General features: G+C 39.7%; 1 protein-coding gene across 2 annotated transcripts; it reads left to right on the forward strand.

Moving 5' to 3' along the window:
• Positions 1-7872: 7872 nt before the first annotated feature.
• Aim2 (absent in melanoma 2) lies at positions 7873-53290 on the forward strand. Of its 2 annotated transcripts, XM_048357725.1 has the most exons (9): positions 7873-8089; positions 8320-8376; positions 40516-40778; positions 41068-41146; positions 41279-41560; positions 47935-48086; positions 49937-50350; positions 51868-52056; positions 52843-53290. In XM_048357725.1, exons 5-9 carry the CDS (start codon positions 41299-41301, stop codon positions 52891-52893), a joined length of 1068 nt encoding a protein of 355 aa, XP_048213682.1. In that variant the 5' UTR covers positions 7873-8089; positions 8320-8376; positions 40516-40778; positions 41068-41146; positions 41279-41298; the 3' UTR covers positions 52894-53290. The 2 variants fall into 2 exon arrangements, with proteins under 2 accessions (XP_048213682.1, XP_048213681.1); XM_048357724.1 differs by having other exon boundaries at positions 41068-41560.
• The last annotated feature ends 6091 nt before the right edge of the window (positions 53291-59381 follow it).

Here is a 59381-nt window from a genome sequence, read left to right on the forward strand (position 1 = left end):
TGAAAACTGTTACCACTGTGTCACTGGAGTGTGGTATTGGATAAGACTATGGCTGCTAAACGAGAAAATCACTCCACAATCACTTAGGGATTAAGTGGCTTACCTGGCATTGGGAACATGGCTGAGAATCCCCTCTGTGGTTTCTATCACCAGAGTATACAGGCAACACAGAATCTCACTTGTCTTGGAGAACCCTTTAACCTCCTGCAACTTTCTAGGTATGATGGGCTCCATTTGGGCTGAGCATCTCTGGGTTTGAATCTTGACTCTGCTGTTTACTATGCTTAGTAAACTTTTAGATGAATGACTGACAAGCTTTCTCTCTGTCTCTGCAATTATAGATCTACCACCTAGGCTTGTTAGAGGAGAACTATTACAAGTAAATCATTGGATAGTGCTGCTAAATAGGAATCTGTATTGGCAGGGGTTGTTTTCTGTTGTGGGGACACTTGCTTGGGTCTCTTCTGCCTTCTGTCCCAGTTTCCTGCAGCCATCTCTAGGGGTCTTCACATCACTCTGGATGCATAATCAGCCTTTCTCTCCCACCATCCAGGTCCTAAAGTTTTCTCTGTAGCAGTAGGTCTCACTTTTTACTTCTTTCTGGATTCTGGTACTGTATTCGAATCTTGTCTCCCCCTAGGGATGACAGTACACTGCTCATCCAATCTTCTACATCAGATTCAAGAGTTGTAATGAAGGGCTGGGGATATAGCCTAGTGGCAAGAGTGCCTGCCTCGGATACACGAGGCCCTAGGTTCGATTCCCCAGCACCACATATACAGAAAACGGCCAGAAACGGCGCTGTGGCTCAAGTGGCAGAGTGCTAGCCTTGAGCGGGAAGAAGCCAGGGACAGTGCTCAGGCCCTGAGTCCAAGGCCCACGACTGGCCAAAAAAAAAAAAAAAAGAGTTGTAATGAAGAAAGTGTTTGGTCTTCTTTTTTAAATTGGTGCTTAATATTTTTCATACCAAGCCCTGTGGTAGGAGAAAACAACTTAGTTTAGAGGCAAAAGACAGAAAAAAATTGCCGTGATAACGACACAATTACAGAAGGGCAGGAGAGCAGGCTGTCCTAAAATCTTTGTAGAAGACAAGTGGGACACATCATGCCCTCCCAACTAAGAGCCATAAACATTAACTTTGTTGCATAGATAATAAATAACTTATACCCATACAGTACAGGGAATCATTCTGAGTATCTTTTGCACTCAGGACTTTGACCACATAGCTTTTGGTGACCTGTTTTCTAAAGACAAAAAGAGCTCAGAGAAATAGCAAAGCTCAGTAGTTTTACTGTTGATGCTGAAATTTCCAAGTTACTTTATGTATATTCCAGAATAAAGCATGTAAGTGAAGAGGTTAATATTAAGTTCCAAGGATTTTAGTACATAAAAATGCAGAAAACAAAAAATTAAGGAGGAATCCTATAGTACTGACTCTGAGTTGCAAATATCAAGATGAACGTAAGGTTATATATAATCCGTATTATATAATCAGAATATATGGAAGGGAAAGGAGACAGGAAATAGAGATAATGAGCAAGGAAGACACACACACACACACACACACACACACACACACACACTGCACGCTCACAGAGAGAGAGAGATAAAATGCATATACTATGTCTAGTGAAAGATCTTGAAAATCATGTGTTTCCTACAGCATTCATGTTTTTCTTCCTTTTTTTCCTTCTTTCTTTCTTCCTTGCTCTCTAAAATACCATTTGCACTGATAACTAGAGTTCATTCTTGACTTTCATTTTCATTTTGCAGGAAAGCCTGCGTTGGCAAGCACTCCAATCTACAGCTTTACTGTGGTATGCAACAAGACAGAAAATAATTTAGAATGTGGGTGGCCACTGTGGCAGTGGAAAGGAAGGTACTAGAAAACCTGCCACGTGTCTACTCTGTTTCATGAGTACAAACAAATGTTAGAGCCATCCCCAAATTTAAGAAATTACTTCATCCTCTGCTCTTCCCCAGGGGCATAGCACTCTTTCTCTCTCCACTGATTCTGTGATTTGCTTTGTCAGGCACAATGTGGACAGGAATGACAGCATGCTAGCCCCAAGAAGTGTTTAGAGGAGTTTCACACTTTCACTTTGCCTTTGCACTCTTAACATCCAGGAAAAGAAGAGCACATCCTCCCCTCCCCGGAGTTCCAATTTAGGGACTGACACAGAGCCCAGCAGAGCCAGCAACATCACAGACCTGTGAGTAAGAAATGTTTGCTGTTCTAAGACTCTGAAATTTTGGATTGTTGCTAAAGCAAAAGCTGACTAATATGCCCATTACTACTCCAGGAGGAAATGAATATTTGAGCTATTCACAAAATGTTGGCAACTAGCTCAAATGACTATCGTATTGCATTTATTTGCCCATTGAATTTTTTAACCAACAGATTAGGCATGGTTGCATATGTTTGTAACCCCAGCTACTTGGGAGGCCAAGGTAGGCAGATTGTAAACTAAGGCTACCAGTCTGGGAAAGAGACCCCATCTGAAAACAATCAAAGGACTGGGGGTGGTGGCTCAGGTGGTAAAGTGCTGATCTGGCAAATGTGAGGCTTTGATCTCAAACCCCGGAGCTAACAAAAGAATTTCACTGACATATAATATCTGTACGTACAATATGATAAGTGGATAACACAAGTATATATCTTGGGTGGTTAATCTGATTTGTTATGATCAAACTAGCATTTCTATCAGATGAGATTGGGCGCGTTCAGGGTGGTATGGCCGTAGACTAAACTAGCATTTCTATCTTACACATTTACAGTTTCTGAAACCTTATCCCTTAAAGAGTATTGTGAATATTACAGAGATAGTGTAGGTACAAACATAGGAAGGTGATACAAAACATCATCAATAATAGAAACTACACATACACATAGGACGTTGAAAGTAGTTACAACTGTGATATATCACTTGTTTCCATAACATGGAGTTCATTTCACTTAGCATCATCTTATGTGTTTCTAAGGGTATAGCTATTGGGCCTTGTGATGCTCTGCTATGGCTTGCCTAAACCTGTACTAATTATTCCCAATAAGGGAGGCCATAGAGTCCACGTTTCTTTGGGTCTGGCTCACTTCACTTAGTATAACTTTTTCCAAGTCCTTCCATTTCCTTACAAATGGAACAATGTCATTCTTTCTGATAGAGGCATAAAATTCCATTGTGTAAATGTACCACATTTTCCTGATCCATTCATCTATGGAGGGGCATCTGGGTTGGTTCCAGCTTCTCGCTATGACAAATTGTGCTGCGATGAACATTGTTGTGCTGGTGGCATTACTGTGATTTTGTTTGTGGGCTTTTGGATAGATACCCAACAGTGGGGCTGCTGGGTCATAGGGGAGTTCTATATTGAGCCTTCTGAGGAATCTCCATACTGCTTGCCAGAGTGGCTGAACCAGTTTACATTCCCACCAACAATGAAGTAGGGTTCCCTTTTGGCCACATCCCCTCCAACAATTGTTATTATTAGTTTTCTTGATATATGACATTCTTGCTGGGGTGAGATGGAATCTCAATGTTGTTTTGATTTGCATTTCCTTTATGGCCAGTGATGTAGAGCATTTTTTCATATGTCTATTGGCCATTCTCATCTCTGTAATCTTATCTGAGTATATTGGAAACCGTGTTTACTGGTATTGGAAGTAGGAAATTCAAAGGGAATACCAAATTCGAGAGACACAGGGTAAAAAAAGAGAAATAACTACAAAAGCAATACTTGCAAAACTCTTTGGCGTAAGTGAACTGAACACCTGGGGGGGGAGGGAAAGGGGGGGAGGGAGGGAGGCATGAGGGACAAGGCAACAAACAGTACAAGAAATGTATCCAATGCCCAACGTATGATACTGTAACCACTCTGTATGTCAGTTTGATAATAAAAATTTGAGAAAGAAAAAAAAAAACTGAATCATAATAAAGGGACAACTATTTGACCTTTAAAAAAAAAAAAAAAAAGAGTATTGTGAATATTGTGTGGACAGCTTCAGTGGCTCAAGCCTGTAATCTCAGCTACTTGTGAGGTAAAGGTCAAAGCATCTTGTAGTTCAAAGCCTATTGTGGCATAAAAGCTCAGTAGACTCCATCTCACTTAATGGAAGGGTGTGGTTACATGTACCTGGCACCCCCCATGACAAGGGGAAGCCACAAGCAGGAGGTTGAAATCCAGAGTAGCTTGGGCATAAAGTGAGAAACCTGCTTTGAAAATAACCAGGGGAAAATGGGGGTTGCTGAATGGCTAGAGTGGTAGAGCTCCTGCCTTGCAAGCAATTGTCTAGGAAACATGAGTCCTTCAGTTCTTAAGTGTGACACACACACACACACACACACACACTCATACACACCATAGAAAGGATGATGCCACTAGAAATCTGGAAATCATTGATTACGGTAAGAATTATCAATGAATTTTGGAACTGTTAGGTGAAACACTGTTCTGAAATAGAATCTTTTCAGGGGACCTAAGTATCACCCTGCTTTACCAAGAGATGTGTTCTTTGAACTAAGAGACACCCATCATTCCCTAACCCTTCTCCCTCATGGAGGATGCCCTGATGTTGTGCATCGTTGATATAATATGACAGGAAGCAATAGCACTGCTTTACTACTTACCTGAGATGAAACAGTCCCTTAATATGTTTCATCTGTGCTAGATCATGTACAATGCATGTGTTTGCATGTCTATACTCACACACACACACATATGGGTTAAACAATATGTGTTAAACATAGATATGTGTTAAAAAATGCTATGAGAAAACCCAAGTCAGGAAATGTAATAATTTTATGAGGCTGCTTTTCAGGCTTCCTTATAATGCCCTTGGACTGAGGTAAGAAAGCTTTGTACTTTGTTCTGATGTGGCTTTAACAAAAGACATAAAAATGATGAAATAAGGTGTACCAGTCTTATTTGGCTTCTAGTTTGAAAAAAGCTAACTGGAATTGGGGGCATTTGCTACTCAATTTGAGAAACAAGTATGATCTGAATGTTGGATGATTCCAGATAGAGTATTTTTCTTCCATATTTCAGGGTATGATAAAGATATTAAACCTATACAGGAGATCATTCTTAGCTTAGGAAATGTACACTGGTATATTTCCTGCAAAATATTGTGATATCTAACCCAGTTTCAAATGTTTCTGCAATAAATTTACACAGAGACATAAACACACATAACATTTGCAAGCAAAGCGAAACTGCCAGCATTTCTTGACACTAATAGTTATCTGTATCAATGTTCATTATTTTATCTCATCATACTTAAATTTGAGAGTTTTTAATAATAAAACATTGACCACAAAATGCAGCAGGGCATTGTATAGGAGTGCCAGGGATGTTGTATGTATGAAATCAAAGTTGTATTCAAAATGTTGATCTGAACCATAAGTCTAGGAAGATGAACATGGCCTTGACTTATTTCCTTTTCCATCATCTGAACTATTTATACCTGAGATGTGAGCTTGAACGACTGCTCTTGACCTTCTATACCCTTCATATATTTTCCTCACTCACAGAGCCATGCATTGATTTAGGGAAAGAGATCAATAATCACACTTGACTTGACTTAGTGGACACGTGGAGAAAATACATCTTACTGGATAACATGGTACTTTTCAGTTTTAGGAAATAGAATCATTATTTACACAGAATCATATTTGTTGAACTTGATCGTGTGTGTGTGTGTGTGTGTGTGTGTGTGTGTGTGTGTGTTGTGTACGTGCCAGTACTAAGGCTTGAACTCAGGGTCTTGGGCTCTCCTTTAACTTTTCTGCTTTGAGCCATACCTCTTCTGTTTTGTTGTTTTTGGTTAATTGGAGATAAAAAGTCTCTTAAATTTGTCTGCCAAGGCTGACTTCAAACCACTATACCCAGATCTGAGATCTGAGCCTCCCAAGTATTAGGATTATGAGCACAAGCCAGCAGTGCTAAGTGTGAACTTGGTATGTTTTTAGTTTTCCTAAATTCCTACATATACTTTAGGAAGAGATGTTTCTCTTCTCTCCTGTAGTTATTTTTTATTTTTTGCCAGTCCTGGGCCTTGGACTCAAGGCCTGAGCACTGTCCCTGGCTTCTCTTTTTGCTCAAGGCTAGCATTCTGCCACTTGAGCCACAGCACCACTTCTGGCCTTTTCTATATATGTGGTGCTGGGGAATCAAACCCAGGGCTTCATGTACACAAGGCAAGCACTCTACCACTAGGCCATATTCCCAGCCCCTCCTATGGTTATTTTTATCTTTGCTCTAGAGCTCATCCATTCTTAATGCCTCCAGGATCTTGATGTGATCTTCTCTTGGCCTCACTCTTTCTGCCATTTTTGCTGATTATTGGCTTTACACCTGATGCAGGGACACATATTCTGTCTTTCATGTTTATGCACACACACGCATGCACGCACACACACACACACCTATCATGCATAAATAGCTTCTTTTCCTGTCACCTACGCACTCTCCTAAGATGTGCTGACCTACCTCCATTCTTCCCTTGACAGCTAAATTTCTGTTCACTTCCATTAGTGTAAGTGATTGCCATTTTCTGGCCGCTTACTCATGATTCTCATTGATTTGTGAAGCAACTTTTACTAAAATCACAAAGAGAGCAACTTGAACGGCAAATACAATTTCCTATTTTCTCTAGTCATATCTCTCTTGCTGCAACTTTTAAAAAGTAATAGATTCAGTAGCATTTCCTTTTCAAAGTTCCTCCCCAAAGCATCCAGAAGACCTGACTACAATTTCAGAGGAAAATCCAATTCCTGACACTGTGGACAACCTGCTACCCATAGGCCTTCACAAATCACAGCTGGTCATTGTCTTGGCTGTATTAGAACCATTTCTGCCAATCCCAGTGTTGCAGTGTTTCCATTAGCTCAGGCTGCTATCTTCTTTCAGGCCCAGTTTCCCTCCCCCATTTCAAACCCTTCATTGTAGGTGTTTTTCTCTGGTGTCTACTCTGTCCTTTGATACCTGGACTCTGTGTTTGGTACTCATATGGGCCCTGTGTTCATGAGGGTGTCTTGGAATTGACTCAATTCATCCATTTTTCTACAGTTTCCATACTTTAAGACTACAGTAAATGCCTGGAATCACATATACAACCAAACCTCATATATACTATTTTGTTTATTATTGCAAAGGTGATGTACAGAGGGGTTATGGTTACTATACTATTCTTTAGCCCATAGTCACCAACATACATAAAGCTTAGTTTATAAATGTGGCCAAGTAAGAGATTAATAACTACTAATAAAATAGAACAATTATACCAGTACACTGTAATAAGAGTTATATGAATGTTTCTCTACCTATCTGTCTCTAAATAGCTAAAATGTAAATCTGGACATGGTGGCCCAGTCTTTAGTGTGAGCTACCAAGGAGGCTGGGGTAGGAGAATCTCAAATCCAAGCCAGTCTGGGCAAAGATAGTGTCAAGAGCTTACCTCAAAAAAGAACAATGAAAGAGATATGACTGACTCTAGCTCAAGTGGCAGGCTGCTTGACTAGCATGAGCAAGGCCACAGGGTCAATTTTCACTACTAGAAAAAAAAAAAAAGAAAAACAAAATAAACTTAATTGTACATGTGTGGATGTGGGATCACAGAAAGCAAGTGACAAGGAAGAGGTGACCACTGTACTGTCTTTTGTCCACTACACTAGACTACAGCAGTTACTCTGTACTCCAGAAAATAGGAAACAAATACATTAAAGGAAGAGCTTTCTTAGCTCTCAGTTTCCTATACTAAAAATGTCTTTGAGATATCAAGTTAATAGAAGAAAAACCGTTCAGGCTTGTCTATAGAAGGAAACTGAAAGCTTACACATTTAGAGGGTGGAGCTTTACCAAAAAAAAAAAAAAAAACCAAACAAACCTGTAATAATTGTATTCTTTTCCCATGACTTAACATCCAGCTAAACAGCAAGGCTGTTCAGCAAAGACTGCTCAAGGGCTGTTTCAAGAGAAAGCAGTTAGTGGCAGTTTTTCCATGACAGTTTTCAAATCCACTTCTCACCTTGTCCCACCTGTAATGGCAAGGAAGATGTCTAGCTGATGAATGTCGCTGTGTCAGCAGTAATCAGTCCTAAGTTCTCTTTTTCTTTTTTTTTTTTTTTTTGGCCAGTCCTGGGCCTTGGACTCAGGCCCGAGCACCGTCCCTGGCTTCTTCCCGCTCAAGGCTAGCACTCTGCCACTTGAGCCACAGCGCCACTTCTGGCCGTTTTCTGTATATGTGGTGCTGGGGAATCGAACCTAGGGCCTCGTGTATCCGAGGCAGGCACTCTTGCCACTAGGCTATATCCCCAGCCCCAGTAATCAGTCCTAAGTTCTAACCTCACGACTCAACTTTTGTGGAAAGACCCCAGTGAGGTAAGACCTGTGGGAACTTTTCTGGAAAAAGCTATGGGATCTTATGGTTAATTAGAAAATTAGTAGAAAATACTAGTTATGGGTCCATGTGTTTTTATGGAATTAGAAAATTGGTAGGAAATACTGAGTTTATGAATTTATGTGAAAGGAGTGTTAGTACTAACTATCTTCCAGGAGGGAGAAACAGTAGGCAGTCAAGCTTCTAAACCTTCAGTTGACTGTAGTCATCTTTTATTTCACCACAACTGAGACTGTAACAAAAGGAAATGCATTTGGCTTCAGCAGGAATTAAAAAACATTGTTGAGGGAGTTGACCCGGGCTGAGTTTGAAAGGAATTCTGATTTTCTGGGTGTGTTTGTCTGCGGGTGTCCTACTGAAAGGAATTTATATTTAGAAGAGGGTTTTTGATTTCTGGCTAAAGGAGAGAGAAACTCAGGGGCTGGGAAGCCATTTCTAGATAAAAGACAAGAACAATGACAGAACAAAATGCCAATGATATAATATTAGTTTGAAAGCATCAGAGTATAAAACTATTATAAAGTGTCCTTGTAGTCTAAAAAAAAAAAATGCCTAGCAGATGAGCTCATCCCATGAATTCAAGTTCTTAAGTAGTACGGCTTTAAAAACTCCTCTAATATGTTTTAATTTCTGTTTTCTATGGTTGATTATCAGAAAATTTGTTTCTGCTCACTCTAAGATTGGAAATTTCTCATGGATATAGCTAAATTCCAAGGGCTTAGGGGACAAATTAGATTTCTTTGATATAACTATTCTTGAGCATTTTCTCAACTATTTTTATAAAACAATAGCTTTATTTCTAAGTATTTCATCACATCAGTGTAAATTATGTTGTTCAGCTTTTCTGTATTTTGCTAAAATGTTTTGGCCTCTTGAAATCACAATTTATTGAAGGAAGTGTACTCTCATCTCCCACTGTTGGAGTAGAATTGTCAATTTATTCATGGATGTCTACCAGTTTTTATTTATATCTATTGAGTCTATTTAATGATGTGCATACATGTGTAGAATTGTTATATTGCTTTGGCAACTTTAACGTTTAATCATTGTATAGAAACTCAGTCTTGAATGACACTATTTGTCTCACAGTCTTTTTTTGACTCATATTAATGTACCTACACTAGCGGTTTTTTTTCTGGTTTGCATCTGGCTGATGTAAATCACCACTTTCTTTCCTTCTCAATTCTTGAATGCTTGCATGCTTTATGCATCTTTTGTGAACAGCACAGAAACTGCTTTAATCCAATCTGACATCCATGAATCTAATTTATGTAATCAGGTTAATTTGGATGTTGTGTTACCATCTTAAGTATTTTTAGATTTCTTTTCCCACATTTTCTTTCTTTAGATAATGTTTTTCATATTAACATTTGCATTTCTTGTTACATGTGTATTTTGGATTTTTGTTTCAGCAAGTCTACATCATGAATTTTGTGGTAGCATGTCATTTTTTCCCCCTTTACCTTTATAAGCCTTCCTGTAAGGCCTTGCTTAGTACTGTGCCACATGGATTTTCTACTTACCAGGAAGGCTGGGGAATGCAGGAGCTGCTTTGTTTCCTTCGCTCTTTGTTTACTAGCAAACTAAGTAGATCAAGACCATGTGGGATGTTAAAGGAAAAGTAAAATTTGAATATTGCGTTATATGTGGTGGCATTTGAGTTACCACAGAACACAGATCGGAATAGTCAGGTGGTCATGTGAATTTCCTTTTCTTTTTTTTTTTTTTTGGCCAGTCGTGGGCCTTGGACTCAGGGCCTGAGCACTGTCCCTGGCTTCTTCCCGCTCAAGGCTAGCACTCTGCCACTTGAGCCACAGCGCCGCTTCTGGCCGTTTTCTGTATATGTGGTGCTGGGGAATCGAACCTAGGGTCTCGTGTATCCGAGGCAGGCACTCTTGCCACTAGGCTATATCCCCAGCCCTCCTTTTCTTTTTTAATTGTTATTATAATGATGATGTACAGAAGGCTTTTAGTTACATAAGAATTTCATCACCATAGAAGTTGGAACTTGAGTCAAAACTTAGACTATACTTTAAAATGCAACGAGAATTGGAGCTGATGATAGTGAAATGGAGCGACCCCCGGAACAGAGCCACACCAAGCTTTGTTTCAGACCAAGGTTCGTTTATTAAGTGCAAATAACTGGCCAGGGCTAATTTAGCGTGGGAGTGAGTAGCCCCGACCCTCAGTTGCAGGGGGTTTATAAAGGCAAAAATCACAAACAGGTGCAAGCAAGCTAATTTACAGAAGCAGAACTTAGCGGTTATTTTTCAAGCAAGCAAGTGTACACAGAAACTAAGGGTTGTGATTAACTTGACATAGGACAGGTGTAGTCATAACTTGTTTTTCTCCTTTTGTTGTGCAGCCTAAATCTATCAACCATTCTGGGGACGGATTCCAAGCAAGCCATTTAGTGATAGATCAAGAGGTCATAATGAGATCCTGCCCAGAATCCACAGGAGTCGCAAAATTTCCTGAAACTGATACATGGGTAAGGTAGGTACCAGACATTCTGAGAACTGTGCACATTTTCAGGCAACTGTGACTAAACACTGGGAAACTCCAGGCATCGTTGCCCTATGGCAAATTAGGCTCCCAAGCTTACACTTCATTTCAACAGGTTTGGGGAGTAAGCAGTATAATGATAGACATACAGCATTGTGAATATGTTTAATGCTACCAAATTATACACACGCAAATGGCAAACATAATGTGTTATATATGTATGTATGATATTTATTTATTACCACAACTAAAACAAAAACATTCTTTCTCTATGTACCTCCATGGTCACCTACCTTGTTCATCTTCCAAAGGACTGAGGAGTAATGTTTTGCTGGATGTTGACTGTAGGCAACAGACTCACTTCTGCTTTCATAATCCAGTAAACTAATCACACAGTCAGCCACTCTCCCCACATCCATCAGTCTACTCTACCCACATCTCAATGAAATAAGCAAGCAAGCTGTAGGTAGAGACCTACAGGACACAGATGAGCTGCAGTATCTATTAGTTAATGACTTTTAAAAATATAAATATTCAGTTTCAACCGTAGGGCATATTACTTTCCTGCAAGTATCTCTTTCTTGTGGACTTTTTGGCCTCACTACTTGGCACAGTTTCTGAATACCAATTGAATTCATTCTAGGTGTGATTTCCTGTTTGCTTTGAAATAAAAACCACAGGCCGAACTTATGGAGAGGATTGATAAACATTGTTGTTTACTTGGTTTATGACTGTTATTGCAGTGTAATGATGAATAACCACTTCTTTTACTCTCAAATTTGTTTCAGTTTGGATACTACAATTTGTGGCTTTTCCATCCCTAAGTTCCCACTCTATCCATTCTGTCTCCTCCCAGTATCCTTCTCTGACCTTCTCTTCTGTTACAATACTTTTTTTGCTCTGTAGTAACCACATGGGGCTCCCCAAGGCCCCCTGGAATTATGGGCCTGCTCTGCCCCAGAGAATTCAAAGGAGTTGTTTTCTCTTTCTAGAATGCTTTTTTCTAGATATCTGCATAATCACCTTGTTCATAATTTTATTCAGAAGATATCCTTTAAGAAAAGTTATGAACAAGGTGATTATGTCATCTAAACCACCTAACCAGCTTTCCCCTGCTTTCTTGTTTTAGTAACATACTTTGTCAAAGTGAATGAGTATAAGAATGAATGACTGGGGGGATAGATGAGAGGGAAGGTGGGAGCAAAATGAGGGAGAGGGTAACAAGTTTGTCAAGAAATGTACTTACTACCTAACATATGTAATTGTAACCCCTTTGCTCATCACCATGACAATAAAAATTAAATTTTAAAAAATGAATGAATGAAAACGTAACCTCTTCTTTGGCCCATTTCTTCAAACTTGCCAGGTGACTGACTAGGTAGGTATACTGAACTAAAGTAATTTTACTAGTTTATTTCCCAAGTGGTTATCTCTCCCTTTTTCTTTTTGATGCCGGCCCTAGGGCTTGAACTTCAGGGCCTGGCCACTACCCCTGAGTTGCTTTTGCTCAAGACTAGCACTCTACCACTTGAGCCACAGCTCTACTTCCAACTTCTTTGAGTCATTCATTGGAGATGAGGTCTCACAGACTTTCCTGCCTGGGCTGGCTTTGAACTGTGAACCTCAGATCTCAGTCTCTTGCAATAGGTAAGTGTAGGAGTTGACTATCTATTTTATCACAAACAGTTTAGGAGAACAGTTTAGGGAGAATTAAGAAGCACAGAATAAGGATCCTTAGAAGTAAGGCCACAGAAAGAGAAGGAACTGTATATTCTGTCTGGGAAGAAAGCTAATCCTAGAGTGCTCATTGTAAAAGTAAAAGGCATTGATACTGGCACTGGCATACTACTAGGTAGTTTAAGGGTCTCCCCCCCCCTCACTTATTTAATCCTCATGATAGAATTTCCTATTATTCCTACTTAATTGATTGAGAAACATATCTTAGAGAAGCTAATGACTTCCTGAAAGGTATAAGGCTAGTTCAGCAGCAGAGCCCCTTTATATTCTTGGCTCAGTGCCACAGATTTCAGTCATGATCCTTCCTGAATTAAATCAGGACACCCTTCAGTTGGTTGTGCTTTTTGGAGGCCTGTAAGAAACTATTCAATCCACAGCAAGCACGACTGGTTCATGAGGTGTGAGGGAATGTCATTAGGGCTCTAATACACAGCTGTACATCATGGGAGCAAGGCCTTAGGTCCGTCACACACATCCAAATGGATGTTTAATGCAAGACAGTCATGATAAAAAAAAAGAGAGAAAAAGATTATTGTAGGCACCTTATGCATACATACGGGGACAAGAACTAAAAATAATGATCTGGGGTCTTTGAAAACTTCCCTCCATCTTCCCTTACTCTAAGCACTTCCTTGGTCAGGTAGAGAGTGGAGGCAGCTCTCTCTGCAAACTGATTTAGGACAGGACTTGTTGCTGTGATTGATAGCATAGCTGAGATGAATACTCTGTTGACATTTACCAAGAACCAATTCTGGCACAGTGGACTGGGAACATAAACCAGGAAATGGAGGAAACTTACAAGTAAGTGTGATTTCCTCAGAGAAAACTCACATGACATGATTGCATCCAGACACACTGCCCTTTAGAATTTACCAAGATTTTTCCCTTGAAAACTCTCACTTGAGTTTCCCGCAAAAATCCTGAAGTAGACATGGTTAGAGTGATATTACAGGAGAGCACACTAAGATCCAGGGAAACAGAGACAACTAGTCACAAAGCCGGGCGTGGGCCTTTGACCTCAGCCCCTTCACCCCTTTACCCAAAGGTAAAAATATATGACAATGAATACTTGCACCTGGATTCATTATCATAGAGGAACTGTTCTGGATTTTCTTGGCCTAGAGACCAACATAATTTTAGATTCAGATGGGTCTTATGGTCATTCCTCTACATTACTGTACCTCTCTTTTGTAATAGTAATATTCATGATTTCATCAAAGTTTCTCCTGCTGACTCACTCTCTTTCCTTTCTGATTATATGCATTTCTCCTTCCTTTCCATTTTTTCTGTATCTTACCTTTCCTCTTTTCCTTCCTCCAACATGCATTAAATGCATCCTATGTATTATGTATTACAATGTGTATCGAGGCAACCTGGATGAATAAAACATTGTTCTTTGTGTCAAGGAATAAATTGGTTTCATTAGCAAGGTAGATAGATTTGCTTTAAAAGTAAGTGTTTTAGAAGAGAAATAGTAGTGTCCCAGAGGAGCGAGTGCTCTATGAGGAAAGGTGGCAAAAGGTAGAGGATGGCTTTGTTAATAGGGCAAGCCCAGTGAGTGGGGCCTGCAGGGGGAATTGGGGTTTCCTAGTCCTTACAAGGAGGGCAAAGGACAGACCATGTTTCTGTAGAGTTACTCCTTGTGATACATACTGCCTTCTGAGATCTGAGGATGGCAGGTCAAAGCCATCCTGGAAAGGAAAGGCCATGAGATTCTTACATCTAATTGACCAATGAAAAATCAGAAGTGAAGGTGTGGCTCAAGGCTTTGAGTTCAAGTCCCAGCACTAATGTTAATACTGGTGGACACAGTAATGTCCAGGGGTTTCTTCGTTGTTCCTTAAATCATCTCCCTCCCCCCACCCCCAGCTTGTGTCAGCTTACCCTTGTTTCCAGGGGCAGACCTGGAGGCTGAGATAAAATGAGCCTCTGGCACTTTGGAATGAATCCCAGAGCTCAAGAAGGCCAAGAAGCATTATGGAGCACATTCCAGCCAGGAGATGTGGGTACTTGAATGTTAATCTGAGCAGCATGGCTGTGGGAGTACCCTTAGTTCAAGCAGAGGACTTGTAACAGGAACATGTTCCCAGAATAGGGCAGGCAGTGAGGATAGCTCTGCCTTTCTGCAAGAGGGAAATAATGCAACCATGAAGCAAGACTGTGACTTACCTGTGGAAGGCATCCTGAGCTGTACTGCAGGGGTGAGTCACAACCCTGGGTGCTTTCACTTGCCTCATGGTGCAGCTCACTGCTTGCCTGCTTTCCATTCCCAGTACTATGTCCACACCCAGGAACTTCTTGTTTTCTGAACAGGAAAATTTGAACATTTTACTCCCCAACAACATTCTACTGGATTCTCAGATGCTCCCTTCAGTTTTGTCCCTTAGTCACCCTGCCTTTTGTCTCCATCTGCCTTCCTCAGACCTGCAGTTTTAACTGGTATTTCTCAGTGTGTACACACAAGTTGTCTTCATTGTTTTTTCTGTAATGCATTGTTTACAGTGTCCAGAGCTTCAATGCTTCTCTGTCTCCTTCCTTCTATGGTTGCACTATTCATCTGTTGCAAGACACCATCTGTCTGCCTGCTTTGAACCTTCTCCCGGGTTACTAAACACAGATGGGGAAAAAAAATCACTTGGCCATGTCATTATATTGTTAAGATTCCCAGACGCAATCAAGTCCTGAATGAGGTAGCCTTTCCTTGTCACCTCATCTACGATTTTCCTCCATACACCCATCCTAAACAGAAATTACCTTAAACATGTATTTGTTTATTATCTTCCTCTCCTAAGAGACTGTGAGGAAGAATCTTTCTTTGCACTAGTCTAGCACATGCACATGGTAGGTACTACTTATTAAGTTCTCAGAAGATGTTTGTTAAACAAGCTAATCAAGACCTGCCTGACATACATAGAAGTCAATACTACAGCACTGTGCTTTTTTGCAGAATTGAAGAATCTTATTGGGAAGACAGGAGCTATGATCAAATCTGTCTCCTCTATAGGCTGGTAGCAGAGTAAGGGGAAATAGAGATCTGAGGGACTCTTAACCAGTAGCCCTCGTGTCAGAGTCTATACACAGTATGCTGATCTCAGAAGAACTTAAGAGTGATTATGGCCCATTCCAATGGTTAACAACAGCTTTATCATCCAGTTTAGGTCTTCAAGAGCCTGTCATTCATTCTCCAGGTTTTGCTCCTCTGAGACCTTCGGTACCACCAAATTCTCAAGGTCATTTTAGGTCCTAGGGTCCTATGCTTGTATCCTGAAAACAGCATGCACAGCTTTTTTTTTTTTTTTTTTTGGCCAGTCCTGGGGCTTGGACTCAGGGCCTGAGCACTGTCCCTGGCTTCTTCTTGCTCAAGGCTAGCACTCTGCCACTTGAGCCGCAGCGCCGCTTCTGGCCATTTTCTGTATATGTGGTGCTGGGGAATCGAACCTAGGGCCTCATGTATACGAGGCAAGCACTCTAGCCACTAGGCCATATCCCCAGCCCCATGCACAGCTTTTAAGAAAAGGTAAGTTGTCTCTTGGTGGCACAGTTTCATTCTCACTACGAAAACTTTTTTCTAATTTCTGTCTTCTTTCAAGGTGGAGTCAGAGGTTTTCCCCTCACCACTTTTCTTTTCTCTATTGTAGAATTTCCACACGGCTGATTCAGATAAATGGACCTGAAAGCTCATGTGTTAAAAAAACTTGCTTGCTCACCAGACTATACTATATTACTACTGTTGGAAGGTGGTGGGGCCAAGTGGGCATTCCCTAAGACAGACTCTGTCTCTGTCTCTGTCTCTGTCTCTGTCTCTGTCTCTCTCTCTCTCTCTCTTTCTCTCTTCCCCCTCTTCCTCTCCTTCTCCCTCTCCCCCTCCCTCCCTTTTGTCATACTGTGTCATTTTAGAGCCAAAAACAATGGGGCCAGTTAACCATGAACTCTGAAACCTTCAAAACTGTGATTCGAAATAAACCTTTCCTCCTTGTATTTTGACTTTTCTCAGGCACTTATTTTGTTATAGTAACAGTAACAGAAACCCAACACATTTCATAGTCTCTTTGTTCATTTACTTGTAGCATTCAGTAGATCAGCAATATCCATCGGAACTTTCCCCAGAGTTAGAAGTGTCCCTTATGGGCACTAGTCTGCTGGAATAGCCTCTAGGTGTGAATAGGAAAAATTTGAAATGTGACTAGCTGACTGAAAAAAAATCTTTGCTTTTAATTCTAATGAATTTTACATTCAAATCACCATATATTGCTAGTGGAATCTGTACTGGACAGCACAAATAACTTTAGATTTTTAAGCTCCATGAGTATGGGACCACGTCTGTATAGTTTTCTATGAAATTTCTCAGGGCCAGCACTGTGCTTGGTGGATGAGAGGCATGCGATATCAAGAAGGCTGGGTGAGTAATCTGCAGATTATGTGTCTTTTAGAGGTTGATCTTTTCTGTAGCATGAAGGCTGAATGTGAGGAAAATCTGTTTGAGAAGGATTTGGATGTCTGTGCTGATGAATTCAGGAGATTTAAAATTTTATTATTGGCTGTGTGAAAGATCTTAATGGTGAGCTAGGAATCACTGCTTGGCTTAACGTAGCTGAATTTCTATTAGAAGTTGCTTATTCTGCCTTAAGTCTGAGTTATACCTTAGAGATTTTTTTTTAATTGTCAAAGTGAAGTACAGAGGGGTTACAGTTTCAACTGTCTGAAGATGTATCAGTGAAAAAAAGAAAGAGATCCCTCTGGGGAGCAAAATGCTACTTCAGAATGAAGTGGGGATTTCTTTATTTCTCCTTTGTGGCTTGAGTGCTTTCAGTGGTTGTAATTCTTGAGTCAGAAAACTGATGTGCCAAGTAAGTGATGTGTGTTAACACTTGTAGTTTGTGCCATCACATATACCAAGCACTAATGTAGCCAGGGATCCAGAGTTATCTGTGGGAGCTAGTTCAAAAGTGGAGGCTCTGAGGTTAGGATGACACATATAGGACTCCAGTGTTTCTCTCCCTCTCTCTGTCTCTTTCTCGCTCCCTCCCTCCCTCCCTCCCTCCTTCCCTCCCTCCCTCCCCTGAGACTTTTGCACAGCCTTGTCTCTGCCTTATTTGCTGATTTGTTACATGCAGTTCTGACCAAATACAGTCAAAAAGCAAGTTATTTTTTTTTTAAATCAAGAGAAATTTCATTGAAAGTTTAACTTCCTGTATCTGTGTTACACAGCTCAGTTGCTTCAGAGAAGCCCTTGTTCAGTCCTATTGTCTGTTGAAATCTCTGTGTGATCTACTATGTCCCTTTGTGAAAAATCTGTGTCCTTTCCCCAGATCAAAGGATGCTCAAAATGGTGCTCAAAAACACATGGCAGGGGCTGGGGATATGGCCTAGTGGCAAGAGTGCTTGCCTCATATACATGAGGCCCTGGGTTCAATTCCCAAGCACCACATATACAGAAAATGGCCAGAAGTGGTGCTGTGGCTCAAGTGGCAGAGTACTCGCCTTGAGCAAAAAGAAGCCAGGGACAGTGCTCAGGCGCTGAGTCCAAGCCCCAGGACTGGCAAAAAACAACAACAACAACAACAACAACAACAACAAAAACGCATGGCAATCCTCCCAAGCCATTTGTTTAAGTGGTAAAGAAAAAAAAAAGAGAGATAATACTTGCTGAAAGTTAGACTATATTATGGGGGAAATGAATGAGGGATCTACAGTAGAGTACTGAGCATTTGAGACTTGTCCTCAGTGGCGGTCTCCTTAAATACACACACTCACCGGTACTATGGGCCTACTTTCCTTTCCTGATAATTCAAAGCCTTCTCACAAAGCACCTCAAAATAGAGCTCATGCAATCAGTTCAGTAGGTGGGAGTTGACACTCCCAATCTCCATATAGACCCTACTTTTTTCCTGCTTTGAGGAAACGATTGAATTAAATAATAAGCCCTTTAAGATAGAGAGAAAATGAGAGGGTACAAGATTTCAAAGTTTTCCTCCTCTTGATTTAGATTAAATAAATTATCATCAATTTTTATGTATCACAAAAATAACCACTTTCCCCATAGTTAGGTTAATTCAGACAGCAATGCTAATCACTTAAACAAGGATGCTCATACTCTGAATGATGGATTTATGTTTCTTTTCTACTCTTGTTTGACTAAATTTTCTAATTTTTGAGTAATGAGTTAAATTGCTTTTGTAACAACAACAAAGGCAAGAACAAATGAGCTTAATAAAACACACAGTGGAATAGTATAATTTTCTACACTTACTTCTTTTGCTTTCTTTTTCTGGAATAAGCAACCTAAAACAATAATTAAATGAAAAGCAATTAGAGATAAAATGCAAGAAGAAAGCTGAGTTTAACATGTAAACTTGGATAAACAGTTACAAAAGAGCTGCAAAGTTTGCAACGTTAACAATAATTTAAAAAATTCTTCATAAGAACATTGAATTTCTTAAAGTTGTTGTGTACTGCTTAGGTACACAAAACAATATTGATAAATACATGTATAAGATGTAATTGTATAACAACAGAAGAAATAGCTATATGCCTACCACCAGGTTTAAGAAGTAGAATAGTAGACTAAGTGGTAGAATGCATGTCTTTCAAGTAAAAGATCCTGAATTCAAATACCAGCATGATCAACACACACACACACACACACACACACCCCAGTACTTATGATGCCACTGTGTCCTCTTCTAGGCACCATCCAGTGTCTAGTTCCCTGAAGTACCTACTGAGTTTTGTACATTGTCATTTGCTATCAATTTTTGAATCACTAAAAATATTACTTATTTTATTCGTTTTATACTTCTAAAGTACAATCAAATTGTGTGCATTCTTCTGTAGCTTGTTGAGACACTTATGCTGACTGTATCATATAGAAGTATAATGTACTTTTACATGAATAAACTATAATTAATTTGCCCATTTTAGTCTCTCTCCCTTGCTTTCTCTCTCTCATTCCCTAGGGTTTTAATAAATAGTACTATTAAACGTTACCCCAGGATTAGGAGTGCTATTTCATGATAGGTGTATCTTTCAAAATTAATAGATAACACCACATAATATCCCAAACAAGTGATATCTCCTTATAGTACTATTCGTGAATAAGATGTAGTTAATCTGAGAAAAAGACATTTAATCCAATTATTCACCTGGAATTCACTGAGTTCTAAGAACTAGCGCTAAGGAAATTCAGATGATTTTAATATTATGTAGCTAGGTGGCGAATTAAAGTAACATGCCTGACCATCTAGAATTATATATGATGTTATTCATTTTTCTGTTTGTAAATGTCATGCAAGTATGTGTGTATGTGTTTGTGTGTGTGTGTGTGTGTGTGGTGTGTTAATGTCCCTTCAATATTATATTTATGCACAAGTAGATTGGCATGTGGTTGAGAGTTCAGGCTCTGGTATCAAATTACCTGGGTTTACATCCTGGTTCCTGTATTTGGATCCTTGTAACTTTGGGCAAATAACCAAGGGTTCATATCTGGCTCTTCCTATCTGAGCCGAAACGCAGCAGCTGGTCCTATTGGGCTTTCATTTGGGCCTGGAGATACACTAGAGGCATGAGCATTCACTTTCTTCCTCTCCCCTAGCTGACTCAGGGAGGTCTGTATTTCTCTCCCCTCCTTGCTGGGCGTAGCTCTACCACTCCATCCGCGTGGAGGCTATAGGCTTGTCCGCCTCTCCCATGTGGTTGTCTCTCGTTCTCTCGCTGGAGCGGAGACCCCAGGTAGCCTTTGTCAGCATGTGGTCGCAAGACCCCCCCCATGTCCTTCAACCATGGAAGACACAGAAGCGTGGGAGTCCCGGAGAAGGCCTCAGGGGCGTTCTGGTTTATTCAAGGGAGGAGCTAAGAATTTGTCCCCCCAAAGGCAGGCACAGGAGAGGGACTATTGGATTTTAATGATTGGCTAAAAGGACTGTCCATCTGGTAATGTCACAGAACTTCCTCTATGGGCAGAGCCCACAGTCCCCCAAGGACCAGGTTCCTGGAGTCCCCGCCATTACACACGTGGCCGAGCCAAGAGGTGGGGGTTGCTTTGCTTCTTTTCCGGTGGAAGCCGGAAGGTGGGGGGGGGGGTCGGGCTAAGTGGGCCGACCCCTCTTAAAGGCACAGCTGTCCCCAGCACCTCCTCACTTTCCTCTACAATGATAAGAGTGCCAGCCTGCTGCAGTTCGACATTGGCAGACTGGCAGAGAATGCAGGCAGTCTGTTCTGTGTAATTTTTTGGTGTGTTGGAATGGGGGGGGTAGTTTACAAGTATCTGTGGCTTCTACTGGGGCTTGCTGTCACACACTTCTGGTGCTTGTGCATGGTCAAGAGCAACAAGTGGTTTCAGCAGGTGAACCATCTTTCTGCATCATTTTGGTGGTCTCTTAGTTTTTGCATGCTCAGGCAATATTTTCTCATTTTACTTATTTTGTGACAGGACAGATAAGCCATTTATTTCCACCTGTATTAATATCACTAATTTCCCTGGTAAGTACCAGGAAATACAATTGCTTGGGGGCAAGAGCTGAGGGCGGGAACCTCTAGTTGACTGTAAGAACAAGGTTTCTTTCGTCATTTTCTTCTTTAATTTGAGCCTAGAAATTGTGCTGACTTTAGGATCCATGTGTCCTCTTGGAGCTGTATTGCTCTTGCTTCCTCTAGCCCTGCTACATTGCCTAAGTCCAGGCAGGACCATTTATACAGGGTTCCAGGTGTCCTTGGAGGTCCCCTCACACCTGACACCCATGTCTGTCTCTTAAAGAGGGTGACCTTATTTGCTCTGGCAGTTACTGCACTTGGATGAGCACATGTGTACATGTGCACCAACAGACAGGCAGACATGCACTTGCCTCCATTGATTAGCACTTATTTTACAATTCAGCATCCTGAGTTACTCTCCAAATAAACAGGAATCCAGATACGCTGTCTTAGGCTGATTGCCTTCATTGATCTGATTTTAGATTGCTCTCAATATAGGGATAATGCAATGATTAGGCACATGTACTGATTATATTTGTATAAGTATATAATCTTATTCACTGTCATCAGTTACCTGTTTTCTTTCCTCAGAAATGTAAGATAGTTTATTAGGTCTTCAGAAATCCCAGGATTGTATTCTCCCCTTCAATGATCTGAGTGGTTGAAAAGGAGCCCAGAATTTAATAAGCCAAAGGAAACATGGCCCACCTAGAGAATCATGACAAATATGTCATGTGTCCTGACTTTAAACAGCTTCCTTCAGTGATCACATAGCTACATGTGGGATTAAAGTATTAATTAAAGATACATTTATTACAGTCTATGCTTGTAAGACCAAGAATGGATGGCTATTTACCTTTTATCTAACCTCATTGCTCTTCCTTCCTTCTTTTCTTCCTTCCATTATTTCTCCTTCCTTCGCTCTTTCCTTTCTCTTTCTTTTCTGTCTTCCTTCTTTGCTTCCTCGTCCTCCTTCCCTTTTTCTTCCTCCTCCTTTCTTCCTCTTTCTTTCTTCCTTTCTTTCTTTCCTTCCTCTTCTTCCCCTTTCCTTCCTTTCTTCCTTTCTCCCTCCCTTCTTCCCTCCTCCTTTTTTTCTTCTGTCCTTCCTTCCTTTCTTCCAGACATTCTCTCTCTCTGTTTCTTTCTCTCCCTCTCTTCCTCCCTCCTTCCCTCTCTCTTGCTTTCTTTTGTTTTGTTTTGTTTTGAAAAAAAAAAGTCTCACCATGTAGCACAGATTGGCTTAGAACTCCAGGGCCTCCTGCCTTAGCTTCACAAGTACTAGGATTACAGGCATGTACCACCATGCCAAGTTTACTGTTCTCTTTTCTAGCTATATTATTTAACTTAATTTATTCTTTAAGTAATTTTAATTATTTTTCCCCTTCTTACAACTGCACAGCCAAGTTCTAGAAATTTAACATTGAGATTGAGATGTATCATTTACCAAGCATTCATCTTTCCAATGTTCAGTCTATATTTTTATCCCATGGTCGCCATTGCAAGAAGAGACTAAACATGAAGGAAGGTTGATGGGAAGTTATTCAGGGGTAAAGAGAATCACAGGAGGAAATGTGCTGAAAGCAAGGGAGCCATTTGAATTTGAGTCTTTGAGCTTGAGGTACTTCACATTCATGTGATTAGGGTTTGCCCTATAGAAAGTTTTTTAGCATCAAATTAAAATAGAATTTTACCCCAAAGGCAGATAAAATAAATACTGCCCCAGTGATTTCCTTCTGTTGAACCATGACTTGGGTACATCTGATGCGGTCATTCACAGAAAGATCTTGACCTAGCTCTATAAACAGCTCAAGGTAAAGGAAAAACAACAAGCAAACTTCTAACACAAACTTTAGGGAAAATAGTACTTCTTCACTGTGAACATGTAAAGTAACATTTTAGATTCTGGCTCAAGTGGCCATAGAAAGTATTTAATGAAACTTCTCCATTTAGAGATAAAAAAGAACAAACTAAAAAAAAAAAAAAGGCTAGCACTCTGCCACTGGAACGACAGCTCTACTTCTGTTTGGGTTTTGTTTTTTTTGTCTGTTTGTTTTTTGACAGTTCATTGGAGATTAGAGTCTTATGGGTTTTTTTCTGTCTGATCTAATTTCAAACTGTGATCCTCAGGCCTCACCCCCCTGAGTAGCTAAGAGTACAGCCCTGAGCCACAGGTACCTGGCTGCATTCTTTTACTCACTTTAAAAGTAACAGTGTTTGTGAGCATAAATGGAGAGCTGAGTATTATCTTAGGCTGACTTCTGCTGCCGTTGAAGAAAACCAGGAAAGAAGCAAGAATGAAGCAGAAAGTTTCTAATTATGCAAAACCCCCTAATATTCAAAGGATCACTTTTGATTCATTGTAGAAATCTACTCAACTGTGCTACTTATCACTGTCAAATTAGAAAAAAATCGATTTGCCAGAATGAAGGAAAAACCTGAAGTGGCCTTTTGTAAGACACCATGGCATGACAGACTGTTAGCATTAGAAGTTCTTTAACAAACGATTAATACAAACATCTGGTTATGAATTTAGTGCCTTCAGATATCGTTTTGCAGCTCAGCAAAAGGGTGACCCCTTCATCCAGACTTCTCACTGCCACTTAAAGGTTAACTTAGTCTCAGGTAGGAGAATCATCCTTTAGTTTAATATCACCTCAGCAGTCTGCCATCATCTCTCACCAGCCACTTGACACAGCCTGGCCCTAGTGTCATCAGCATGAGTGACAGATGTAGGGATCAAGGAAAATGTTGGAATTAGACTATAAATTTGGGGCCCAGGTCACTGGGAGAGTTGTGGTTCTATTAACAGTAAAAGGGAAGTTGGGATGAGAAGTTATTTATATCTGAAGAGTCACTGATTTAGGACATGCTGAGTTTGAGTTTTTCATTATACATCTGGATAGAATATGGCTAGACATTTTGAATGAACATTTTGAGTTTTAGGGCTGTGGGTTGTGGGAGATTCAAGCTTAGCATTATTTTACACGTGTAGTATATATCACCTATTGAAGAAATGTGCATTGAAGTCTTTTTATATTTAAATGCTTCTGGAGCTATTTTTGCAATTTTTCTATGGCGTCTGCTGCTGTGTAGAGTTTACATTTTGATGAAGAAGGCAGAGGTGACACAAAACAATGTCAAAAAGCACATGATGGTGTTGAATGATAGTGGACAGTGTTTTCTGAGTGTTTCCTGTGATTTGATTACTTTGCTTAGCATTTTAAATGCAAAAACTTAATGTTTATGGTATGCTATGGATTGGGTATGACTAGGGTTACACAAGGTGCTGGAGAAGGTATTTTACTTATGTGATATGACGCTAGATCTCTCAAACTTCTGTTCATTGCGCTGTTTCAATGAGAAGTTACAGGTATCCTGAGAGCAAGCAGTAGGAACACTGAACCCAGATGGACTCACGGTTGGAAAATCAGAAAATAATTTCAGAGAAAATGAAGAGAGATTAGAAGGGAATAGTATGTAGATGAAGGAGGAAGGTGAAATAAATGACAAGGTATTTTCAGGGCAGCTGGAGGGAAAGAGGGAAAGAGGGACATGGAGGAGCCTGGTACCTTGCCAGCAGGAGATGAGAGAAAACTCATGTGTTCACACCACTCATTCATGAGACACCCACACTTTTGAGATGGAGAGAGGAGGAGACTGGTAGTGAAGCAACAATACACGATCCAGAAGCTGGGAAAGCTTTAGGATCTACACTTGAGCTTCTATTTTTGCCTTAACCCTATTATCTTTTCATCTAATTGCTGTTTCAGTATATAGTGTCCCCAGATGCTCAGAGAACACCAGAGTCAAGATCCTGGAATGAGGAGTCATAGCTGGAGGAAAGGAATAACTATCAGTGGCAAGTCTCCTACATCTGAAATAGAAAAGAGGAGATCCAAATGCTATCCTTTTCCCCTCCGGTTTTATTGAGATATAATCGACAAATAGAACTGAATTGCATATAGGAAATAATGTGATTATTTCACTAATATGTGCTATGTGAAATGATTACTATGGGCAAGCTATTTTATGCAGCTCCTTAAGTAGGTATCCATTTTCTGTGAGTGTCTGGTGAGAACCCACACAGTTCTCTTGCAATTTTCAAGGACATACTATATCACTGATCCCCATTCTCCTTGAAATGCTTTCTGCCTTGCCTTCCAGGACCTCCCCAACTCTTTTCTCTAGTGCTCTGACCTTACTTTGTAAGTCTTCCTTGTTCACTCTCCTTCTTCTGCTCAGCTTTGTACTGCCTGAGCTCTGTGTGGTTCCATGACCTGCTTCATTCTTCCTCCGTATGCCCTTTTCTGACATTCTCAGCCCAGTCACAGTATCTGTTGCCATCTGTATTCTGTTGCTATCCATGGTATTATCCAGAGTTCTGACCTTTCATCTACATTCCAGGCTCATAGATTCAATTAAACATCTTTATTTACATACCTCATGAGTCCTTCAAACACAACACTTCCAGCACTAAACCTACATTTTTCTCACCTATTCTGACCTTCTTTTCCTCTACTGTCCCTTTCTCTTTCTTTTTTTCATTTCTTTATTGTAGTATCCCTCTCTCTTTAATGTCACTATCAGTCATTTGCTTTCCTGACTCAGAAATTAGAAAATAGTGCTCTAATCCATGTTATTCTTTTATTTTTTTTCTTTTGTGTCAGTACTGTGGCTTGGGAACTATCCCTTAGCTTGTTTGCTCAAAGGTGGTGCTCTGCAACTTGGGCCACACCACCACTGTAGCTTTTTGGTGGTTAATTAGAGATTCGATTCTCAGAGACTTTCCTGCCCAAGACTGGCTTTGAATTGGGTTCCTAAGGACTCAGTTTCTTGAGTAACTAGGATTATACATGTGAGCCTCCAGTGCCCAACTCTCATAACTCTTGAGTGAGTTTTTAATGGTCAGGTGTCATGTTTAGGGCTTTCTGGCACTTTTGAGGAAAGAGAATGAGCAATATAACAGAAAAGAAATATTATCTTCAGCAAATAATGCCAGACAGAGCATCTGAATACAGGGGAAAAAATACTGTTGACACAAATCTTTCACACTTCACAAAAATTACCTCAAAGCAGACCACATGCCTAAATGTAAAATATAAAAGTTTTCAGGAGGTAACATAAGAGAAGATCAGGTAATGCAATGATGATTTTCACTACAACTGCAAAAGCACAACCCATGAAAGAAATCATTAATAATCTGGCTTTGTTAAAATTAAAATGCACTGCTCCTTCCAAGACACTTTCTTGTTTTTTCTTTTAAAAAAAATAATTACTTATTTATTGTCAAAGTGATGTACAGAGGGGTTACAGTTTCATATGTAAGACCATGGGTACATTTTTTGTACTATTTGTTACCTCCTCCCTCATTCTCCCCTCCCCCTCCCCTTCCCCCTCTCCCCCCATGAGTTGTTCAGTTGGTTTATACCAAATGGTTTTGCAAGTATTACTTTTGGAGTCGTTTGGTTTTTTTTTATCCTTTGTCTCTCGATTTTGATATTCCCTTTCACTTCCCTAGTTCTAATACCAGTATATACAGTATCCAGGGTACTCAGATGAGATACAGTGATAGCGCAGGGACAACCACAGGAAGGGGATACAAGAGGATTATCAACAAAAGAAGCTATGGTTTCACATGGCATATTGAAAGTAATTACAACAGTGATATAACACTCGTTTCTATAACATGGAGTTCATTTCACTTAGCATCATCTTATGTGCTCATAAGGGCATAGCTATTGAGCTCTTGTGATCCTCTGCGGTGACTAGCTAATTATTCCCAATGAGGGAAACCACAGAATCCATGTTTCTTTGGGTCTGGCTCACTTCACTTTGTATAATTTTTTCCAAGTTCTTCCATTTCCTTACGAATGGGGCAATGTCATTCTTTCTGATAGAGGCATGAAATTCCATTGTGTATATGTACCACATTTTCCTGTTCCATTCGTCTACTGAGGGGCATCTGGGTTGGTTCCATATATTAGATATGACAAATTATGCTGTGATGAACATTGTTGTGCTGGTGGCTTTAGTGTGTTCTTGTTTGTAATCTTTTGGGTAGATGCCCAAAAGTGAAGCTGCTGGGTCATAGGGGAGCTCTATGTTTAGCCTTCTGAGGAATCCCCATACCGCTTTCCAGAGTGGCTGAACCAGTTTACATTCCCACCAACAATGAAGTAGGGTTCCCTTTTTCCAGGACATGTTCAAGAGAATAGTTTATACTGCCCCCAACAGTGTCGTACTGTTCCCTTTTGGCCACATCCCCACCAGCATCTGTTATTGTTAGTTTTCTTGATAATGGCTATTCTTAATGGGTTGAGGTGAAATCTCAATGTTGTTGTGATTTGCATTTCTTTTATGGCCACTGATGTTGAGCACTTCTTCATGTGCCTCTTGGCCATCCTCATTTCCTCTTCAAAGCCATCTCCCTTTACATCTTTAGCCCATTTATTAAGGGGCAGCTGATTCTTTGAGGGAACTTAACTTTTTTAGTTCTAAGTATATTTTAGATAGAAGTCCCTTGTCTGTTGTATGGGCAATAAAGGTCTTCTCCCAATCTGAGGGCTTTCTATTTATCTTTTTTTTTCAAATTTTTATTATCAAACTTATGTACAGAGAGGTTACAGTTTCATACGTTAGGCATTGGATACATTTCTTGTACTGTTTGTTACCTTGTCCCTCATACCCCCCTCCCTCCTCCCCCTTTCCCTTTCCCCCCATGAGGTGTTCAGTTCACTTACACCAAACAGTTTTGCAAGTATTGCTTTTGTAGTTGTTTGTCTTTTTTTACCCTGTGTCTCTCGATTTTGGTATTCCCTTTCAATTTCCTAGTTCTAATACCAGTATACACAGTTTCCAATATACTCAGATAAGATTACAGAAATAGTATAGGTACAACCACAGGAAGGTGATACAAGAACATCATCAATAATAGAAGCTATAGATACACATGGGACGTTGAAAGTAGTTACAACTGTGATATAACAATCGTTTCCATAACATGGAGTTCATTTCACTTAGCATCATCTAATGTGTTCATAAGGCTATAGCTATTGGGCTCTTGTGATCCTCTTCTATGACTTGCCTTTCTATTTATCTTGAGAGCTATGTTATGTCCTTTGCTGTGCTGAAGCCCTGCAGTTTCATTTGTCCAACCTTTCTTTGATTTGTTGTGTTTCTGGGCCTTTAATGAGAAAGTTCCTACCTGTGCCAAGAAGCCCACGTGTTCTTCCTATTTATTTCTGCAATGTTTTCAGGGTATCTGCTTTTACCTTGAGGTCTTTGGAATCCACTTGAAATTGATTCTGGTGCAGGGTGATATATAAGGATCTAGCTTTAGTTTGTTACAGGCGTTTAACCAATTTTTCCAGCACCATTTGTTGAAGAGGCTGTCTTTCTTCCATCCTATTTTTTTAGCTCCTTTATCAAAGATTAAGTGGCCATAGGTCTTCAGATTCACTTCTGAGTCTTCAGTTCTACTCATTTGGTCCTCAGGACTGTTCTTGTGCCAATACCAAGCTGTTTTTATTACTATAGCTTTGTAATAGAGTTTTAAGTTTGGTATTGCACTCCCACAACCACTCTGGAAAGCAGTGTGGAATTTCCTCAAAAGGCTAAACACAGAGCTCTCCTATGACCCAGGAACCCTGCTTTAGGGCATTTACCCAAAGGATTACAAGCAAGACCACACCAAAGCTACCAGCACAACAATATTTGTCATGCACAATTTACCATCGTTAAAATATTGAACCAACCAAGACGCTCGTCAGTAGATGAATGAATGGGTCATGAAAATGTGGTACATATATACAATGGAATTCTATGCTTCTGTCAGAAAGAATGATGTTGCCCCGTTTGTAAGGAAATGGAAAGACTTGGAAAAAATCATATTAGGTGAAGTGAGCCAGACTCAAAGAAATATAGACACTATGGTTTCCCTCATTGATAATAATTAGTACAGTCTAGGATAGTTCTAGCAGAAGATTAAAATAGCAATGTACGTATGAACACATAGGATGATGTTAAGCAAAATGAACTTCAAGTTATGGGAACAAGTAGTTTATCATTGTTATTTTCAACATACCATGTGAAATTATGCCTTTTTCTTTTGTCTTTCTTCCCCATGGTTTTACCCCTGATGTCACTGTAACTAATTTTGGTACCTTGGGTATTGTATATTTGTTTATCAGAACTAGGCATGGAAAGGGGAAGATCAAAATGGAGAGACACAGAGTAAAAGGTGAACCAATGCAACAGCAATATTTACAAGACAATATGCTGTAAAGCAACTATACAACTCTGGGGGGGGAGGGAGTTGGGGAGAGGGGAAAGTGGGAGAAAAATGAAGGAGGAGGTAACAAGATGGATAAGAAATGTACTCACTGCCTTACATATGAGACTATAACCCCTCTGTACATCACTTTGATGATAAATAAATTTTAAAAAAGAATGAATAGTCAAATTTCTGAAGATTTCTAGAAAATATTTGTCTGTTAAAGCAGTAGTGTGGGCTGGGGATATAGCCTAGTGGCAAGAGTGCCTGCCTCGGATACACGAGGCCCTAGGTTCGATTCCCCAGCACCACATATACAGAAAACGGCCAGAAGCGGCGCTGTGGCTCAAGTGGCAGAGTGCTAGCCTTGAGCGGGAAGAAGCCAGGGACAGTGCTCAGGCCCTGAGTCCAAGGCCCAGGACTGGCCAAAAAAAAAAAAAAAAAAAAAAAAAAAAGCAGTAGTGTATAAAATAGATAAAGAACTGGTGATATTCAACACTGGTCATGGAGGCCTCGTTGATACAATCTTGTCAGAGCTGCCATCTGCAGAATGGGGATGAGCCTTGTAGCAGGAGATGGAGGTCCGCAGGCCTTGTCTGATTCCCTGGACGTGGGTAGATATTCTTCCTCTGCTCCCATAGCATCTGTAGCATGTGTTAGTTAGAGCTGTTATTGTAATTATTCAGTTGCACATCTATTTCCATGCCTTGGCACAGTCACCCAACATCTGGAACCTTGTCTTTATTTCCTTTCCTGTCCTCACAATCTGATGCATCATATTAAGTGTTCAGAACAGCGTTGTTCATCCAGTGAATGAGAGATGAGGCACTCAAGTTGATGGCAGCATAGAATCAAGCTCCAAAGCTCTGAATGTGGGCTTAGGAATCTGAGTTTGGCAGGAACATATATGGGTTTGAATGGCCCTCTCAGATCAGTGTGACTGTTAATACCAGAAAAAGTCACCCCATCAGTCTCTTAGCTATACAGTGTATCTTTTGTTGTTTTGTTTTTATGACATTTTGGCCACTCCTTTCTTTTAATCAGTGTAGCTGTATGCTGTGGATCAACTGTAAGTTTCCACATGAACTTTTTTTTCCATAGCAATGAAAGGGTCACAAGACCATTTCTCTGCCATTCTGGGGCCTAAAAATATTATCCAGAAGTACTGAAAAGCTTTAGGATATGACAGTCTCCACAGCATTCCAAGTCACCAGGGTTATGTGGCTGTGCTTCCTTTAGTTTTCCTTTTAAGCTCCCCAAAGAGAAGGCAGGGATCCCAGGAATCAGGTGGAAGTAGCACAGAGGACCAAGGCTCAAAAAGAGACACTTAATGACTTCTCCACAGGAAAGGATGGTGGACAGATTCATGCTGTTCACCTCTCAGGACTTGAACCTGAGCAAATGACGTCAGGTCTGATAGCAAGTGTTCATTTTCTCTTTCTGTCATTTTATCCCTATCCACTGGTACTATTTCTCTTCACCTTCATCCTTTCTTGAAGCTTCCCTGCCAGCTTGTTTGTAAAGCTGACCTGTATGCTACAATCCCTCTATCAAGGTCTCACAACTGCCTTCCAGAGCAGTGATTCATGTATTCATCTAAGCCCATCATAGTACTTGCAGTCTCTCAGTAAAGAACACATATCAGCCAGGCGCTAGTGGACTCATGTTTTCCTAACAGTCACTTAATGGAGATGATCACTTTTTCCCCATAGCACATTTGAGGATATGGATACTTTAGAAGGTGGTTACTTACCAGATGTCACATAGCTAGTAAATATAAGGCTCAGGATTTGAGTCTGCGTCTGTCTGGTTATGTAACTGTCAGCCACAGGCAGAGAGTTAAAACAGTTGGCAATACCCCAGCTTTTCAGAAGTCCTGGCATGAGGAAAGTTGGCATCATTCTTTCATAGTGAGATGTCATATACGGGAAATGTTGGCTAGGCTTCCCTTGTTTTGTAAGTGGAGTCTTCGGAGAAATCATTCTAGATTTCCCCTGGCTAAGCAATGTTCTTTTCATTTTTCCATATCACCACTTTTCCTTCACTTAGATCATTCTCATCAGCATGACAACAGCCTGTAATATCTCCCATGTTAGAAAAGCAAGCAAGCAAACAAATGAAAAGAACGTCTCTCAATTCCATACCTCATCCTACTTCCCATCACATTTCTCTGGCCTTTTTAAAGCAAATGAGTTGAGTTCTCCTTGCATTGTCCCTTTTCTATCCATTGACTCACATTAAATATTTTTACCCACCATTTTCCATCACAATCAGAGTAATCAATGTTTCCAGTAAACCTACATTGTGAATTCTATGCCATTTCTGTGATGCTCATCTTACCTAGTATTATCAGGCACATGTCACTACTAACCATCATTGTCTTTAAGAGTTATCTCCTGGGCTGGGAATATGGCCTAGTGGCAAGAGTGCTTGCCTTGTATACATGAAGCCCTGGGTTCGATTCCTCAGCACCACATATATACAAAAAGGCAAGAAGTGGTGCTGTGGCTCAAGTAGCAGAGTGCTAGCTTTGAGCAAAACGAAGCCAGGGACAGTGCTCAGGCCCTGAGTCCAAGTCCCAGGACTGGAAAAAAGAAGAGTTATCTCCTAACTTCTAGAACACCATCTTTCCTTGTTTTCTACTTCCCTTTCCAGCCACTCCCTGAAAGTGTCTGTCTTGTCTAAAGCTAGTCAAGCTTCATCCCTTACCTATAGCCATTGGAGTGGCCAGAGGCCCAGTAGCTTGACCTTCTTGTTTCTTTCTGCATCTCCTCCTGTGGTGAAGCCACTCATCTTGGGTTCACTCCAAGCCACATCACACTTGGCAGTGACATAGTTGTAAGCCTATCCAACTGGACACAGGTCTCTGCCCGGAGCTTGGGCAAGTCTAGAAGCTCCATCTAGCATTATATCCTAAAGATAGCTGTGCTGCTTGAGGATGAGAGCAGGTGGTTGAGACACCTAGCGTCACACTACAGTCTTAGAGCTATAGGGAGCTATGTAGTCCTGGCAGAAGGAGGCAGGGTGTACCCCAAGCTGCTGATAATATAAGCCAAACTTGTGTCTGCCCTATCAGCATGTAGATAGCAGTATAATGCCAGAGAAAGGAGGTCAAGAGGCTTTGTCTGAGCCCTGACCTGGATAGAGATCTTTGGTTCTGCCTGCTCCCAGATCTTTAGACAGTAAGCCCAACAGTGTCTTGTGTTAGCTTTCAGCCCTGCTTTCTAGTGAATAGAATTTTTCTCCCCTCTGTTGTACCAGGAGCAATGGAGGTCTTGAGTGGCCTGGCTATTGTAGTTCCAGTTGTTTTGTCTGATCTGGGGCAGGGATTATGGGTTTTGCCACACGCTGGGTTTCATGGTGTTGGACCTGATGATGGAATTTAAAACCAAAGCCTGAAGTTAATCCCTTCCCCTCTCTCCATAGTGCTTCAGTCTGGGGGAAAGTTCAATGGGCCATCTTTTCTTTCCTGTCCTCTGTAATGTGACTTTTTATATTATGATACCATGCCTAGGCACTATGTTCTTGAAGCTGATTTACTTGGCTGCTAAGAAGGTAATCTGGTGTATGACTGTTCAAACTTGTCGAATGTGTTCATTGGAGGGTTTTACCTCCAATGGGTTATGCTTCCTTGAACCTCTGGCTCTTGGTTTGGTTTATCTAACCAATTGAATTCAGTAGAGCCTTAGGAAGTAGAGATGCCCAGGAGCCACAGGTGTTGACTCCATGGATGTTTATTTATTTATTTACTATCTGTTATGTTCCAGATACTATTCTGGGAGATAGGAATACAGAAATGAACAGCAAAATCTTTTCCCAACAGGCACTTCTATTTTACTACAGAATAACAATTAAAAAATGAAGAGCAGCACTGTGAAATTGTATATTGTTAAGTAGATAATTTTCATTTTCTTTGGCATAACTAGAAGATTCACATGGCCTTCTTGTTTCCATAATTCCTCCTTTGGCAAAGTCTCATCCTAGGTACACCTGAACCCACACCACATCGGGTAGTGACACAGGTCAAACACTGGTCTCCTCACTGGACCCACATGCCCAGTTCTTTTGATGAAGACAAATGAAAGAGTGCGCCATAATGGAGAGGAATACTGCCATGTGTCCAGGGAAGGTTAATCTTAAAAGGGGACAAGTGAGTAGAAATCTAGAGTTATCTGTAAAGAGAGACAATTGTTTTAGGCAAAGAAAAACAACTGCTAATTATTATATTTTTATTTTACTTAATGACAGGGATAGGTATTGGAGGAGTGTGTACCTACCTAATTACAGCCAATAACATTACCTTTAAGAAATCAATTACAAAATTATATGCTGCAAACCAACAGTACAACTCATGGGGAGGGGAGGGAAATTGGGAGGGGAAAAGGTAGGGGAAAATGAGGGAGGAGGTAACAAGTTGGATAAGAAATGTACACACTGCTTTATTATGAAACTATAACCACTCTGTACATCACTTTGACAATAAAGAAATAATTAAAAAATTAAAAAAAAAGAAATCAGTTAGCAAGGAATTGAGGGCCTAGATTTAGAAGACTTGAGGTCAGACTTCCTAATGACCTTATATTAGCCATGTGTCAAGCCATTAGTCAAGTAGGTGGTTTCTTTCCTTGAATACCCAAGGAGTACCCATTTATTATTGTACCCTTGAGGAATGATAATAAATGGAAATATGCCTTTTCAGATCTATCATGCTGGCTCTTTACACATGGCATAGAAATTTTCCTATTTCAGGCAAAAATGTATAGTGCCTTAAAAGTATTATTTTTCATAATCTCAACTCCTTGTGAAAGTACTTTTTAAACTGTGAAATACTATCCACTGATCAGCTATTCTGCTTGGTACATTACCATACATTTCAAATTATAGTGCTATGTTTTTTTGAGTCATGAAGCCACCAAATATATCTGAATGCATTTTCTTTGCATATAAAATTTTCCCTGGGCTGGGAATATGACCTAGTGGTAAAGTGCTCGCCTCATATACATGAAGCCCTGGGTTTGATTCCTCAGCACCACATATATAGAAAAAAAGCCAGAAGTGGTGCTGTGGCTCAAGAGGTAGAGTGCTAACCTTGAACAGAAAGAAGCCAGGGACAGTGCTCAGGCCCTGAGTCCACCTCCCAGGACTGGCAACAAAAACAAAACTAAACTAAAATGTTTTCCCTGTAACCAAACTTGTGTGTGTGTGAATAGAGGTTGGATTCAAGTCTCATGCATGCTAGCTAAGTGTTTTACCACTGGGCTTTATGCTTAAAAACTTTTTTTTATAGTAAGCAACTACTATGAAGTAAACTGGAAGTTTTATACCAATAAGATTAAAACAAAACTTCAGAGAAATAGCTATCTTAATTTTGTCATATACAAGACATGATTATGTTATACTATAAGAGGATTATAGGAAGATTAATTTCATATTGCAAGAAGGAAGGATGCCAAGTCAATTCTTTATCATATTATAGATTCTCAAACAAAGTTAGCATCCTTCTTTGTTTTCTTTCTTGCTGGTCCAGTGGGCAGATCTGTCACTCCAGGTATTTCAAGTATATTCTTTATTCTGAAAATGGTGCTGGTAATAGTTTTGATTGTCACTGAGAAAGTCTACATATTTAAGTAGAGTTTCTCCAGTCATTAGGAATCAACTTATTAGAAAAATAATGATAGTAATAGTAATAACTTGGAATTTTAATATTGACTGTACTGATGGGGGTCCTCAAGCTTTTCTAAAATTCATAATCAATTGTTTTTCCCTCATGAGTGTCCTATCTCAATTGCCTATGTCTTCCATGTCACATGCTGCTGCTGCTCAAGAAAGTCATTAATTGATAACATCAAACATCTTTTCTGATGTATATTTGTTGGGCATCCAAGTAAATTGTTCAGTTATATCTTTTGTCCAGCTTTCACAAAATCATTTGTATTTTTCTTACTGATACGCCATGCTCTGAATATTCTGAAAGAAAATCCTCAATTAGTTATAGACAATATCTTCCCAGGTTTTAACTTGTATTCTCCTCTACTTAGTGTATGTGTTTGTGTGGATGTGCATTTTCTACAAAGGCATTCGGAATATGCACACATTCAAGTTTGACAAAAATTCTCTCTGACATGTCTTTTTGTGTACTATTTGAAAAGCTTTCAAAAACTCTGCCAGGGCATGATGACAGAGTGGAAACTTTCTCCATTTGACCCAGTGAAAGAGAAGAGCCAAAGTAACAAAGGGGAGACTGTATTCTGAAGAGAGGAAGGAGTGGGGTAGAATCATCTTAAACTACAAAGACTGAAGAGCTGAAAAGTGTGAAGAAGCCGAAAGGTGACAAAAAGTAAATTTTCAAAGAATGCATAGCTTCAGCCTTAGCTCCTGGTAAGGAAGGGGAGGGAGGGAATGGAGAGCTGAAACTTCCATGATCAGGAATCGACTAGCAAATGTCTACAATACAAGCCATAAACCCGTTGTGAGTGTTTAATACAACAATGAATTCTCCTGCTAAGACAGAAGAAGGTATTTTTTGCTCCTCATATCTCAGAAGGTCTACAACAAGGAGCTATCTTAAGAGGGAGCCTTTTGTTTAAGACTGAACTCCTTTAAGGCCTAAAACACAAAGAACAGTAATAAGTAGGCCTTCCTGGGAAGTCATCCTGCAGGGCCTGTATGGCGATGGCCATACAAGGTGACCTTGGAGACGGGGAGGGTCTGGTGAAGGTCTGCAGAGAAGTTTAAGGAGCAGGGAGCCCAGTGCAGGAACACAAGAGATATCAAGAAGGAGGAGGAGGAGGAGGAGGAAGTAGAGGAGGAGGAAGAGGAGGAGGAGAAGGAAGAGGAGGAGGAGGAGGAGAAGGAGGAGGAGGAGAAGGAGAGGAAGAGGAAGAGGAAGAGGAAGTGGAAGTGGAAGAAGGAGGAGGAGGAGGAAGAGGAGGAGGAGGAGGAGGAGGAGGAGGAGAAGAGTGACTCCTCTAAAAGAACGTTTTAAGAAGGCAGTCAAATGGTGGTATAGTGGACAAAATCCCAAGCAAAGAAGTCAAAAGATTGATTACAGAAATGATCAATGAAATTATAGAGGACACATAAAAACACATGAATGAATTAAGAGAATAAAAAAAAACAGCTGAACAAAATAAGGAAGACAATGCAAGATAAGAAAGAATACTTCAAGGACAGTATAAAAATCCTAGAAAAAAATCTAATAGAAATTTTGGAAATGAAAACCTCAGTAAGTCAAATAAAAATGGACTTAACAGACATCTATCTACAGAATGTTCAACTTAACAGCTAAAGAATGCGCACTCTTTTCAGAAGCCCTTTCAACTTTTCCCAAAGTAAATCATATTTTAGGACATAAAATAAGTCTTAACAAATGAAAGAAAATCAAAATAACTTCCTGTGTTTTATCAGATAATACTGAAACAAAAGTATATGTTAACAGGAAAATAAGCTGCAGAAAGCATTCAAAATATCTGAAGACTAAATTAGAATGAAACAAAAATGAAAACAAAACTTGCTATCACTTTTGGGATACAACAAGGCAGTTCTAAAAGAAACGTTTGTAGCTATGAGCACTTATATTAATTAATATTAAAAATATTAATTAATAATTGAATAGTATACTAATATTCAATCCCTCTTCATGAAAAAAAAAGTTCTGAAGAAATGGAAGAAGCACACTTCAACATAATAATTACTACATTATCCAGGTACTGGTAGCTCATGCCTGTAATCCTAGCTACTTTGGAGGCTGAGCTCTCAAAAATCATGGTTCAAAGCTAGCATAGGCAGGAAGGTCTGTGAGACTCTTATCTCCAATAAATTTCCAAAAAGTCAGATTGGATCTGTGGCTCAAGTAGCAGAGTACTAATCTCCAGGACCACTTTCAGGCCCTGAGTTCAAGATCCAGGACTAGCACACACACAAAAACAATGGCTATGTATGACAAACTTATAGCTAAAATCATTTTAAATAAGGTAAACCTCTAAACATTTGCCCCGGGTTCAATAATAAGAGAAAATTGTCCACTCTCCCTTCTCTTATTTAATGTAGTGCTCAAATTTTCAGCCAGAGTAATAAGGCAAGGGGGAAAATTAAAAGAAAAACCAACAGAAATGGAAGATGTTCAATTATTGATTTTTGCAGATCATATAATTCTAAATGTAAAAGACCTTAGATTCGCCATCAAAACAGTCTTAGAGCTGATAAATACTTCCAGTAAAGGAGCAGAATTTCTGTTGTTGATACAAAAGTCAACACCTTTTGTATGTATAAATAGCAAATGGGCCAAAAAAGAAATTGTAGAAAAATGTCATTCATAATCTAAAAAAAAACAAAACTCACCTCAGAACAAACTTTACCAAGAGGTAAAAGACCTCTACAAAGAAAACTATAAAGCACTGAAAAAAATACACTGAGTAAGACATTAGAATATGGGAGGACCTCCCATGTCCATAGACCAACAGAAATAATATTGTGAGAATGGCTATACTATAGATTCCCTAATCTAGTTACAATGCCATTTTTTCACAGAAATAACATGCCAAGATTTATATGGAGGCATGAAAATCCCCAGAAGCAGAAGCAATCCTAAGTTAAAAAGAGCAATACTTCCAGGTATCACAATGCCTGACTTCGGTTTGTAGTACAGAGCCATAGTAATAAAAACAGCATAGCACTGACACAAACTCTGACACATAGGCCAATGGAATATGGACTCTAGTAATAAGCCCACACAGCTATCACCATCAAACTCTCATCAGAGGTGGCCAAAGCACATGTAGGAGAATAGACAGCCTCTTCAACAAATACTATTGGGGAAAACCGAATACCCACATGTAGAAAACTGAAAGTAGATCCTTGTCTCTTGCCCTCTACAAAAATCTATGCAAAATGGATCAAAGACTTTTATGCAAGACCTGAACCCTTAAAACTACTACAGGAAAACTTAGGGGAGAGAAAACATGCAGGTACAAACACAGGCAATGACTCCAATGCATAGAACTCCAAAAGCTTAGGAAAAGAGCAAACATTGACAAATGGCATTGCTTCAAAGGAAGCAATTACTTTCTGCGTATCAAGGGAAACAATTACCAGAATGAGGAGATGGCCTATTTATCTGACAGTGAATTAATATCCAGTAGTTATAGAGCTCAAAAATTAAACAAAATAAAAATTGTCAAATTAATAAATGGGAAATGAGTTGAACAGACAGTTCTCAAAAAATGTATGAATGAATGGCAAATAATCTCATGTGGAATTAATCAGCATTCTTAAGCAAATCGAAATTGCACTGATATTTCATCTTGCCCCAATGAGAATGACAAACATCAAGAAAACAAATGTACTGTTTATGGGAAGGTAAATTAGTGCAGCCTCTATGGAAAGTAGTATTAGAAGTTCCTTAAAAAATTAAAATTAGAACTACCATATAACCCTGCTATACCATTCACACTCACATATGTGATGGAATAAAATTCAGCATACAATACAGATAACCTGTGAACCCATGTTTCTTGTAGCTCTCTTCACAAGAGGCAAGTTATGGAATCACCTAAACTGCCTATCAACAGATGGATGGATATAGTATATTATATACAGTATATTATATACAGACTAGGAAGTATTATTCAGCCACAGAGAAGAATAAAACATTTGCAGGAACACTGATAAAACTGAAAAGCATTATGTGAATCAAAATAAATGACTCCGAAAGATAAATATCACATATTTTTAAGTGCATCTGGAAGCTAGATCTTAAAGAATAAATGGACATGTATGTAAATTCAGGACCACTTCAGGTGAACCCACAAAAGGTAGGAGGCAGGAAAGGGAGAAGGAGGGGAAAACATGACTGAAGTATGCGGTATGTATATATGGAAAGGTTATAAACTAATTTTTTACAACTACAAGAAAGAATGTGTAAGGAAATGTGGGATAAGAATAATAAAGGGGTAAATATGTATCCTACACTTGTATGGAAACATGACAACAAAGTATCACGCACACACAATTAATATATGCTAATAAAAAGAAGAAAATAAGTTTTCCTTTAACTCCATATGAGAAGGTCTCCATTTTTTCTTCAGCAGCTTTACTCAGTTGTGTGTGTGTGTGTGTGTGTGTGTGTGTGTGGTCTTGGGGCTTGGACTTAACGTCTGAGTGCAGTTCTAGAGTGTTTTAGCTCAAAGCTGTTGCTCTACTGCTTGAGCCACAGCTCTACTTTTGGGCTTTTGGTTAATTGGAGATAAGAGTCTCATGGACTATCCTATCTTGGTTGGCTTCAAACTACGATCCTCAGATCTCAGCCTCCATAGTAGCTAGAATTACAGGCACGAGGCACTCGTGCCCAGACTTATTTATTTAAATATTTAATCCCCATAAATATGAGATAAATTTGAGATAAAGATACAATAGTTTCCATCTGTTTTTCTGAACACGTTCATAGGCGCCGATGTTTTCTTTGTGATTTACGGTTTCACTTAGACTATACACCATGTTTTTTGTCCTGTTTTGTTTTGTTTTGCTGGCCTTGGCTTTGTTCCAGAGCCTCTCTGTACTCAAGACTAGCACTCTACCACTTGAGCCACGGCACCACTTCTGGCTTTCTCTGAGTAGTTTATTGGAGATAAGTTTCTTGGGGACTTTCCTGACCAGGCTGTCTTTGAACCATAATCCTCAGATCTCAGCCTCCTGAGTAGTTAGGATGATAGAAGTGAGCCACCAGTACCCCACCACTGTCAGTGTGGGACTTTAACTCAGGGCTTGGGTACTGTCCCTGAGCTCTTTTTTGCTTGACAAGTGCTCTACCATTTGAGCCACAATACCACTTCCAGTTTTTGAGTGGTTAATGGAGGTAAGTGTCTCATGAGGACTTTCCTGCCCTGGCTGGCTTCAAAATGTAATCCTCAGACCTCAGCCCCCTGAGTAGCTAAGATTACAGGTATGAGCCACCAGTGGTTTACACGCTATTTTAAATATATGCTATTTCTACATTTTATTAGTTGACTTTATCCTGTTCTATTACCACAATTCTGTAATTATTCTAAACTTATGACAAGTATTGACATCTAGCAAGAATGTTATTTCCTAATAAACATTTTGACTTATTTTGCATTTTTTGTCTTTTCCTTTCAAGAAGGTTTTAGGATCATCCTAAGAAGTTCTGTGGAAAGCCCTTGGAAGTCTTGCGGGATTAATTCGACAAAGTGGCTCCTTTATTTTATTGAATCTTCCCATTCATGAGAACACGTATATCCCAGTGAATGAGAACATAAACCCATGGAGCAGAAGAAAAAACTCCAGACATGGACCCACTAATATCCTGACCGTGGATTTATCAGACTAGCACAAAGGCAAGTATGTGGAGGAAGGCTTGTCTTGGCAGCACACGATTATAAGAAGGTCAGATCCATTGTGAAAACTGCCAAGTCAGAATTGTACTCACACCATATACTAAACAACCCTAAGTAGGGGGAGGTAGAAATGCTAAGAAGCCCAAACTATGAAATTTCTAGACAACCGTGTGGGAAAAAATTAAATATGACACTATGAATGTGATCCATAGAAAACTGTGTTAATGAGCTGAATTGTCTTCTATTATATACATAGGTAAAGTTTTCCAACTTGTGTGCCTGCAAGACAGGCACTGGGCAGCATGTCGCATGCCTCAATCCATGTATTAGCCTTGTAGTGATAGGAGAGTTGACCTGATCTCTCAGCGCCCAAGCACTGTCTCCAACCTCCAAGGAGATCCCTGCTGAGCCCAGGAAGTATGTACTTAGCTTTCACAAAAATCTCCTTTATGTACCACAAATATTTGCATCTAACCATTCATCACATTGGGTTTGCTTTGGAAACTGCTTCCTGGTGGTGCAATGTTTTGTGGCTTGGATTTCTTCCAGGTTGGCCCTCAAGCCTTGAGATGAAGAGAGAATACAAGGAAATCCTGCTACTCAAAGGCATGGATAACCTCACTGACGAGGAACTGGATAGGTTTAAGTTCTTCCTTCCAGATGAGTTTAACATCCCTAATGGCAGACTTGAGGCTGCAAACAGGTCGCAGTTAGTGAAACTGATGATCCAGAGTGATGGCGAGGTGTCTGCCCTGATGAAGACCATCAGTATTGTCAAGAAGTTGCAATACATGGACTTGGCAAAATGTCTCCAGGAGGAGAAAGAGAAAGGTACATGGGAGAATCCCACTGCCCTTGACATCCTAAGATCCTCAGTGCATGGGGTGGGAATTTGTTTGCTAAGGGAGTCACCTGTTCCTTTGCCTGCCTTAATGGAAAACAGCCAGGAAAGTGTTTGATAGATACCCACATTAGTTCCTACCACCTGTCACCAACCTAGGGCCTTCGCTGTCCACCTCATCACCTCTTCCCCCCGTCTCTGACTCCAGTCCACTCAGAGTGAATGTGGACACAAGATGGCAGGGTTAATGCTCAAGGCACTATTCACACAGTATGGAAGGCTCTCACACTTGACCAAAGACTTAAAAGGTCACAAATAAATTATAACAGTGAGCCGGGCATGGTGGCTCTCACCTATATTTCCAGCAATTCAGGAGGCAGAGATCAGGAGTATCATTGCTTGAGACCAGAATGAGCAAAAAAAAAATTACTAAGTCTCCATCTTAATGAAAAAGCTATTGAAACTGCACTGTGTGCATGTATGGAAATACCACAATGAATCATCCATTATTATACGTGTATATTAACACAAGCATAAACTCTGCACATAAGGACTCTATATAGAATGTGAAAAAAAAACAAGCAAAGAAAAAAAGAACATCTAGGCCTGGTGCTACACACGCCTCTCATGGGTAAGCCAGGTATGTGGGCAGCATAAGGATAGGTATAAGGTATGAGAGAGAGAGAGAGAGAGAGAGAGAGAGAGAGAGAGAGAGAGAGAGAGAGAGAGAGAGAGAGAGAGAGATCATGACACTGAAAAGTCAAAACCTGGAGTGGAAAAAGTCAAAACCTGCCCTCCCCACAGACTGCCCACTTTGCTCCTGTGCAGGTCTGCCTCAGTCCCAGACAGCCTGCCTTGCTTCATGGAAAGACCCCTGCCTTCTAGTTCATGGATTCTCTCCATGTCTCTTTATCTCCCACATAGATGACTGTATAGATTTCCTAGGACATGAAGCCCACATTTTACATTATTTCATCAACCACAGATCAATCTTCCCACATCATCTACATTCTCCATAAGCTTCTGTTTTTGTTTTTTTTTTTTAATCCCTAAGAACAATCTATATATCCTGGCTTTGTATCACTGTCACTAAAAAGAGCCAATTAAAAAGTCTTTCCCATGGAAATCCTGAAGTGAGAAACTCCAACTTAAATAGTTTTAAGAGTTTTAAATAAAACAGAAGCAGTAAAGACAGAAAGGGTGGCATTGATCAATATGCATTATACTCATAAATTGGCATGAATTAAAACCCCTTTGTACAACTACTTAAAGATGATTTCAAAAGTAAAACAAAAACAACTTTCACAGAGTATTTGTATGTTTATACAATGTGAAAGCACAGATTCCCATAAGTGATTTCTATGAAATTTATACATAAACTAGATAACTTAAGTGGAGACCTATACACATAATTCCACAGAAACATAGTCTTACCTAATACCAAAGGTACTTACCTTAGACTGATGTGCTATGTGCTTTATTTTTGTTGTATCCCAGTCACCAAGGTAGGACTCTAACCCATGGCCAGACCAGTGATGTTTAATCCCGAATTCAAAGGAGACTCCAAGACACTCAGTTAATCCGGCAAGGATTTTATTATCTGCACAGCGTCTGCACTCCACCATTTGGGGAGCGAAGTGCAGCCCTGAGCTTCAGTGGGCCTGGGTTTTTTTTTTTTTGTTTGTTTTTTTTTGCCAGTCCTGGGCCTTGGACTCAGGGCCTGAGCACTGTCCCTGGCTTCTTCCCGCTCAAGGCTAGCACTCTGCCGCTAGAGCCACAGCACCGCTTCTGGCGGTTTTCTGTATATGTGGTGCTGGGAAATCGAACCTAGGGCCTCGTGTATCCGAGGCAGACACTCTTGCCACTAGGCCATATCCCCAGCCCGGGCCTGGGTTTTTAAAGGCAAATACTACACACAGGTTATTGAGCAAGTTAGACAAAACAAGCAAGCAGACATACAGAAGCAGAAATGGTGGTTAATGATTACAGATGATTATAATTCAGGTAAACGAGATAATTTTGACCAGAACACATTCCAGGTTTTCCTTTTCAGATCTAAGACCAGACCACATCCCAGGTTTTTGCGCTTTTCCGAGTTTAACTCCTATCCACCGAATTCTAGTAACCTGGCATTCAATTCCCTAATTTAATTTAAGTCTCTATTTCTGGAATTTCTCCATCTCCAACCGGGCCTTTTGTAGGGAGTCATACATAGTCTGGATGTCAGTTTAGGGAGAAATTAGAAGATGTACTTCCTAGATCTGGTCACACGGTGGCAGTAACAACACATAATTATTCTAAGTAACTGCCTGATGTTTTATCCAGGAGTGCGGGCAAACAAGATGAAGATATTTAGGAATTTCTCAAATAAGAATTCCTCCTCCCCTCCCCCATCCTCCCTTTTTCCTCCCCTCCTCCTTTCATCTTCCCCCTCTGTGCCACCCCCTCATCTCACTCTTCTAGATAACACCAAATTTCCCTTGCTGAAATCTTTCTTCCATTTTGCTGTTTGATTCTGTTTGAATTATTTTGATGAACTAAAAGTGACCCAACTTTAGGACCAGGTTAGGTACTCCTCAAGTTGCATATGCTGTACAAGAAATGAAATCAAATTCCTTTATAATCCTAAAATTCTATCCAACGTAAGTTACCTTTAATCTTTCTTGGAACATAGCAAGTCTGTTTGTGCCTTGTGGTGCTCCTAGCTATTGTGGTAGGAAATCAGTTTTCACTTTGTTTTCTGTTAAGTTTCATCTTGCATTTTTGATGAAAGTTCCTTCTCTCATGTATGTTTGTCTGCTGTTCTTCTCATGAAATTTGGGAGAAATCTGAAGGAATCTTTAATGACAGCCAAGTCAATGGTCAGTAGATGAGACGGGGCTGGTGTTGAAAGACATAAAAATATTAAGGCCCTCAGGCAAGCAAAGAAGGAAGCTAAGAGAATCTGATCAAAGTCTGTGAATGTCCTGTAAAGTTTGGAATAATTGGAATGAAAAATCAAAAAGAAACTACGAAATTAAGGGATTTATGGCAGGATGACACTCTCCCAAACATTTCCTTGTCACTATGCTCTATGAAACAAGAACTAGTTGATATAGTGGGATAGAATGAAATAGTAAATCTCTTTGCCTCCTTTAACTTATCCTGTTCCACTATAGAAAGGTCATTTTAATCTGTGTACTGCTCTGAAACCAAGCTTATAGAAATAACTTACCATGGGAAGGTTAGTTTAGTTTTATTGTTTTGTTATTGTTTTGTATTGGTAGGGGGACTTGAACTCAAAGCTTGGATGGAGTCACTTAGCTTTTTCACCAAGGCTAGGGCTCTACCACTTGAACCACAACTCCACTTCCAGCTTTTTGGTGGATAATTTAAAATAAGAGTCTCATGAACTTTTCTGCCTAGGCTTTTCTGCTGCTTTGAGCTGCAACCCTCAGCTCACTACAGGTGTGAGGCACCATTATCTAGTTCTATTGAACTCTTAATAAATCTCAAGAACTTTTTTAAGGTTCTGGCCATAAAGCAGGGAGTTAAATCTTAATTTTAGTGTTGTTATTAGTTCTTTTCACTTCTATTTGTGTCATTTAACTGCTATCATTTAACTTTTTTCTATTTGTAAATGTTCCAAGGTTTTTGTTGTTGTTGTTGTGATTGACTTCCAGTTTCAGGCTATTATGATTGGAGAAGATGTTCAATACATTTTAAGATTTGTTTTGTGGTCTAATATGTGCTCCTTTCTGGAAGATGTTGTGTGCACTTGTGAAGAATGTGTGTTATCTTGTGGGATGAATGTTCTGTATGTATCTATTAGGTTCATTTCCTCCAAAGCATAGATCTATCCTAATGTTCCTTACCAATTTTCTATCTAGATGATCTGCCCATTGCTGACACTCTGCCTCCTATTATTATATTGCTGTCTTTGTCTCCCTTCCGATGATAATATATATTAATACACACATGTGCATATATTCCAGTAATGGGTGAATATATATTCATACTTGTTATGTTTTTTGATTTACTGACTCATTTATGTGTTATAGTTACAGAACTTGCTTCTTTGTTCAGCAGTTTAAAGTCTATCTTGCCTGGGAGAAATATAGCTTTTGCTCTTTTCCAATTTATATTTGCATATAATATATTTTGTATCCCTTCACTGCCGGCATATTTCTACCCTGTAAGAAAGTAAGCATTTTGTAGTCAGCATGTAGTTGCTTGTTCCTTGTTTATTTGTTTTTGAAATTCACTTAACTAATGTTTTATCTTTTGATTTCAGCTTGAATCTTACTACTGAAATTTCCAGGTCAGCTGTGCTATTCTCTAGAATTTCTGTTTTATGGAAAATACTATTTTCATGTCCTTGTCACACTTCTCACTTTGGCTGAGGATCACTTTCCAAATTTCTTTAAATGGCTTACATTTTCTTGTGGTTCTCTTGTCATCTTTAGGGCATTTATTCTGAATTCTTTTCTAAAAAAACATCATATCATAGGTGTCTGTTTTTTTCAGGTCTATTTTCATACTAAATATACCCAGGAGTACAGATGAAAAGTTTTGTAGAAAGCCTCAGTGAAGGAAACACAGGACATATTCCTGAATGAGTCCAAACTTAGTCCAAACCTGTCCATCAGGTTTCCATGTGCACTTAAACCTATTTTTAGTAGTGTTCTTTTCCCTGATGCTTGGTGGTCTTCATGTCCTTGCACTGGTGCTTGTGCAATTGAGAAAGCTGTGACCTTTTCTGGCCTATCCAGGCCTTTGCAGGTACTTTATGACCAGGACTGGACATGCACTCTTTAGCCCAGGTGGGCATTTGGTAAGAGCTACCTGAACTCAACCATAGGTAAATACTTTTCTGTCAGGTTCTGAGGTTGGGCTGGGCTATCAACTCTGCTCTGAACTAGAATGGGGATGCTACTGCCTCCATGGCCCAGGGAAATACCTGGCTGGATACTACAACCTGATGTAGATGTTGACTGATCTCTTTGGTCATCCTTAATTGGACAGAGTTGTGGGCTAGAGGCCCGGGATGGGCACTGCGCCTTATGGAATCTGTATTGTGGGTAAGCCACATGCTGGGTTCTGAAACTGGTCAAGGTCTTGGAGGTTGCAGCTAGGCCACCATACCCTACACATACGCACACCCTCGAGTTTGCCTCCTACCCAGGGCCCCAAGCAAAGCCTTTAGGATGGATGCCAAAGCTGGATTACATCACTTCTCCACCCTTCAAAGATATTTGTGTAAGTGAGCCTGCTTTGAGGTGGGGCCACCAATCAGCCCTGGGGATTGGATAGGTTCAAAGGACTCCCCTCCATGGGTATGCTTACACTTGCACCTACCTGCCAGACTGGGTAAGCCCTAAGCAGAGCACCAAGGAGGAGAGGTAAGTTGGCCAGGGATCTGAAACCAGCAAGCCTGGGACCTGTTGATCTTGCTTTCTGACAACACAATGCTATTGTGAAGTCTTTGGGGCTGGGAGTCTCCATTGACCAGCATGCAAAGTCACCAAGATCTGTGTCCTGGTCACATTAAGACTGACCTTTTTCTTGTCTTTCTTTTTTTCTTTTTCTGTCCTTTTCTATTTTTTTTTTGTTGTTGTTGTTCGTTGGTTGTGAGGCTTGAACTCAGGGCCTGGGGCACTGTCCCTGAGCTCTTTCTGCTCAAGGCTAGCACTCTACCACTTTGAGTCACAGCTCTACTTCCAGGTTTTGAGTGATTGATTGGAGATAAAGGTTTCACAGGAGCTTTTCTACCTGGGCTGGCTTCAAACCACAATCCTTAGATTTCTGCCTCCTGAGTAGCTAGGATTACAGGCCAGAACCATCTGCACCCAGGCAGGAGTGACTTTTTTCTTTGTTTCCAACTGACCCCAGGAGTCTGGCCCTGCTAGTCCATCTAACACTCCTCATGGGGAAGAGCATAAATAATCCTCCAGAATATCCCAGCATGCAAAACTGAAATGTTCAACTTCTCCTCTCCCCACTCACTGTGGGAACTGTGGGCCCAAGAGAATTCTGTGTGACACTGCCAGCTTGGGGAGAGGTGGCAGAACAAAAGTGAAACATTCCTTTTCCCTCCTAGCTAGCTGTCTTCATTCTATGGCCCTGAAGAATGTCTCAGATTCACTGAGTTATTTATCAGTGTCTAAATGTATACCTTGTATACCTTGTATGCATTTATACAACGTATACATCGACTGTACCTAGCTGCTAGTTGGATTCTGTGAAGGGGCCTGGGACTCAGCCATTCCTATTCAGCCCTTTGGCTGGTGTCACCATTTTGTTCTTTGAGAGACAGTATTTTAAGTTTTTAATCACCCTTGTTCCTCTCTTCTGGCTTAATATTTCCTTTTTTCTTTCTAAGCAGTTGATAAGAAATACATGGAGAATGAAAAGAAAAATGAAACAAAGCTAATAAGAAAGAAGAATGTTGCTAAGACAAGTTCTGCTGAGCACGTAGCCAGTGGAAATGACACCACTGCACCACCAGCTGCTCCAGGGGTCTCTCCTCCAGTTAAGGTAGGAGTGGCTGAGTGGAATGGGCTTAGTCCTTACCACAGCATCGTCCACTCTCAGTCCCTGTCATTTTCCCCACTAGATATTTCTGGTCTTTATCTCACAGCATGCAAGGAAGATTCTAGATGATGATATGACGAATATATTTGGATTTTAGCAAGAAAAAAAAATGGACTCCATTTAATGGGTGAACTCCTATGAGATATCTAATCTCTGCCATGGCTTTGACATAGTATCACATCCTTACAGTTGGATTCTGTCAGATCACGAAACTCTGACCTGGCCCATTGTTTTCAGGAAGCACAGTTTAGAGAACTGTCGGGATTAATACCTCTGTGGAAGTCAAAGAAGTCAGAGAATGGAAGGACTTTCAAGTTCAATGCTGTTTCAGTGGAAGAGTCTTCCAGTACAGTGGTTGCCCAGGTCCCCCGGAGTTGTCATAATTTGGATGGAAGGGGAGGCTGGCCATGTTATCTGCACCGACCAAGGGGAAGTGAGAGTGTTTAAGCTTGGAGACAGTAATTCTCCCAGCCTCAGTGAGAATTTTGCACGGGGCCTTAGTGAAATTAACATTTTCTGCCTCAGTACTAATTTTAGCCTGGTTCTCTCCCTTGAGTGTCCTCCCCCACATTCAGGTTCCTTTGGAGAGATCCAATTCAGAAACATAATTCATCTTGCAGACTTCTTTCCCCCTCAAAGTTTCTCTTTATTCTGCATAGTAAAATACCTTTAGAAGTACTATTTGTTTCTAAAATAGACAAATCATGTGTCTCATAGCTTTTTAGGAAGAAAAAAAAAGCCTTCAAAGGTAAGAATTAAATGATCTGTAATTATATAATCTAAAGGAAACAATATCTGACATTGGTAACATCTCTCTAATGTGTTTGTGCACCATATCTGATGGGTTATCTATAAACACATTATATGCTGTGTTTAGGATCTATCCTTTACTGGATCAGATATAACCATATCTAAAGCCTTTTAAACATTTGCCTCCTAATCTATTCTAATATTTCTTTAATCAAATCCCATTTTTGTATTTAAATCATTTCCATTATTCAGAATTACAACTATATAATACAAATAACAAGACACGATTTCTCATATAACTTATGTGTAGCTAATTATTTCTAAAGGAAAATAATAAAGGTACTACTTATTCTCCATAATCCCCCCACTTATTATTCATTTGTAGGATCTCTTTCCCAGATAGCCCCCTTCCCTTACATTTATCCTAATGTGCACTTTTATTAAACATAGAGTGACCTCTATTAAGCATAGCGTCATCTCTAAGCAGTTAAGGAGCCCCATGCAGCTCACTGAGATCTCTCACCTGCATACCAGACTAAAACATATACACAGGATATTATTGGAGGGATAAACAAGTTAATGTGCATTGTATATAATTGATTTTTTTAAAAAATGAGCATTTAATCCTGGTGCTTAAATAATGTTTCAGGGATTTGATGCATATTAATAATATGTTATCAGTTCTAATATATTGCAATGTATAATAATAGATTACATATTATTGTAATATAACATACCATGTAATGTTGCACAGAGTATTCAATTATTTTATTAGATGGCAAAACAAGGGTTCAGATTGAATGAGGCTGTCTCCTAAATGTGCAACTTTGCCTCATTTGAATTCTAGACTTTGAAATAGTCCTTCTAATTCTTCTCCTGTCAAGATTATTCTAAGTCTCCAATGTCTTTCTAACCTCCCTCCATTTTTCCTTCTGATTCCATCTGTCTTTGGCTGGCTTCCTGAGGTGTGACGTTGAGTGACTTGAGGCTGGACTCACAGCTCATGTCTTGCTTCTGTTGTCACCCCCCCCCCCCCCAAACAGAAGCAGGTGGCAGCCAAGCAGGAAGCCATGAGGCAAGAAGGCTTGCAGGAAGACCCTATGACAGTCATGGTTCTGAAAGCAATGAAGCCCTTCAAATTTGAGTCCCGGAAGGGGCAGCAAGAGATGTTTCATGCTACAGTGGCTACGGACAGAGATTTCTACTTTGTGAAAGTTTTTGATACTCGGCTTACAGATAAATTCCACCCAAAGAAAATAATTACAATATCAAAATATTATTGGCACAGTACTTTCCTGGAGGTGAATACATCTTCACTTGTGTTGGATGCTGAATCTGACCAAAAGGTCAGTGTCCCAAATAATATAATTAGGAAAGCTGGTAAAACTCCCAAGATAAGAGATCTTCAAACTCGGCCCCTTGGAACAATTGTGAATGGAGTATTTATGGTCCAGGAGGTAAATTGCTATCTATAATTATGTATTGATTAATCAGAATAACATAATCTCTACTCTGGGCATTGCTTTCCTTCCTTCTTTCCTTCCTTCCTTCCTTCCTTCCTTCCTTCCTTCCTTCCTTCCTTCCTTCCTTCCTTCTTCTTCTTCCTGGTTTTCTTCCTGTGGTACTTAAGTTTGAACTCAAGACCTCTTGCAGGTACTCTACCACTTAAGCCAAGTTCCCAGCCCCCTTTTTCTTTATTTTTCAGATCTATTCTTGTGTTTTACTTAGGGCTGACCTTGAACTGTGATCCTCTTCCTATAGCCTCTTGTGTAGTCAGTATTACAGATATGTACCACCACTTTCTGGTTCATTTGTTGAGATGGGAGCATCTCACTAGGTTTTTGCCTAGTCTAATCTTAAATGGTGATTCCTCTAGTCTCTACCTCTGAAGTAACTGGGATTATAGTCATGAACCACTGGACCTGTCCTATATAGTAAGTTCTTTTTATCCCATAGCTCCTGAGAAAGGATTGCTTTAATTTTTATCTACAGTGTTATTTCTATGTTTTATACATAATCATCTGTATTTTAAGTGATCATCTTTATAAATGCTAAAAAGCTCTAGTTGAGTAATAAACCAAGGCTTAGAGTTTCATTGGCATAGAACATTAATAAGCATAGCTAGGTTAAAGAAGTGATTTCCAAAAGGAAATAGAAGAATTAGTGTAAAGAGATTTACTAGAAATGAGGCAGTATTAAGATTATTTAGGTACTAGCCATGTGCCATCACATTTGCCTAAGTCAAGACTTGAAGAGTCACAAAGAGAGACCCTGTTAATTACACTCAGGAACTTCAGGACAACGTACACTGACATAGATTAGTTTTAGAGGAGCTGATAGGTGAGAGATATCCTAGATAACTGAAGTATAAAATGACCTTAGATAGGAAATCTATGTTCTTTCTCTTTTTTGAGCCTTCTATTTAGCTAACCATCTACTACTATGGGTTCATTTAGTACAAAAAATATTTTTAAACCTCAAATATTGCCAAACTCTTCTCAGTAACTGATGTACACCCTGTTGCCTTTTGACCCAGAATTAATCAAGGATGCTTTCTTTTCTTTGATTACTTACTCTTAATTAGACTCTTTGCTAGGTCTTACTTAATGGGCTTGTGTCTCTCCTAGATTTACTACTTTAAATGAATCTCCTCATAACCTCAGGGTCTTCCTTTCTCCTATCTTCTGACCACTGGTTCTGGAGAATTTCCATCGTCTCCATCCCTCTGAGTGTTGGTCTCTCAAAAGAAGGGAGTTTGAGATGAGGAAGATGGACGTAAAAGGCAGCAAATTCTCAGTAAGACACATCTACCTCTTCCATCTGGGTTGCAAAATATCTGGTAAATTATTAGTTTTGTTGTAATTTTTCCTTATATTTCTTTTTTATAGGCTGCTTCTGACATGTCTTAACATCTGCTTGATAGGACTTTCCTTAAGCAGCTTATCAGAGATGAGGTATTGTTTTTCTTCTACAGAAAACAGAAAAAAGAAACGGTACATTATATGGCCTAAATGACAACACAGGGAGTATGAACGTATTGGTGCTTGGAAATCAGAACAGAATAAAATGTGAGAAAGGAGATAAGCTCAGACTTACATTCTTTGAGCTATCAAAATACAGAAGAAATCTACAGTTGGTATCTGGATCTCATAGCCACATTACGGTAGGAGCAGCATGGAAGGAAGTCTGTTGTTCTTCAAGGGGATGACTTTTATATTTTCTCTTGAAAGAAATAGGTGTTTTCTGATCAGGAAATATCAGGATCTTCCTGATATTTATACTAAATATATTTATGTTTATTATAATCTCACAGAACTGGGGACCTCCCTTAGAGAAAATATATTGGATACCCAATTAAGATGACATTCTCTATATAAGGAATACACACACACACACACACACACACACACACACACACTGGTTCTCACAGCGCTCCACAAAGAAATCTTTAAAACACCATGGGTATACTGCACACAGCTTACTGACACTTGTATATTGACGTAGACAGACCATGTCACTGTGAAAGTATGTTTCGGAATCAATCCAATCTTCTCTGCATCTACCACAGACCCTGTATCTATTCTGCCCTTTACACTCACACACCCACAGTACAGCTGCTACTTTGCTGCCAAATCATCTCTGCCCCATGATTCAGCTTTGTTCATACTAACTGCTCTCTCTCTCTCTCTCTCTCTCTCTCTCTCTCTCTCTCTCTCTCTATCTTTCTGTCTTAATAAGAGTGGAATGGAGACTTGAGGGATCTGCCTGTGTGCCCTGATGAGATAGGAGTGTATATCTCAGAGCAGACATGATATGAGGGAGTGGTCCAAGAATGCATACTGCACCATGAGGGAGGGAAGTGGTAATGTAAGAAAGGTTCACATAGTCATTGTAAGTGGAGGAGGTGGGACTTGATCAGCTGTATCTGTTTGTGCTTTTCTCCATCCAGGTTATAAAGGCTAAAAAAAACAAAGGAAGTGAGATGAAAAAGAAGGATTGAAGCCCACTCCTCCAGGCAGCATTTTGTTGATAAATCCCTGCCATATTCTGTTCAAGCAGAAGGTATTACCTGAGAGCAGCAGATACAGGCTTCTCTCCCCCACAAAGCCACAGGCAATCTATAAATAAAATCACCACGTCTGTGTCCGAGTGGAACTATAAACACCAAAATTTTAAATATGTTACACAAGGTTGTCCCTATGACTTTCTCCAAATATTTAATAATTATGAACTCAAGTTTTTTTTGGCTATTCAAAAACATGTTGTATTCTATACATAAATAAGCAATGGGAAAACTGAGTCCAGGTGTCACAGTTTGCCCATTCCTGACCTCAAGTAAAGATATTTGCAATGAATTGTCTGATTATAGACTATTTAAAAATAAAATATATAGCAACAGTAGCTCAGATAGATAGAGCAATAGATAGATAGATAGATAGATAGATAGATAGATAGATAGATAGATCTATCCAGAGCAATGATTAAATATTTTAAAGGAGATATAAATAATAAGATGACTTTGCAATGTTGCAAAAAATGATAAGCCTATGGGAAAATGGATGGCAAGAAGTTCCACACATACAATTCCATTGTGTTTATTTTTTGGTGTAAATTTATGAAAACAAAACCATGAAGAATAATTTTCTGCAAATAGTAGTTCTGGAAATAATTGATAGCAGTGTGAAAGAAGAATAAACTCCCCCCAAATATCGTTGAGTTATATATAAGCCTATAACTGAAACATTCACACAATGAAAACAAAGGATATTTTTAGGAGAGGATCACAAGGTCTCAATAGCTATGTACATATGATCACATAAAATGATACTTATCAAAATGAACTCCATGAAATGGAAGCAAGAGGGTATTTTTTTTTGTTTGTTTGTTTGTTTTGGCCAGTCCTGGGCCTTGGACTCAGGGCCTGAGCACTGTCCCTGGCTTCTTCCCGCTCAAGGCTAGCACTCTGCCACTTGAGCCACAGCGCCGCTTCTGGCCATTTTCTGTATATGTGGTGCTGGGGAATCGAACCTAGGGCCTCGTGTATTTGAGGCAGGCACTCTTGCCACTAGGCTATATCCCCAGCCCCAAGAGGGTATTTTTTTATTACTGTACTATTTGCAGTTCTTATTTTAATTTTTTTGACTTCTTTCCTTTTGTCACTGTTTTTGATTTCTGTAACCTTTGTCTTATATAGAAGTTTTATCTTATTTGGGAAGGAGAAGGGGAAGCACAGAAACAGTAGGACAAAGGGTGAACAAATTCAGCAATGGCACTCACCAAACACTATGTTGGAAATGAACTATATGACTTGGGGGAGGGCAGCCAAGAAGGGAAAATATGGGAGAAAATGCGGGAGGGGGTAACACTGTTCAAAACACTGTTCAAAAAGAAATGTACTCATTGCCTGAGTTATGTAACTATAAACCTCTGTACAATAAAAATAATTTTTTAAAAATTTAAAAACCTACTAATTATAGCCTGGCACTGGTGGTTCATGCCTGTAATCCTAGTTACTCAGGAGGCTGAGATCTGAGGATTATGATTCAAATCCAGCCTGGGGAGACAAATCTGTGACATTCTTCTATCCAGTTGACCAGCAAAAAGCCAGAAACTTTGTGGCTCAAAAGGTAGAGCATTAGCCCTGAAGGACAAAGCCAAATGAAAACATGAGTCCCTGAGCTCCAGCTCTAGTACATACCACACACACACACATACACACACACACACACACACACACACACACAGTAACTGTAAAACTTTCAGAAGAAACAATCTCTGTGACCCTGAGTAGGTAATTTTCTTATATGTCACAATCCTCCATGTACATATGTGCAAATGAAGCTAGGTAAATGATAAAAGGATTGACATTAATCAAGATGCATTATACTCACAAGCTGATATGTTACATTGAAACCTCTTCATATACTAACCTAAGTATAATTTTTTTAATCTAAAAAGGAAAAAGATTTCTTCTTTGTCACATGAGAGCACAAGGTATACACGGATTGTTTGTAACAATTTTCACTTTACCAAAAGGAACCACTTTTCAAAAAATATTAAGAACGTCCAAAGCTGAGCCATGAAATGGTGCTGAATATTTGCTAGCTGCATAGCTGCTACAGACCTCCTATCTGGAATTTATAAAGAACTCAAATTTCAGTCAGAACAACCAATTAACTGTTAAATGGATGTGTGTGTGTGTGTGTGTGTGTGTGTGTGTTCTTGATTGGAAAACGAGCACTTAACAAGATAACATAATCATTAAGAGGGGAAATACAAATGTAAAGTGCAGAAAGTTGCCTTGGTACACTTATTAGGATGGTAAAAATGTAAACTATTCATCACAGCAAGTGCTGCTGATGCTATGCAGGGCCTGGAACTGTCATAAACCTGTTGAAAATGCCATCTGATGAAACCACTTTGCAAAGAGTTGTTTTTGTTTTTTTTTTTTTAAGTTAACTCACATCTACAAGAGTAAGCTCTGAGAAAGATAAAAAAGGCAGGGAAACTGCCACTTCTTGCTGGAGGAAGTGGAGAGCGTTCCAGGCACCTTAGAAGGCTGGCAATTTCTTACCGAGGTGAATACTCATTTAGCCCGGGGCCCAGTAACCTCACTCCTCACACGGTTCAGAAACTTGAAAGAAATGATATGGACACAAATGTGTGTGTGTGAATAATTTGTGGGAGTTTTGTTTGTAATTATGCAAAGCTTTAAACAACTCCTTCCCCTTCATTTGGGGAATAATAAAAAAAAACAACTTTGGTGGAGGCACAAAAATAAAGTATGGATACTAAGTCTATAGAAAAATAATGAAGTATGGTTAAGATTTTTGCCATTTGTTTATAGTATGATATTTGTCTATGGACAACTGTAATGGCAGAATCTTATTCAATCTATTAAGTGAAAGGAATCAAAGGCAATATTCTGAATACATGTTGATTCAATAAGAATAAGTAACGAGGTCTTGCTTTGCCAAAGAGTTGACAACAAATATAGATGAAGGAAACTCATTAGTATAGCCAATTGCATAACTTGATTTTTGTTGTGGTTACATATGACTGCATGCTTGGGCAAAATATCAAAGAAATTTTCATTCATTACAGTACGTTTCACTGTATTAATTTCATTAATAAACAGAAAATATGTATTAATCTAGTGTTGGGGTTCAGCTTTGGCCTTGAGGGGGAAGGGCAACCGAGACCGCGCCCGAGACGCCGCCCTTCCCCCAGCCCTGGGGGAATGCGGAAGCAGGCCACAATTCTCTGGGTCCTGAACCAGAAGAACTGGCTTTGTGAACAGCCCCCCAACTTTCTCACCAGCCCATGTGCTCCCCAGTCTCGCGGGCTTTCCCCCTGGGGTGGTGCTATCCAAGTGACGTTAACTCTTGAGGGAGTCCTATGACAAGCTCGCCAGCCTATCACCAGCTCTCTGGTCGATGACCCCTTCTCTCGTTGCCCTCTACTATATCAGCTGCTAGCCCCTCCCTTATTAAATCAGATTTGCTCTTGAAGCATCTCGGAGATCCGCATACACCTGGCTCTCTTCACCGGTAAGGAGGGAGGTAAAGCGATCTCCTACGGCCGCATGCACCTGAGGTCTTTCCTGAGCCCCCCACTCTACTCTGGCCTTACCTGCGGGTCGGGTGACCAGGGGAGAGGGTGAGAAAGGGAGCGATTGGAGTAGAGAAGAGCCTGAACCCCCGTGCGACCAGAGCCCGGCAATCTGGAAAGTAGCATTCTGAATTTTTTCCCCACTTTTGATGGCACAAATACTATCAATAAAATAAAAGAGAAGAAAAGGAAGGCACAGGGTATTTTTTGAAACCAGCTACTATGCACTCTATGTCTGGAGACTTGTGCATGTTTTAATCTTTCTAAGATAATTGACTTTGTTCGTAATGAGAATTGCTGAGATGCATTCAAGGCAAATGATTTTTCCCGAAACTAAGGCGAGGTAAGCAAGGGGCTGTGGTTCCAAACCCACACCCCAATGACCACTTCCTTCCTATATAAAAAGAATTGTAAAATTAAATAAGGAGGAGGGCAGGGAAGGTGATAGAGTGGGTGAGATTGATTGAAACATATTATAAACAGGTGTTGATATATAACAATGGAATCCCCCTCTTGTACAATTAATGCCAGCTAATAAAAATATAAACTAGGACAATTAAATAAATATATGCATATATGTATTTGCATTTAAAAATTTCTCTGAAGTAAGTTCTCATTGCCTTATAATAAATACAATGGTTAGGTCATGGATCTTCAGATAATAAATATTGCTTATCCATGAAGCTGATGACAATTTCTAGGTTTGTTGGACAAGCCAGTTATAAGACCATGAAAAACCAATGTCTTCAGAAATATACATTGTAACACACAATAGTGAATTTACAGTTATGTTCATATTTTTGACCTAGAAGTTCTGCTTACCAGTATTTACATCAGGATACATTATAGGCAATTCATTCATAGGACTTGCTGATCCTTTGTTTGGTTTTGTTTGTTTTTTGTTGTTTGGGGAGGCAGGGAAAGAAATCCAGAGTCATATTCATGCTAGGCAAGTGCTTTACCACTGAGCTTTACCTCCAGCCTCTGTACTCCTGTTTTCAATCAGGAGTAATTAAAAGACAACTAAAGTGATCAATGTTAAAATAATTATTTTGATAAATACATTTGTAAAATAGTTTAGACAAAAGAGTCTGACCTACACATTCTGATACATAGATTTCTAAGACAAAAAGATTTCCAAGACATATTGTTAAGTAAGAAATGTAACTCAAAATGGCTTTCTTACATGTTTATCAGATGGTAGCTAACTGCTAATTGCTTTATCTAGTGGCTATGTCAGCAATAACTATTATGTTAGACCTATTGTTAGCTCTATCATAATAAGTGAAAAAGTGAAAATTGGGTGTTCTTTTTCTTCATCGTCTTCTGGCCCTCGTGAAATCCTCTCAGTGATGTTCACTAGACTCTTGAATACCTTAAAACCATTTGGATAAGCCCAATCTGTAAGATATCTGTGATCACAGAGTCATATCCCTACGAACTAACTGTTCTGCCTTCTCTTGCACACAGTTTAAATCTAGCAGTGGTTTCAGCTTCTTATCTACATATTTTGGTCTCAAAGAGGCACTCTAATATATGACATGGCACACTAACATAAGACAGGGTGGGAATGTGGTATTATAGGTTGAAACCACCTACAGGAATGGAATGAAAGAGGTAAAGTCTTTTGGGTAAGTGTTATTTCTTGCTTTTCTCCTATAAAGGCTCGCCATTAGTTATACATCCATGGGGGAATGATAATAAAGCAAAGACACCTGTCCAGTCACCTGAGTGACTTCTCCTAACTGCCACCCTCTACATGTCTCCGAAGACTTGGTTTTAGAAAGATTACCTAAAATAAACTTTCTAAAAGTTAATATTTTGAAGGATTTCTATAACTCAGAATACCATCATCATCTGTGTAAGAAGTGGGCTTTCTCCTTAGTGTTGTAAGTTAAGTTTGAGTTTGGAGGAAGTCTCAACAATGTGACAGCTCAGAATGAAGTCGATTCCTGTCTACGTAAGTAACATTCTGACTTTGGCCACTGAAACTCTGTTTTCTCACTGAAGATAAGAAAATGAGATTCCTTCAGAATCTAGTTCCCCACCTTGATCAGCATCATTGACAAAAAAAATTCATACATAAATTAACCTATATGACATCTGTGTGCATACGTATGTCTGCATGTGTATACACACAGCAGAATAGTTACTAGAACTGTGTTCAATAAGATAATAAAATATCTAATTTTCATCTAAGCCAACTATAATAAAAAACATAATCAGAAAGGAAACAGTCCAGCATAAAACAATACACTATTGTTTTTATAATTTTAATGTTTTTTGTATTGTTCTTCTATTTGATTGATTGGGCATAAACAGCCTTGGACCTTTAGGGTAGCCAGTAACTATCTTCATTCTAGCCTTCAAAACTTCTACCTTGTGCCTACACTCAATAAAATACACCCATCCCCAAAGGGAAGAATAGCCTGAAGTCTAACTCCAGTATAACATACTATCTAAGTGGCATTAGGAAAGTTTGTTGTTATTGTAGCCTTCAGGTTGTTTGTTTTTAACATGTTATAAAGAAAGTAAAAACAAAGCAATTACCCATTTTTCAGAGAGAATAGAAAGTTTATTTTTTTTTCCCCTGCCCTGGAGCTTGAACTCTGAGCCTAGGCACAGTCCCTTGGCTTTTGTGCTCATGGCTAGCCCTCTACCACTTGAGCCACAGCAACACTTCTGGCTTTGTATGGTTAATTGGTAATAAGAGTCTCATGGACTTTTCTGCCTGGGCTGGCTTTGAACCAAAATCTTAGATCTCAGCCTCCCAAGTATCTGGGATTACAGGTGTGAGCCTCCCCCAGAGGCTGGCTGAGTCTTTTCTTTCCTGATATGGGCATAGACCTTAAAGACCCACCCCACAGTATAAATCTA

Source organism: Perognathus longimembris, chromosome 11 (assembly GCF_023159225.1).
Source record: "Perognathus longimembris pacificus isolate PPM17 chromosome 11, ASM2315922v1, whole genome shotgun sequence".
NCBI classification, from domain to species: Eukaryota; Metazoa; Chordata; class Mammalia; order Rodentia; family Heteromyidae; genus Perognathus; species Perognathus longimembris.

Bases quoted from the DNA above. Each gene is read 5' to 3' on its own strand.
- Aim2 (XM_048357724.1), top strand. From the start codon at position 41,149: ATGTACTTAGCTTTCACAAAAATCTCCTTTATGTACCACAAATATTTG. The intron at 41,561-47,934 runs GTACATGGGAGA...CTTTCTAAGCAG, and splicing joins CCAGGAGGAGAAAGAGAAAG to TTGATAAGAAATACATGGAG. The intron at 52,057-52,842 runs GTAGGAGCAGCA...TTCTCCATCCAG, and splicing joins GATCTCATAGCCACATTACG to GTTATAAAGGCTAAAAAAAA.